The 72,089-nt window shown below is 40.2% G+C and overlaps 1 protein-coding gene across 2 annotated transcripts; it reads right to left on the bottom strand.

Moving 5' to 3' along the window:
- Positions 1 to 14,146: 14,146 nt before the first annotated feature.
- LOC114248048 (uncharacterized) lies at positions 14,147 to 57,063 on the bottom strand. 2 transcript variants are annotated; one of them, XM_089734074.1, is made up of 7 exons: positions 56,869 to 57,063; positions 36,777 to 36,949; positions 34,681 to 34,867; positions 33,974 to 34,113; positions 30,448 to 30,664; positions 24,777 to 24,839; positions 14,147 to 18,776 (listed from the first exon to the last, which is right to left on the bottom strand). In XM_089734074.1, exons 1-7 carry the CDS (start codon positions 56,900 to 56,902, stop codon positions 18,769 to 18,771), a joined length of 822 nt encoding a protein of 273 aa, XP_089590200.1. In that variant the 5' UTR covers positions 56,903 to 57,063; the 3' UTR covers positions 14,147 to 18,768. The 2 variants fall into 2 exon arrangements, with proteins under 2 accessions (XP_089590200.1, XP_089590199.1); XM_089734073.1 differs by having other exon boundaries at positions 14,147 to 24,839.
- Positions 57,064 to 72,089: the final 15,026 nt, after the last annotated feature.

Genomic DNA, 72,089 nt, shown 5'->3' on the forward strand with positions numbered 1-72,089 from the left:
CGGAGACGGCCATTAGTTTGGTAGCTAAACGAAACACAGCACGATTCCCGAGAGATGGCAGCACGATTGCGGTATCGTCGGAATTCGGCTAACTTCGTGCTACGACAGAGCCTAGCCGATGAAGGCGCGTAGACGCCACACACTAATCAACCAGCCTTCTTGAAGAGCGGTGCCTCCGTCCTAAGAACTGTCATTCGTTTTCGTTTGCTAACGTCAAAAGAAAATTCTAAATTGTTCTAATACAACAAACCCCGGGTTGGATGTAATATGCTCTGCGTAAACCCTGTCACGCCGTCTCAATAGCTCCGACTGGGTTCCCGCTCGGTCCGGGGTAGGGCGCCGGCTGTGAGCGGCAGGAGTTTTTAGTGAGGTTCAACTCCCACATACCCCACCTGCCGCGCGGGTGGGGATCCGGCGATTTTCTCCTGTGGAAAAAAAAATAAAAAAAAAAACTACAAACCCGATTGGTGTGCTCAATATTTCTCTTAGCTCGATCACCCTATTCGCCCCTAACGATATTTAACGATGGTGTTAATAATGTGGCTTTTCCGACAAACAAAATATTAACTACTTTTACGGTTTTATATTCACGTCAATTTGTATTAAATTATTGTTGAGTTTTAAATACTTGACGGTTTACGTGGTCACGAACAGCCCTAATCGTCCGTGATTGCCATGAAATGAAAATAACTAACGCGATATTAAACCGTAACAGCAGCTTAATTCAAAACCAGTGACAATGTTAGCAATACTAATAATTTGCTGTGCTAACGCTAAGCAAAACTACGAAATATTCGAAATTTGGTCGTTGCAAATGAAGGACACAGACTGCGGAAAGAAACGATAAGAAGCGGCAGTTCTGCAGTAAATAATTAGTAATTCATCTTGTTCTTAATTGGACCGGAGAATGCTTGCTACTTGTGGCGGCTCTCGGGCAAACCGGCAATTGCAAATTACTGTTAGATTTATTGTTTAGCTCAATGTTATTATTTCATTGGCGAAGTTATTCGTAATTATATGAAGAAAATTACTTCTTACTTTTCTTACTTTCTTCTTTCTGCTATCTTTACTGGTGGTAGGACCTCTTGTGAGTCCGCACCACCGTCCCGCCTATTTCTGCCGTGAAGCAGTAATGCGTTTCGGTTTGAAGGACGGGGTAGCCGCTGTAACCATACTGAGACCTAAGAACTTGTGAGCTCGTCTACCCATCTAAGCAATAAATATAAAAAAAACAGCTCGTGTCCCAAGTACTTAGAGACACGGCGGTTTTATTCTAGAACACTGTCCGAGTTACTCGTTGAGTCAGGGAAGCTAAAATAAACGTTATTTTAAAATTTGTAATGAAAATGAAATAGGTGATGACCGAAATTGATTTTCAAAATGACCATTTATCATCAAAATGGACGTCGATAATAAAATTGGATATCGTTTAGTTTCTCGTCTTGTCATTGTATATTGATATAGAGTTTTGACGTTAAATATATGATATAGAACCGTAACCGGAAATCGGCAGATTTCCCAGTCAATCAACAAACATGAGCGTTAGAGATTCCATCAAACTTAATTAAACTGTCGTCAATAATACTTGATCAATTTCGTTCAATCATTCCGTTGAACTTTGTGTCTATTTGCGACTACGTTCTTCAAGTTATCTATAAGGAATTTATGTAGCCCCCTTTCGACCCGTTTAGCCCCCCTTTAGATTCCATTACTCTCTGAAATACGTATAAATAAATTTTATGTTGCCATGGATACATTCATAAAGTTATATAATGTAATTGCCAATCTCGTTGGCGACTATACAACATTCGAGATAGTAGTTCGTGTATAATGAAACGACTTTATCTTATACCCATAGATTTTGTTAGTTACGTCTTGTATTTATTGGTTGCAGAGCACTTATACCAGCTTATTTCGTTCTCGTATCGAGGGCTAATAAGGTTCGCCGTTGACGGGTGCGTTAAAGAGGCCTCAGCCAGAAAAGCCTACATTTATGATCGGCATTTCTTTTGTTTACGAAAAGACGGATCTGTAGAATTACTTCTTCATGGGCTCCGAAAAAACTTTTTTTTTGCTAAAATCCACATGATCCCTAATACGTATTTGTCGGTTTGTTTTTCATGTTTTGATGCGATTTTTTTCTATAGCAATGGGATCATGCTCCTACCTACAAGATGGCAAAAAGTTATCGAACAAAATAGTACCTACATACTTTAGTTTAACGTAAATAAACTACATAAAAAAATGTTATGAATTTTCTTCAAAAATGCGAAGAAACTTTTTTCCCAACCTATTATTTTCGTCGTAGTCGTAGTGGCCTAAAGGATAAGACATACAACTGATTTAAAAGTTGATCGTGCTTAATAAAGCGCATTATTTGCAGAATGTCAGTGCTTCAGAAAAAACGTTGAAGATACAATTCAATTTTCAGTAACAAAACACTCAATGGACAACTTAAAAAGCATTTTCCCCAGAAATGAGAGCAGCGAAAAAAAACTACTTTCATTATATTCATTTGTTTTAAAAAAATCCTTTTGTTTCCTTCAGAGCGACATAGCAACGAGAAAAAACAATGAAAAGTGTGCGACGAGCTCTTGTTAAAATTCCTGTGCGCAACCTAAATTTCATTCAGTGCACGATAGAAAAAGTACCAGGGTAACATGAAGCGACATAGTTCTGCGATAAAAAAAACGTTCCTATTCGGAGTCTACGACCCGTAAATCGTGCTCGCGTCCCCTTTCTAATGCGCGGTCGGTTTGCGATGCATGCGAGGGAGCCTCCGTTGAATTCTGCGTCCTTAGTAGGTACCTCTGTTTATTTCGTACCCAGAAAATGTTGCGGTAAACTTGTTGCTGTTTGGTTGATTTTTTTCTGTTGTTGTTTTTTTTAACCAAATTATATGATGTTGTTTCCGTTTAACCTTTATACATGAAATTCAATAAGATTTTTTTTTTATTGCATACCTATACAAAATGTATTATTACTTGGAATGTTATTATCATTTTCTTGGAGATTCAGATAAGCCTAAGGTCCTGTTATCAAGGTGCTCGATGGTTGAAGCCGACGTAATAAAAAGAACGCTTAAAGTAGGCAAAGGAATCAAAAATATGCAACAATATGGTTAACGCATGAATCTTTTTATCATGTAGCATTTAAAACAGAAAATCTTCATTTTTTATATAAAAATAAAAATAAAAATGTTTATGTGTAGACGAGCTCACGGCCCACCTAGTGTTAAGTAGTTACCGGAGCCCATAGACATGTATATGGGCGCAAACGCCACTATTGGCAATAATTAACATAATAATATATAGTTTGATTTATTCTATGTTATTGTTTATTTATTATTAGCAAGATGAAACTGTTATTCTACCATATTTAATAATTAGCGGACACTGTTTTGATCTGAAGATGTTCAGAATATATTCAATGTTTATTCTTCTTCTCAATCTTGTCACTCTTGACAGAGTGGTCGTGATCGTCACGTAGTGTTGGAAGGGGCAGACTTAATGTTTATATTATTGTTTAAAAACACAAATGACTGTATAAATAATTAAATATGTGACGGCGTTAACGATATTTATGTTATATAGCACGTGCAATAGGAGTGACTCACACAAGCCAGGTGCGCCGGCCGTGTCGTTCCACTCGTAAACAACAGCTGCAACAGAGTGACTCATAAGCCCGCTGCGCCGGCTAGTATAAAAAGGCGGAACGTGCCTTGAAATGAACATTCGTTCGACTGCGTTTGCCCGGTAAACTTACTACGTTGTTACGTTGTGTGATTCAGTGACTGTTATAATATCTACCCTCAAGCTTACATCAGAAGTGAGATCAGGACTCTACTCTCACTGGCGTGACGTGTTTGAACATGTTCGAAGTACAGCAAAAAAAACATGATGCAGATCAGAATACTAGTAGTGGTACGCCACAAGAGCGTGAATGCAGCATACGTAAGTCGTGTAATAACGTCTCTGTTACCTCGATGGAAGATCTGAGCCACGAAGAAATCGTCACATCTTACGTTCTGGCTCATGTTGCCCAGTTTGACTGTCGACTTCATCACATGGCATTTACTAACGGAAATACAACACGTAACAAGCTATTGCAAGAAATTAAGGCAAGTGCAAATCTCAAGTGAAACTTCGATCGCAATAATGGATCTGTCATGACGAGTGGGTAGTTCCGACACGAATCGTTTTTAAGCCAATGACTACTGCTAGAGTTACATGGCACTAGTACAGTAAACCAGGACATGAGACTGTGAATTGTCGCTGAAATTTTAGAATCTACTCGATTCAATACCAATAACACTACACGTTCGATGACTTCGGGCTCCAGCAAGCAAGCAAGCAAACAAGAAAGCAAGCAAGTTTCCGTGGGGAAGAAAAATTGACACATCTGAAGTCGTCGTGACCTGTAAGATAAGACGTCTGGTGCGTTCGTGTCTGGCGATGCGGCGGTGTTCGGGTTCCGCTGGCGGATGCAAGTTTTTCCGGTGAAGTGCGTGCTTGTGCGTGCTTGACAAGTGTTCGCGGTTGGCTTCCTCAGTGTGGGAGTAACATCGTGTAGCCGGAGGTGAGACTTCCGCGGTCGCGGCCCACCCAGTCCGCGAGAACCGGCCAAATCGCCTCGACGGTATGGAGGCCGGCCGACGGGTCCGCCAAACGACGAGACCACGCCTCCAGCACGGACTGCCGATATTGGAGCCCCCGCGCTCCGGCTGCACTTGCGCTAGGGCGCGCCGCCTCGTAGGAGACTCAAAACCTGAACAACCTCCTCATCCGTGGGCGCCCGGCTCTCGCCTGCAAGTCAGCTGTTACGTGTGCGGTGATGCGAGTCATGTAGCTTCTGGGTGTTCCATGCGCTACAAGAAGAAAAACGACACTGCTCCAGGTGCTGTGGCAGGTGCAACCAGAGACGTCAACGTGTGTTCCAGAGCTTCAGTGTGTTACAGATAAGTGGTTTTGGCTTCCCCTTTATGTTCCATTGAGGGTCAGAATGTAGTCTTATAAAACAAAGCCATAGTAATTTATTCAATGATAAGAGGTTTCATGAACAAGTCACTCTTTGATCTGAAAGTAACTCGGACCAATCATGGCAAGAGCAGTTAGGGGATATTCAACTCGCCCTTAATAGTACACGTTGTCAAGTAACAGGGTTTACTCCAATAGAATAGATGTTTACCGTTCAGGGTAGTTCACTTGAAATATCTAAAGTTTCAACAGAGTGATAATCCCTTGGTTTAGTCGAGGCAAAGCTAAAGTCAAACTTTTTTCCGCTGGGGATTTTGTTTTCATAAGTTGACCGAAAATGTAAAGGTCCCTTCAACATTACTGCAGTTTTGGAAAACGATAGGTATGAATTGAGACATGTAAATAGTTCTAATAGAGTGTACAAATTTCCCCATGAAAACTTACGTGAAATACCTCGAGGCCCGTCAGGCCTACTAGAAATTTCTGAAAATTATAGTGACGATGACGTGACGGCGTACACAGATGGGTTAATTAATCTTGTTCATGAAACTGATCTTAATGATGACGACTCTATCACTGACAATAGAAGCGAAATTTTTGTCCGCAAATAGCGATACAGCAAACATAGTCTGTGGGTAGTGATACAATGTCTGTAAGCTCAGGCACCTCAGGTGCAGGTGTTGGAAATATAGAAAACGATGGTCGGTCTCGCACTATTTCTGAAGAAATTCCGTATAAATGTTCTGGTTTAAGAAATGTTTTAACAAACGCTACCGTACACGCAGATTAAAAAAAAAAAAAAAAAAAAGAGAATTGTATGTGGCTAGAGAGATGTTAATCCGGACTAGCAAAAAAAAAGAGAAAAAAAAAAAAAAAAAAAAAAAAAATTGTGAAGTCATTGAAGGGTCTGTCCGGTCCAATGGCTTGGCTATAGGGATTTTCATCCAGATTAGCCACAACAATTAGCTACAGGGATTGAGATTCGGTCTAGCATTATCCGGTCCAGTTCGAAAAACTGAAGGGATAACAATTCCGGTCTAAGTTAAAAGGGACATACTTACATACCTGAAGAGTTTTAAATGAACTGGCCCAGGTATGTAAGCAGTCTGAAGGTTATTTATAGCCAGTATAGGATTTTCTGAAGAATTATGCGAGCCGAACCGTACTAGATTGTTAATATCATAGACCACGTTTTAAGTTGCATCCGTTAATGTCAGGATGAACGAACGTTTGTTGTTCACAGACATACCATAAGAATGCGCGCACGAGGACGAGCGCACGTCAGTATGGCCGTGACGGCGTTAACGATATTTATGTTATATAGCACGTGCAATAGGAGTGACTCACACAAGCCAGGTGCGCCGGCCGTGTCGTTCCACTCGTAAACAACAGCTGCAACAGAGTGACTCATAAGCCAGCTGCGCCGGCTAGTATAAAAAGGCGGAACGTGCCTTGAAATGAACATTCGTTCGACTGCGTTTGCCCGGTGCACTTACTACGTTGTTACGTTGTGTGATTCAGTGACTGTTATAATATCTACCCTCAAGCTTACATATGAATAAAGCATAAATTTTAATGATAATTTAGATTATAATTAACAGTAATAATTAAAATTTAATTAAGTATTGTAATTGTTATGCAATGATGTTGTTGGTGCCATCTATTATTGGGCTAGATAATAACAATGTTAGTTTATATTAGTTAAAAGCAGTTTAAGTAAAATAAATTAATGTCAGGGTCATATAAAAATCACTAAAATGTGTGTTGTGAATATTAGGCCATATTTAGTGAATTTTTCTTTGTTTAAAAGAAGTTGTAGTTGCTATAACCAATACAAAATGGCTAATTGTGTAAGAAGCACTGAAGAATTAAGACGTAGCTTTTTGTAGTAAACAAGTAAAGTTTTATAGAATTGTATTGTATTTTCATTGTAAGGGACCTAATGTGTGGGAACCCTGGCGTAACACCGATATGTACTACGTAAATGCCGCCACTCACCTCCCTCAGTATAGTTACAACGGCTGCCTCACCCTTCAAACCGAAACGCATCAGTGCTTCACGGCAAAAATAGGTAAGGCGGTGGTACCTACCTGTGCGGACTCACAAGACGTCCTACCACCAGTAAATTTATATCAGGCTGTCACATCTCTATATCATCATTATTATCAGTTCCTGGCCGCTGGTGCCTAAAGTTCCTAAGTGGCTGCCGCGCGCCCAAAGGCCCACTGTAGGCCTCTGTAAGGTGCATCGATGATCTGCTGAAGGTCAGAGGACTTCGCTGGAGGTGCACAGCCCGGTACTGGTCAATGTGGCGAGCCTTTGAGGAGAATCATACCCAGCAGTATATTTCCATAGGCAGATGATGCCCAGAAGAGTTTTTTTTTTTTTTTTTTTTTCCTACCTATGCTGATAGCCTTGAGAGGCTATTTCAGCTTCGCCCTAACGTTAGTAGGTGAGCTCGCGGGGCTCAACCGGAGAGTTGCTAACACTGACCCTAGCAAGAGCAGTGCTTCGCAGAATCTACCACCGGATCGGAAACGCGACCCACTGAGAAGATCCGGCGAGAAACTCAGTGGGCTGTGTCTATGGGTTAGTTCACTCGTCGAACCCTTCGTCGCAAGCGACGGGTTCGACGAGGACGGTGACCGGTGCTTGTGGTGCCTAAAAGCACCGTTAATGGATCAGGAGGATCCGTAATGACGTGCTTTGGGCGACGTCGACGGTTTACCATTCGGTCTACTGGGTCGGGTATGTAATTTCCAGCGGCTACGATGAGAGGGTTCTCATGTCGTGCCGCCTTCTCAAAATGGCGCAGCGATGCCGACTGTAGATACTTACTAAGGGAGTCGAGCTCCAGGTCGTCGTGGAGATCCACATTCCTAAGGAACCAAGGCGCTCCGACGGCTATCCTGCAGAATCGTGATTGAATAACCTGAAGGGATTTCAAGTTGGTGCGGGCTGCGTGAGCGAACACTACGCTTGCATACGTCATGACGGGGCGTATACAAGTTTTGTAGAGAGTTACCTTATTACGGAGGGACAGTTTGCTTCGACTACAAAGCATTGGATAGAGTCGTCCTAGAATAAACGCGGCGCGGTCGCGTACCGTTTTTATATGGGGACGGAATGTCATCCCTCTGTCGAGGGTGACGCCTAGATATTTGACCTTCGAGACCCACGGAATGGGCTGGCCAAAGAGAGTGATGGGACTAACGGCGGAGGTGTTTGCGCGCCTACTACGGAGTGGGATGCTCGAAGTGATGTTCGGAGGGCGACCCCTTTTGAAGAGCACCGCTGCGCTTTTCGTGGGGTTGATGTCTATTCGCCACTTCCGGAACCACTGTCCCAGGGTGGCTACTGCGATCTGGAGTCGCCGATGAAGCAGCGACATCTTCCTACACGAGTAGTAGATAGCCGTGTCATCGGCGAAGAGCGCTAGATGGGTCTCCGGAGACCGGGGTATATCATTGATATACAAACTAAATAATAACGGGGAGAGCGCGGAGCCTTGCGGGACTCCGGCGGTCAGTTGACGGGGACGAGAACGAGTTCCCTCTACTCGATATCGAAACGAACGGTTCGACAAGAAGTCTCGTATGATGAGCACGAGTCTGTCTGGCACTCCCATGTTGTACAGTTTATAAATTAAACCGTTGTGCCAGACTTTGTCGAACGCCTTCGCGATGTCGAAGAAGAGGGCGCCGGTCGGGATTTGTTTACGCCTATTTAGTCCTATCAGAATGTGCTCCGTGAGGCGGTGCACTTGTTGTACGCACGAGTGTTTTGAGCGGAATCCGAACTGTTCGTCAATGAGAATTTTGTTCGCGGTAACAAAATCCCAGAGGCGTTTCCTAAGGAGCCGTTCGTAAATTTTTCCTATCGTCGAGAGGAGACTAATCGGACGGTAACTAGAAGTTTCGTTTGTCGGTTTGCCCGGCTTATGTATACCGATAACGTCCGCTTCTTTCCACACCGCGGGAAAGATGCAGTGCGTCATAGCGGCATTTAAAATTGTAGCCAACATTGCTATCAGTTGGACTGGCAAAAATTTTAGCGCGCGGTTGTGGATGCCGTCGGAGCCGGGTGCCTTCCTAGGTTGTAGGTTGTGGATCGCGTCTCTAACTTCGTCAGTGGTAATGGGGGGTAACGCGTCCGAGGGCGGCAGGGAAGCTCTACGCTCGACCTCCCTGTCGACTAACTCGGTGTGTTCGGGGTCCGCGTGTTGAGTGCTGGTGGTGCACTGCTCTTGCAGTGCATCGGCCAGCAGCTCAGCCTTGTCATCGTCATCGAATGCCGGTGGTTGGCCTGAAGGGCGTACGAGGGGAGGCATAGTAGCGGTAGTTTCGGATTTGAGAGTCCTAGCTAGTCGCCAGTATGCTTGGTGGGAGGGCGCGAGTTGTTCTAAATAACTATGCCAATTATCGTTACGCGCGTCGCTTAAGCGGGAGTGGACTTCGCGTTGTAGACGACGCATCCGAATCCGGTTTGAATGCGTGGGAAGACGATCGTAGGCCCGGATTGCCGCGTTCCTAACTCTTAAGAGATTCCTAAGATCGGGGGACAGTCTGATGCGGTGGAAGCTGTCCTCCACATCGACTTCTTTAGAAGATCTAATAATCGCGGAAGATATGTGATCGGTAATGATGTTTATGGATTCGACGGTGTCCTCGGGGGATAGATTCGAATCCGGGCCGTAAGGGAGGATTGGCGGAGCGGTGTCGGCTAGGCACGTGCCCAGCTTATTCCAATCCACCATGGTCCTCGTAACAGTGACTGGGTTGTGGGGGCGACCGAGCTGCATAACGACAGGTCGGTGGTCTGAGTCGAGCTCTGACATTGCTTCGATGGAACGCAAGCGCAGAGTTACGTTCCTAAGCAATGCCAGGTCTATAGTGCTCGGACGGAGCGCGATGTTATACGGATAACATGTTGGAGTTGGGGGACCGACTATTTCAAAGGTGAGGTTGTCTATAAACGCGTCGAGACGCCTACCGTTAACGTTAGTACGATGGCAGTTCCACCTAGTGTGGTGGCAATTTAAATCGCCTGCCAGGATGACGGAGTCTCCCATGCCGAACAGTGACTCGATGTCACTGCTCAGAAGGGGCTTGTCCGGGGGGAGATAAACGGATGCGATGACGATCGGCTGGTGTCCCGTCAGCGAGATACGGCACACTGACGCCTCGATATGTGAGAGCGAGGGAGTATCGAGAGGGACAACGTGCAGGGCCCGCCTATAGTAAATGGCAGTCCCGCCTTTGGAGGCGGTGAGTCTGTCATTCCTAACCATGACGTAATTCGCGACTTTCGGGTCGCGACGCGAGGGCTTCAGACAGGTTTCCTGCACTAGTAGAATATCTACAAGATTATCGCGGAGGAATTCGAAAATTTGATCGCGTTGCCGCGCGAGTCCGTTAGCATTGTAGAATGCTAACGTAAGGGAATACGGTTTTTCTCTACCTTTTTGCGCCATTGGTTACCGGTAAAGATTTTTATAAAGTGCGGGACACGGACTCGTATACGTCCATGTGATCGAACGCGGCCGCGAGTCTCTGTTCGGGGGTTACCGACCTACGTATCGCGTCTGCGAACGATCGCAGACGGTCGAAGTTAACAGCGGTGACGAAGTCGCGCACGAGCGCGAAGTCGTTGACGGCAGAGGGTTGCGGGGGGCGGAACGCGGGCGCGGGGCGAGGTGCGAGCAGGGGCTGGGGCGCGGGGCGTGTCGCGAGCGGGGGCGGGGGTGCGGTTTGCGTTCCCGCCTTCGTATACGGCAGCGGCTTTTTCCACGCTGAAACCGTGGGAACTGCAGCCGGCACGAAGGCAGGTTTCGGCACTGAGGGTGCCGAAGTCTTTGGGCCGACGGTTCGCGGAGCTGGGAGGGTTGAACGCTTGCGCGGAGCCCTAGGACATCCACGGTAGTTCGCGGGGTGCCCTTGCTTAAGGCATAGGACACAGCTTGGAGGTTCGGTCGCGGTTTCCCTAACACGCGAGCAATCTAGTGTGGCGTGGTCGCCGAGGCACTTTACGCAGCGGGGGCGCGCGTGGCAATTACGAGCCGAGTGGCCGTAAAGCTGACATCGGTAGCACTGCCCGGGAGTGCCACGCTTATGGGGGGCTTCGATCGAGATCCCGGATAGGCCGCAAATTGTCGTGAGACATGCGATCTTCTTTTTGGCCTCCGGGGTGGGTTCTAACGCCACGAGTATCATATTATAGGGCTGTTTGCACCGCCCGCTGTGCATCCGGTGCACACTAACTATCGGGAGGGCCTGAGCGGTCAGATCCTCCTTAACATAGTCTATGTCCAACTCCTTGGGGACTCCGCGTACTACTACGCGGAGCTCGCGGTCCTCCTGAAGAGCATAGGTGTGGAAACCTATGTTCTCCTTTCGGAGGTATGCTGAGAGGGCCCTATGGTCGCCCGGCGTTGCGACCTTAATCTGAATCCCATGCGCGACGTTACGCGCATGGGTGTAGTTAATTTTATTTGCCTGAAGGGCCTGGGACACGCGATTCCACGCTGTCTTCTCTTGAAGTATCAGCGGGGGCGGGGCAGCTACTTTGGGAGCGGGCGCGGGCTTGGGACGCGGCGGCGGGGTTACGCGGCGAGCGGAGTCCGACTCCGGTGTCACGACTACCTGCGGGCGGGAGGCGGTCGCGGATTTAGTTTGCTTCGTCGTGGAGCTCCGGGACTCCACGGCGCGAGTACGCTTTTTTCCGCGCGTTACGGTTTGGAACCCATCCGAAGTTCCAGGCTGAGGGCTTGACGCGGATTCGAAATCCATCTCCGATTCGGTATCGGAGCCTGAACTCGAAACGATCGAGGTCGCGACGGATGAAGCGCGCGATGACGTAAACGACGCGGGCGCGGGGGTGGGGGTAGCGTTAGGCGCTACGTGAGCCGCATCGTGGGAACGTGCGCTCGAACTTGACGCGGCGGCGGGGGGCGCGCGGCGTGCCTCCGAGGCACGTTTGAGATACGCGGCGACGGACGCGGGGGGGAGGGATTGCCACGGGCGGCCCTAAACTCTAGGTACTCGGCCCTAATTGACGGGTACCTATCCCGGAGGAACCCGACAATATCACTAGCGTCTTCTTTCTCCATTCTTCGGTCTTCTTGCCCGGGGGGGGCGGCCCCGGGACTTTTGTTGAACTCGCCGAAAGGCGAGGCCCCGGATAGGATTTGTAACCCCCCTGTGCTGCAGGACAGCAAGGAGCAGGGGGGGGGAATGCCTATGCCGTGAAAACGGCAATCGGCGGGGAAAAGGAAAGGAACCCGCTCGGGCTGTATAGTGCTACAGCAGGCAGAATCGCGAGCGGGGGTCTAGTCTTGAAAAAGACTGTTGTTTTTGGGAAGGGTTAGGAAATCGCTAGCCTGTGAGTGCCACAGGAAGCTGAACGTAGCGATTGGTTTTGCCTTGAAAAAGGCAGTTGGTAAGGGTGGGTTCGCGGTTACAAAACTTTAGCGCACAAAAATGGACCTCGATACGCAGATCGCAAGCGACCAACGGATCGGCACGTCCGCACTACTGAATTGTACGCACGATGTATTCACGGTCACTACACTGTCGAGCACAGCTGTGAGTTCAGAGACGCAGCTCGCAAGCGGGCCACGGATCGGAAAGCACGTCCGCGCACGACCGAGTCGTGAGCGAGAATGGCCAGAAGAGTTCTACTTCTTTCCCTTATTTATTCTCTGGTAGCCTAAGGAGTTATTACAGCTTCTCGCGGATGGCTAGGTGAGCTCACTGGCTTAACTTGAAAGAATTTGCTAACATTAGCCCTAGCAGGAGCAGTGCTTCGCAGAACCTACTACCGGGTCGGAATCGCAACCCACTGAAAAGATTCGGCGATTCACTTAGAGAAACTCAGTGGCTTTTTTTAATGCTTAGATGGGTGGACGAGCTCACGGCCCACCCGGTGTTAAGTGGTTACTGGAGCTCATGGACATCTACAATGTAAATGCGCCACCCACCTTGAGATATAAGTTCTAAGATCTCAGTATAGTTACAACGGCTGCCCCACCCTTCAAACCGAAACCCATCACTGCTTCATGGCAGAAATAGACAGGGCGGTGGTACCTACCCGCGCGGACTCACAAGAGGTCCTACCACCAGTAAAAGTGGGCAGTGTCTATGGGACTATTGAGTCTTCGTATCCTTCAAGGTTAATTGACTAAAGTAATGTAAAGCTTTCCTTCTTTAAGAACGGTTAGATGGTAGATAACTCAATTGTTGAGTTAAGCTCGCCATTTTTTATATCTTATCGCAATTACTGTATTATATTAACTGTGTGTACAAATAAAGAATAAAGAAGTAAATTCGGATTACCATCCAACGTGCTATCTTCAGCCCGACACCCCTGAGACTGGCGTAGCATCGTTGCAATATAATTATCGCTTACACATACATATTGATAAATAATATGAGAACATATTTAGTCCCTACAGGATGTTCTATCTGATCTCTTACGTCGATCCCTAGTTTGGAAGTAAAATACTGACAGTAGGTATAGCGTTTCGGTTTGAAGGGTGGGGTAGCCGTTGTGACTATACTTGAGACCTTAAAACTTGTATCTCAAGGTGGGTGGCGCATTTACGTTGTAGATGTCTATGGGCTTTAGTAACCACTTAACACCAGGTGGGCTGTGAACTCGTCCACACATCTAAGCAATAAAAAAAAAACAGTATTTCTAGCGCGAAGCACTAATGCTTTTTTTTTTTAATACAGGACAACCGTTTTACAATAGAAGTAATACTTCGAACTCATTTCCCAAGGTGTGTGTTGAAATTTACATTGTTAATGCCTATGGGCACCTTTAACCACTTAACACCAGGTAGGCTCTGAGCTCATCCACCCATTTAGGCAATAAAAATAAATTGTGTATTTTTTGCAGTTACAAGGTCAGGAGTGCCAGCCCTATTTTTGTTAATAACTTCTGTACTTAGGTTCGTCTTATAATAGTTCAGAGAACGCAAACCTTTTATGTTTCATATGTACACTCTCAATAATCTCCAAATCGAATCGCTTAGACGCGCAAGCCAAATAACCAAACAAAAAGGAGGATATTTAACTCATCGCAAAAATATATATTTACCTTAGATACCACGATACTTGGTCTAGACTGCAGACACATTTCGCCTCACGAGGAAAAGAAAAAAAGAGAGATACCAGTTTAAACACATTTATTTATCGCCAGCTACCGCCAGTAAGTTTTTTGACATTCAATGACAATCACAATATCAAATATATCACAATCAAACCCGACATTTGACACCATTAAAAATAATAAATATTAATATATATTTAATAAAGAAGGTTACGGATTTTATATTTATAGAGAGAAGAGAAATTATGTAAAAGAAAAATCGATTTTTAAATCATTCGGGTTTGATATACGATTTGTTAATTAAATGCATATATTTTTTTAAACTAACAAACATGACGTATCACAGAACATTTTGATAGTGCTCGAAATTGACTGTATCTATACAACGTGGACGATTACTAGTCAAATTAAAAACACGACAGCACGCACATACAAATTTTTATACAATAATATATATATATAGGTATAAAATATGTTTTGATTTAAGAGATACATTTTCTTCCTTTAGTATGACATGTTAAGTGAGTTAATATCTTCCTCGATTTTCACATCGGGTCACCAATATTGAGAAACTATTGCCAGCATCTACAAGTGTGTTTAGGGCGAGTTTTTTAACGTTCTCGATAGCGTAAAAGTTAACTCAAATTTGTATGGAGTTGGAACGTTTACCTACGTTTGCCGCTAGGGGCGCTGTTCCAACTGCATCCAAATTTGAGTTAACTTTTACGCTATCGGTAACGTTAAAAAGCTTACACTAAGCACACTGAAGACTGGGAGTAGTGTTTTAAAGGCAGACAAATCTGTCGTCTCTTTCCAGTCTAATTTTTGGTGTTACCACTGGAATTCTATGTTTTAAAATCGAACATCGTTGAGTAATACTTTCTGTAATGTTGATGGTCTTGAAAGTTTAAAGCAATCTTACTATTTTGATGTCATTTTGTATTGCTAATTAGTTTTGAGTAGCTTATATATAGGCTTATGGCTTGTTATCAGTTAGATGACATTTACATGGCTGATTCAAAACTTTTAGCTTACCGACTAAAACTTTATTTACTACTTCTTTATTCAAAAGGGTTTTGATTAAGCAATATATGAATCAAGAAGTATTAAATGTCAAAGGAGCTGACCTTAACTCCTTAAATTAACAGAGTGTTAGTGTCTGAAGCCTCGGCGCTCGAACGAAAATAATATCTATTCACACAAACATAAGATACACAATCTGATAACTTTTAATATAAGAGACCTAATAATCGTTTTAGTGATTAGCGCCAACTGTGAATAGTGAACAGTACTAGCGTGAATTTGGTCTGCCACGATCGTTCACAATGATAAAATGGCCAGTTATTCAAGAAAAAAAAAAATAAAAAAATAGGTTCCATACTTATTGCCCCCAATCTAGGATTATCTGCGATGTTACATTGCGAAAATATTTGCATATGAAACACTTAACGTAGACCATACCAAAGATTCTTAAGCATGAACATATCGGTGACCGGAATTCTAAAATCTCTGATTCTAGTTCAAGTCACTAGGATATCATCTAGGTGATTAAATTAGCGTATTGGAGTAACTATTATTGCGGTATGATATAGGATTCCAAATTAACACCCAGATGTCGATACAGGTTGCCAATTCTTCCGAAATCCGCGCTTATCTTACATTTTAAAGTGTAAGGTAAAAAAAAGCAACATAATGCAATCTGCAGGACATAAGTTTAATACATTATGGCACTAGTTGTGTACTAGGTATAGTAGGTCACGTATTAAAACGAATTTCGTGTTGTATAAAAAGATTTCACGAATATATTAAAATTTACATAAACGCACGTATTTTACGTGAACGTTTGCACGAACTTTAGGAATTCTCGTGTCGATAACATGCAATATTGTGTTTCTCGGATCGGGCCAAAGGAATTTACGCTTTATGTTTCGTTAGAATACGTGACAGGTTCCCGTGAAATGCTCTCAGCGTGTCACAAATATTTGTTTGTTACGGTCATAAATTCGCAAATTATACAAATGTTTGAGATTCGGAAAAATAACAATTTTACTGTTATTTTTATTCCGTCTTTTGTGCGTATTAGTGATGAGACTGCCAAAGAATTCGTGTATGAGTTTGAGAAGAAGCTTGTTTGGTACAATCACGCTTTTAATTTGTATGATAATATTATACAATAGAAAAAATATATAAGTATTGACATTTTCTTAATCTATACATATAAATAAAATTAGAGTGTCTGTTTGCAGTATTGAAATAACCGCTTTTTACTACATGCATTTGAATATATTATTATATACGGTACATACACCAAAATAACATTTTTTACAATTTTTTTCGGTCTGTCTGTCTGTTTGTTCCGGCTAATCTCTGGAACGGCTGGACCGATTTAGGTAAGACTTTCACTAATAGGTAGCTGATGATATAAGGAGTAACTTAGACTACTTTTTTAGATTAGCTTCGCCCCGCGGCGTCACCCGCAGTTATTGTGGTACCGCGCGCAACATGGCGGGCTTCGCCTATCAATAATAAAATTTAATGTTTCCGAAGCGAAGCGAGGGCGGGTCGCTAGTCTTAAATAAAATTATTGTGATGCCATGACCGAGAATGAAGGCAAAATAGGTTACTGCACATTACAATACAATTACGAGGCACAGTTATGATGAATTTGAATCTGCAGACAAAGACAAAAAAAACAATTAACTAAAGGATCTTCTCTGTTTTTTTAACGTTCTTCGATTATGTTTGTTTGTTTAGTAGCTCTTAAGGAGCTTTCGTATTAAGAATTAAAAAAATATATATTCAGGGTTTTTTTAAATGTCAATGATAGAATAAAGTATGAAATGTAATACGTAGATTGAATGAATTGAATGATTGAATGAATCTTAAGGTTCATCAATCATCATTATTTAATCAACCACTGTACTATTTATTCTAAGAAATACTACTGAATTGTGTTGTAGTTAGTTCGCACGGCCATTTTGAATATTTTTCTGAAATTTGTTTTGTAAGCCTGCATGGCCTTTTTAATAAATAAGAACTATTCAGGTATCTATTAAAAAATATATTTTTTTATACCTAACCGTAAAATAATGTGATATCAATATAGCCAATGGTGGATGCGTGTATAAACGATAAATAACCACCTAAAGAGTAAATCATCAAAATAATTTAAAAATTAATTATATTTTTAATACGTTATGCTAAAATGTATCTCCTAAATCACAAAATGATACAATCCTCACTCACGATTATTTCAATGCCTTACATTTCCTAACTAGACATTCCTTATATACAATTTACAATGTGGATATTAATTATTAATATATTTTATAAGAATTTGGCACGACGAAAAATGGTGTAAATAGAAAATTTTAATTTCGTGTGAATTACATTTTTTTCCCTGGTATTTCTGAAATTGTAATTTAAATACAAACTTCATAACTTTATAGCGCAAATAAAAAGCTGAATACATATGAAACAAAATATTTATTCCCAAAAGATCAATGACTTCTCCTATTTTCTTGATGCTCACAAAGATATCTTATTTGGCTTTTAAATTTAAAGACTGACAATAGTGTTTTTTAAAAACAAGCATTAAAAAAAAACTTAAGACAATGCATGAGGGTCATCGCCTACCTTCATATATGAGGTTGGAGTTTCAAATTTATATTGAGATTATACTATGGCTATTCCGCCTTTCAAACAGGACTGCACGACAGTTTCGCGGCAGAAATACGCGGGATAGTGGTAACTGCCCTGATGGGCTAACAACGCGACCAGCAATAAGTCGCAGTTGTATAGATTGTTGAAACGATTGTTTGGTACTTGACAATGCCGTGCCAGAACTATGAATTCACACGAAATTACATATAACGCTAAGTAGTGAGTTACATTTTAATATATTCAACATTAGAATAATTACGATACATAATTTCAAACACAATAAAACGAAGATGTTTTTCGGTTTTTCAACAACGAATAGTTGTCACTGTATGTACGGAATGTAATCTATACAATATCGTGATCAATAAAAACATAAATTTAAACCAAATATCATTTTAACAGACTTCCACACTGCTTCTTAATCCGAATGTAATCGTTAACTTGCAAACTTATCCGTCGTGATAGTGTGATGATAATATTAATAATAGTTAGCGGTCACAACTTAACTTATGGTCTTAAAATAACTTTATAAATGAACAAATAACAGTTTCTATTTCATTAACGAAACAATAACATCCTTATATAATGATAATACTTCAAAATAACTAACAAATAAAAAACACACACACAATTTAAATCATACAATAAACAATGAAAATCGCCGTAATTCGTTGCATATAACTAACAAACAATCAACATTTATTCAGACAACAATTTTTATTTCATTTTATCATATTTTACATTATTTTTAATTAGCTTCCATCGTTTATCCGATCATAATTACAGTAATACAATATTATTTTTTATATCTTGTGATGCTTAACATCGAAAATTCTGTGCTTACTATTTTAGAATACATTATAACATATGAAATGTTTTTTTTTTTTTTTCAAATATAGTGCCGATAAAACTAAGACATCGTGCTGATGTTAGAAGTGATACTTCTTCAACAGCTGAAAGAGAGAGACAGGGAGCTATCTTCAGTCTTCTTGCGACAGAAATGCACACAGCGTTGCTCTCATACACCTAAAAACATTATCTTCATCGTTGTTAGAAGTCACTTTGATTAAACTTGACTTGTAATATGATTTTAGAGGCTGTAAGGGAACCATTTGTTAATACAAAAAAATTAATACGAAAACAAAAAAAACAAATGACTGACTTGACTTCCGCGGTAAAGGAATAGCATCGTGTAATAAAAACCAAATCTGCAAAATTATAATTTGGGTAATTACTGATAGGACCTCTTGTGAGTCCGCGCAGGTTCCACCGCCCTGCCTATTTCTGCCGTGAAGCAGTAATGCGTTTCGGTCTGAAGGGTAGGGCAGCCGTTGTAACTATACGGAGATCTTAGAACTTATATCTCAAGGTGGGTGGCGCATTTACGTCGTAGATGTCTATGGGCTCCAGTAACCACGTAACATCAGGTAGGCTGTGAGCTCGTCCACCCATCTAAGCAATAAAAAAATAAAAAAGATAGCAGTGCTTCTGATTCAGACATTATTTTTACGTTAGTATTTTTTTAGCAGTACGTAATGTAATGTATCACGGATCAATTAACGTGCGGGTCAATGATCTTATGTGACGCGTGTACGCTATCTACCTTCTATTACGTGGCGGCTTCACGAAATTAGAGCTTACTAAGAGGAGAAAATCGATCGTTTGATTTAAGAAATGAATAGGCATTTTTTTTTGGTTATTTATTTAGTAGATCTATAATAATAATTCCCCCGATGCCTATTGGTCATTGGCTTGTTTCTTTTTTTTTTCCTACCTAAGCTGAGAGCCTTGAGACGCTATAATATCAGCGTAACCTTAACTAGTAGGTGAGCTCACGGGGCTCAAACCTGACGACGTTGCTAACACGAACTCAAGCAAGAGCCGTGCTTCGCAGAATCTACCACCGGATCGGAAACGCGACCCACTGAGAAGATCCGGTGAGAAACTCAGTGGACGGTCATTGGAGCGTCTATACTTCACAACATGAATACTACCTTATCTCATGACTTCAAAGTCTCAATTTGTGAATCTTGTATTGCGAAATGTGTCCCACCAAGCGGATTAATGCATCATTACTCTGTGGTAGAAATAGGATAGCGATAACTATGTATATCGGCTCACATGATGTTCTACCACGAGCTATCGAAGCCATTATTACTACCAGCTCTCTTCATACAGGAGCATTATACCTGCTGACGTAACCGTCGTTTTTTCCTCCTACCTATTCGCTGGTAGCCTAAGAGGATATTCCAGCTACGCTCAGACGGGTAGGTGAGCTCACGGGCTCAACCTGAGAGAATTTGCTAACACTAGCCTTAGCAAAAGCGGTGCTTCGCAGAAACTACCACCGGATCGGAATCGCGACCCACTGAGAAGATCCGGCGAGAAACTCAGTGAGCTGTGTCTATGGGTTAGTAATCGACGCGTTCGGTGAGGACGGTGACAGGTGCTTGAGGGTCCTAAAAGCACCGAGAGCGAATCCGGGGATCCGACAAGACATGTAATGTCCGACTCTCTTGATTTTCCATTTTCTAGGTAGTGCAAAAGTGAGTTGACGTAAATATAATTATAAAATCATTAGCTTTACAAAACCTGATATTTTCTTTGTGAACCGTCAATATAATTACGGTTTAATTACGGATGTCGGTGTCTACAACATAAGAAATCATCGAAAATAACATAATTACAATAAAAAACGCAAGATTAAGCCTCAAGCGTAGTTTTAATTATTACGAATTCTGTTTTGCTGATCCTACTTAGTCAGGAACGTGATTTCAGAACGAGAAAAAAATCTTTAGTATCTATTTACTTTTCTGAAAATAAGCGTATGATAAAACACCACGCTACTAAAACCATCCAAAATGTACTATTTATTTTATACAATTTCAGTATTAGCAATGAACGCCAAGAGGTTTTTTTACTGGTGGTAGGACCTCTTGTGAGTCCGCGCGCGTAGGTACGACCGCCCTGCCTATTTCTGCAGTGAAGCCGTAATGCGTTTCGGTTTGAAGGGTGGGGCAGCCGCTGTAACTATACTGAGATCTTAGAACTTGTATCTCAAGGTGGGTGGCGCATTTACGTCGTAGATGTCTATGGGCTCCAGTAACCACTTAACACCAGGTGGGCTGTGAGCTCGTCCAATCATCTAAGCAATAAAAAAAAAGAGGTTATTTTAATGACAATTATAAATTCCATGTTTGGAGGGACGAAAATTTCGAATTTTATTTGAATAGTAATAAGAATAACACGTGCTTATTGTTCGTGTACATTAATCAAATCTGTTAGTTTAATTACAGAGTCCGCAGTCTGAAATCTAAATTTAACTCTGACGTCCTCAAAGGAAATTTCGATGGGGATTCAATGAAAGAGCGAATGATGTAATTCTGTAGACTAACTGAACGTTCCTAAATACGAACTGCCTTACAAACAAAATTCGAGGAGATGGCCACGATCTTGATGCTTGCGCAGCAAATGATAGAGTTGAAAATTAAATACACGTACTTCTGATTAATTATTTTACTGTTGTCGTTAATAGTATTGAATTAACATTGTTTATTGGTTTCCGTCGCAAAGGAAAGTCGAAGCGCGAACCGCTAAGATACTCAGTAGAATTTTAGTTAATTAGTTGTCGAAATACACGTATCAGTACTGTTAAGCGCTGGGGTTCGGGATAAATAAAAATTCTACCGGAGTACAACTTAACTGTATTTATCACTTAGAGCACATACAGAACATTTTAAAATTCTTAATAAACTTTTTCCGCTTCGCTTCAGGAGATCCGCTCACTGTTTCGCTTCGAGAGGTTCCGATTACTCACTGACTGCGTGCCAACTCTGCAACGCTTTTATAGTTGATACGACATCCCTAGAATTATCGAGAATATTCCACACAAGTCGAGTATTGTGTGTTTCCGCTATCTGATAATAGATGGCGTTGTACTTCTCGAGCGTTCTAGATGCTACTAGATCCTTCGATATTCGTTCGAATATTCGGCGATAGATGGTGCTACTCTCACCGGCATAATAGTACTGAGAGACGAGCATACGTTCAGGTTTGTCATTGTGACGTTTATGTCTTCAGTTAAGTGCCAGTTTCCCGAAACAGTTTTACGGTTTGAACTTTTTATTGCTGCACATAAATGAGCTTTTCGCGGTCGTGTCTTCGTATTCACGTCACGAGACTCTCAGTGTACTATTTATGCTTTAAAATTACATATATATGAAAACTTAAATGCCGCTACCTACTTTGAGAGATGAGACAGCACGTAACTGTGATATGATTTAATTATTTACTGCGTAGAGGGGTCAACGAACTCATGGTATACCTGGGGTACCTTATTTACTGCGTAGATGAGTCAACAAACTTATGGTATACTTGGGGTTAAGTGGTCACCGGAACCCATGGACATCACCGCCATTAATGCCACAACTCTCTTTGAGACGTGAAATCCATGTCTCAATTGGATAACGGCTCTACTTATCTTGAAACTAGAACACGTTATGGTAGAACGCTTCATGGTAAAAGTAACCAAAGTGAAAGAAGCATACTCGTGCAGGATTAGAGTATGCGCAGCAACCAGGAAATACTTATCTCTAAGTAATTCAACGATCATTCATTTTGACTGGTGGTAGGACCTCTTGTGAGAAGTGCTACCTACCGCACGGGTAGGTAGCACCACCCCACCTATTTCTAACCACTTAACACCAAGTGGGCTGTGAGCTCGTCCACCCATATAAGCAAAACAAAAAAAATGATACATAATTATTTTATTAGGTATTAAGGATGTATTTCATTAGAATGATTAGTATCTGTCTGCGGGATCTGAAAATTTACATAGGCGCATCATTTTATACGAATACACGAGGAGTCATATCATTTAAGCCACGATGACTTCAAAGTAGAATTAATAAAAAATAAAGCAACATTTATTAAACAAATAATTTTTGAACGCAAACAATTGCTTTTATATTTCCCTAAATAGAAAGCTCGTATGAAATATTTCCCAATATACTCATACAATATTTCGGTGGAGTACACTCAATATAGCACTGTACTCGATATTTTAATTGGCAGCTTAAAATAATACATAATCTGAGCTTTCAAAAATCATGGAATAACATTTGATGCGCGCTTTTAACTCGGTATTTCGGTAAAGGGAAAAATAACTTTTCATTCCATCGCCATTTTCAATTACAACATGAAACTATAACTACTAACATTCGAATATATTTTGGGCAATGCATTTATTTGATTTAAAGCACAAATATGGACGTCGAGCGTGCTTTGTAAATCGTGAATCGATAAGCCAATTGTTGCCAATAGTAATGACAGTTAGTGGTATCCCTGATGCGTTGACATTAATAATAGTGCGATCCAATTTTGTTTTTCTGAAATATGGCTACAACACGCAATGTAACACAAAGTTTTACTGGTGGTAGGACCTGTTGTGAGTCCGCGCGGGTAGGTACCACCACCCTGCCTATTTCTGTCGTGAAGCAGTAATGCGTTTCGGTTTGAAGGGTGGGGCAGCCGTTGTAACTATACTTGAGACCTTAGAACATATATCTGAAAGTGGGTGGTGCATTTACGTTGTAGATGTCTATGGGCTCCAGTAACCACTTAACACCAGGTGGGCTGTGAGCTCGTCCACCCATCTAAGCAATAAAAAAAAAAACTTCCTATTATAAATCACTGAGCGCTTATACATAGCTTAGTAATTGTGGATGATTTATTTTCTGTTGAAAAATGTGAGTTAGAACATTTAAATTATGGGAATATGGGATTTCAAAACGTTCCACATTAAATGTCTCCAAGATGTCCCTTCACTCCATTCTCATGGTTCCCTTACAGCCTGTATGTACTGAATAATTGTTTCTTAATATACTTTAATCCTAATACTTCATACCCAAAAACGCAGTTTGTGCTAATCATTGTGATGATAAGTAATAATTTATCATTTAACATTTATTACGGGTACGAACAGTTGGGTTGTTAAAGAATTTGAGATAATAAACAAGATGAACATTTATATAAATTCGGTGTTTTTAAACTAGGAACTACTATAATAATGCACTTGTGTTTTTAGTGATTTGAGATTTAGTGAAACTTCGGGGCTATAGACAGCTCCCCCCCCCTCTTCTCAAGGTCATTGACACCGAGCGTCAGCGGATAATCAATTACGTTCCATTGCGTGCAAAGCAATCAATATTCAGATAAATTTTTTTTAAATATCGCGTAATGTAATGCTAACTGAATCAACTGCACATATATTTTTAGAGTCTAGATGTGTGAAGAAACTGAAGACCTATCTAGTGCTAGATGGAAACCGGAGGTCATAGACACCCGGATGCCATCAGAAACCTTGAGAGGTGAGGTTTCCAATTGCGCTGTGTAGCGTCTGGTACATATTTCAAACCGTACACGTGACTGCTTCGAGGGAGAACTTATAATTAGATACCAAATATAATATATTTAATTTTATAATATAATAATTATATAATTAATAATAATTATATAATTTTTTTTTATTGCATGCACACTTATATTTTATAATGCACTTCCCATCACTTACTCAATGTGTTTTTTTTTATTGCTTAGATGGATGGAGGAGCTCACAGCCCACCTGGTGTTAAGTGGTTACTGGAGCCCATAGACATCAACAACATAAATGCGCCACCCACCTCGAGATATAAGTTCTAAGGTCTCAGTATAGTTACAACGGCTACCCCACCCTTCGAACCGAAACGCATTACTGCTTCACGGCGGAAATAGGCGGGGTGGTGGTACCTACCCTACCCGTCTGTCTTCAATTTACCTGTGCATTCGATTTTTCCTTCAATTCTCATAAGATATTAGCTGAAGCTATGACCGTCGATAAATCCATATTCAAAACAGATTTAACAAACAAACAAAAATACAATTCGATTATCTGCATTCGTTAACAACCCAAACGACTTATCTACCTACTCTGTGCACGTTAAGCCATTATACATAACCCGTATTAAACACACAAGGCACTGTACATACATTTAATACTTATAGTACACGACGCAGCCAGCAGGAATATCTCTGCGAGGGTCGACTTCGTACCTGTCGACAAAAGAACTGTTATATCTCCGAAGCGATTATTAATATTTGAGACGAGAAAAACGTAGTTCGGATCGTGAATACGGAATAAGTTTCACAAAGGGACCGACTCCGAGCGGGAACCGAGTCCATATCACGCAGTATATTAATCAGATTTACAAGCTTAGACCCACGAGTCAATCGAATACATATGAACACGGAAAGAAGTAATAAATCTAAAAATTACGTTGCAGTGTGATAATAAATTATTAAAATATAATGATGAATGTTTACTGGAGCCCATGGACATCACAACCAGAGTCTCATCGTCCACCTTGAGACATGAGATCAAAGTTTCAATTGTATGATACAACGGCTTTTCCGCCCTTCAATCCAGAACGCACGATTGTGGAAAAATATATCGTAAATCCTTATGCCCAATTTCCAAAGAGTCGACTAGTTAATAATTTAATAATTATAGATTTGAAATATTGTTGTCTTTAATAATATCGCGAAAATTCGGTAGTAACTTAAATCGCGCTAAGTACATTTTAAGCAGTATGAAATTATTAATAACAACAATATATATTATTATTATTGCAAATTCTGAACGGCGTTCGGGCTGTATCTACTCTTTCTATGGTGGGTGGCGTAGCCGTTGGACTATACTATGGATTATGAACTATAAAATTGGGACAGAGAATTTGTGTCTCAAGGTGAGTGGTGTCATTCATGTTGTGATATCTTTAGGCTCATCAATTAACACCAAGTGGATCGTGAAATCGTTAACGTATAACGTAAAAAAAAACAAAAAAAATACATCATAAGAATCAGCCAACTGCGAACAATTATGCGCTGCTCTGAAAACAAACCACGTTATGTAAAATTCGAAATGCCCTTTTCATTATCATCGTAATGAATAATAAAGAGGACCAACGAAACAGAATTAGTCATTTTCATTTAATTAAAAAAGATACGTTTACAAAAATTGAAATGTAAATTGTTTGATTGTACATACGTGTACATGGCAAGACACGTTTACACAAACACATTCCCACGTGTAAACACGAGCTACGCGAAATTTTCAAATTAAATTCTGTTGTCTTTTTGGTTAAATAAATTAAGAGAGAAAAAAAAAACAGATTATTTAGGATTCCGTTTTATTTTGTTACATTTTAATAATATGCCAGTAACGCCAAGCATCTACGTCACCCGAAGGAAGACACAAAATTCTGATCACTCTTTGAAATTGTTGAGATGTAAAAATAAGTATTGCGATCCTTAAGTCTTGAAGTCTGTTTGTGTCATAACTAACTTTTCGGGAAGCTTCTTCCACACTTTGAGACAGAGCTTAAACAGCTGTTCCTGCTATTTAAGTTGCTGCTGCTGTGACCAGAATCAACTGTGTTGCTTACATGAAAATGCTCGGAATGATAATGTTCACATTACTCTAGGTAGCGCTTGGTGTTAAACCCTGAAACGAACTTAAGAAGACGATTGGAAACGTAAGACTCTAAATTCTAGATAGGTAGATTTTGCTGTCAGCAAAGCCGGAGACAAAGAAACATAAAATAGTGCTCAACTATGTTGGTTGTGAAAAAGCCACTACGGACCATTTATAAACAGAACAGGGCCTAGGCTATGAGCTGCCATACTTAAACACTAAAAACAGTAGTGAATGTTAAGTTTAGAGGAAAGCCAATAATTCAGCACAAGCCTCTTTTTACGAAACTGATTGAATGTTAAAACAACAGTTTAACCAAAGTAGTTATCTTGAACGAATATTAATTAGCACGGGCTTAATCTCGTTTGATAAACTTTCGCGGTGAGCTTCCAGTGGAAGTACTTTTGTTTCTATTGTTTTCAGTAAGCTAATTATGCGTGCTATAATAAATATGTATACGTGTTTCGATAACTATGTTACTATAATTTCTTCTGGTTTTCAAATTCTATGCATTCATTATCTAGAAGCGTTTCATGATACAATCTTGCGTTTGTTGTTTTTATTCGAATGTTTTAGTATTCCCCGGTTACAAATTAGTCATCAAAATTTACTTCTTTAATTAATAATTAATTTATTAATGACTTTAATGAGCACTAGTTACAAGAGCCAAAGACAATAACGTGAATACGAAAATCCATCTTGAGACATGAAGTCTAAATCTGGAATTATAATGATTGATTGAATTTAATTGCTCTAAAAGCTGTCGTGTATAAGATCCAATTGGCAAAAATTATCAGTCATGGTCATTGGCAATGCCAGAAGCTCAACCAAGCTTCTACCTACTACTGAGAATATCCAAATCCCGCCAACCTTCGCCTGAATTTCTCGCCAGATCTTGGTTATCGCGATTCTGAACGGGTGGTAGATTTATCGAAACACTGCTTTTGTTAGGGTAAATATAAGCAAACCCTCTCAATTTGAGCCCAGTGAGCTCACCACTAATTGCGGCTAAGCCAGTTTGGCTCCTAGAGGCTACAAGTGGATAGGTAGGGAAAGAGGCCCCGTTTCATGAAGCACTCGTTGTGGTTATGGAGCTGCCATTTTCATTGCCGAATAATGTAAAATTTTACATTACACGGCTTAGATTGCTTAAAACGGGATGTGATTTCCTGGAAGCCGTCAGCATTAACTGTCGCACGTGCTACCAATCAGTGTAACTACACAAACACGTGCGACCAATCTCAACAAACTTTTGTAATAACTTCAAATTAATAAGCATCGGCATATACAGTACCTACGTGGGGTAATAATATCGCTAAGGGAGGGTTCGAGAATGCCACTCAGATTTGGGAAACTATGGTAATGTTACAGAGTTCGAAGTCAAATTCAAAGCTATTCAAAGCTATTCATTTTGCTTTACACGTGTCTATAGAGTACACCAATACTCATTACCAATCATTGAAGCGATAAATTATTCATTTATAATAAGCCACCTTCACAGTGAAGGTTTATTAATTAGTTAACCAACAAGTTAATGAAAAGTAAGTCTAAAGTTAAAATTGTAGTCCACAGAGCAACCAGAACCGAATAGATTTTAGGTTAGCGCAGATTAATAGGGACTTAAGTTTGAAAAGACCTCTTCGTGTATCAAAACTTGACTTCATTTAAATTGTTTATATCGCTCCCCCCTTTGTCACAGAGTATTCGCTTGTCAGATCAGAGACTCGTATAGTTAAGCCTTTACCAAATTACTGGCCAAGCTTAAGCGGGTTGGAGCTCGAATGAGGGGGTTTTAGGAATTCCTCTGATGGAATTTATCCGACGAACGTCTTCAAGTTTTGGCGGAGTTTAAACTTGAGTAATGTTCAATGACGCAACGTTTTATTCTCCATAGATTAGTAGCACGGATTATCTACTAACTGAAGCGATCGATCTAGAGGTTAAGAAATAAGTAAATTGTAGTCACGGTCGTAGTCGACGTGTCAATTGCTTTGTTTTTACTCGATAAATCCGGAGATACAGAACGAATTTTGCTGAAATAAACAGTATTTCAGTTCGGGCCAATATTTTCCATCCGTAGCTCTATGGAATGTTCGTTTTGTCTCCCTTTAATGCAATAATTAGGAGTAGATAAAAAATCACTTCAAGTATCCGACTTTTGACACATTAGGACACATTTAATCTATAATATTCGCCAGGGATTAATCTTGAGAAAACAGGATGGTTTTTATTGAAATAAAATAAAAAAAATTAGGAAAATTTATATATTTTATAATGAACGTAGCTTGTGTATGTACCGCATGTATCGTATGTGTATGTACCGTAACGCGGTACTATTGAGATTTCATGCCTCAAGGTATATATACCTTGAGGCATGAAATCCATGGATTAATCCATATGGATTCATTTGCTTTTTCTGTGGTCATTAATCATCAATAGTCTGCACAAACATATTATAAAGAGATGTTGCAAAAACACCCATGAAATAAATAAATACAGTTACTAATTTTAGGGCATGTTTATTGGTTATGTAGAATAGATTTTCAAAGCCAATCGACAAGCAGTTACAAAGCCCATTTGACGTCAAAGTCTTTACTTACTTTACTTACTTTATATAAAAATTCTTTTTACTTACTTTATATAACTCTTTACTTACTTTATATAAAAATTACCTAGTCTTAAAAACAGGAACGTAAGTATGCTTTACGATAGAATTAAGCGGCATTGCCCAATCATAAGATCTAATATGTTTGATACGTTTTGAAAGGTATTTTTCGATATTTTTTTAAGAATTTTATGTTGTCTTTTATAGTTCAATGTTTTATTTAAATCAATACAGTAAACGTGTGTGCAATAGAGTCTCGACGATACATTCCCGGATTAAGTAGGCAACTGTAGATTCTTAACACGTTCCGTTGCGGCCAATGCGGGGAGTTTTATGGAGTCAAACCTCGCATAGGTATGTAGTATTTTCAACGAAGATCGAGATTCTGTGGGTCTTGACTTGGCAAATCGGATCGCTGAGAGGACTTAAGTTTTTTGTAGGGCCGACAAAAGATAATACTTGATTGATAATAAATAATTTCGATCTTAGAAAGTGAAAAACCCAGAGTATTCGACTAACAGATGTTTCAGTTTATGTATCGATAATTAGAGAGAGTCAAGTGGAGTGTTTGAAATCAATGAAGTGGTTGGAGTAGGCAATAGGGGTAAGCTTGTTCGGTTGGGATAGTCCTACAATTATTGCGCGTCTGGAGACACGGTATAGTAATTTTACTGATTCATTCAGCTTGAGAGAAGGCTTATGAATGCAATTACCGTAACCAAAATATATAATATGACGAAGTAGTAACGTCCGTAATGTTTTTAAAAATTCGTCACAGTTATTACTTTGTCGACGATTGACTCATGTTTGGGCTCCCAAAACAAAACTTCGCGAGAACTTTGTGAGCTGCGTATATTTCACGAGAAGCATAACAACGTTCCAGAGATGCTGATCGTCGGCAGAGCGGCCGGTATTTATAGTGATTTTTGCAAATCAACACGTGTATGAGTTTTTAGGTTAAGTATTGAAATAACACGTGGTGATTATAAATCACGTGTTGTTTTACATTACAATTAGTGTCATTACATCACAATTGATTCTAAACAGTTAAAAGATGTTTTCTTGATTGATTATTTGACTTATGTAACTAAAAGTGATTCTTTTAAATGCGTGAATCATCCATCGCGCCGATAAATATAATAGAACCATGAGGCGTGAGGTTGTCTACCCAGAAATGAAAAAAAAAATACAATTAAGACGTAAAATACAACTTTGACCCCCAGTATTAATGTGACCTACGTTATTCACGTTGTTCTCATGAATGATTGAATGTAGGATTACTAAGAACGAAATATATGAAAAGAGTTTGGAACGGACCGTTAAGATGTGAGTGAGAGAAAACGATAAGAAAGGGAGAAAGAGAATTACAGAGTGAATGACAGAGAAAAGGAAGAAGACGAAAAAGGTTAAATGAGCAAGGCGTAAAAAAAAGGTGTCAATTAATTTTTAGTTATTATATTGTAGAGGATTTTCAAACAGAAGAGTAAAATTACAACAGTGGAATAATTTTATTTTATGTGGTACGATCCCAATTTTACATAAATATAAAAAAAAAACACACAGTATATAAAGTAAAAGCTCACCTGATGCTGTGAACATAGAGAGATGAGGGGAAGCGACCATCAGGGTCGCATTAGTAGACCTCACATACGGAGGCCAGGTGGGCTGAGTGGCTTCGCAACGAAGGTGCAGGTAATCCCTGGCAGTAGCCACTCGAAGCCGCAACGATCTCCAACTCGAACGGAGGCCAAAATCATTGGCTCCCGATACTTTCGTATTGTTCACCATCCAGGGTTCAGTCTGTTATGGACGACATAAATATTTTGTATTAGAGAGTTTGTGCAGATATCTAACGGCCGTCTGGTATAGTGGTAAGTGACATGGTTACTACACAAGGGGGTCGCGGGTTCGAATCCCGCCAAGGGAAGATATTTGTATGATAAATATAAATATATTTTCCAGGGTTATGGATGTATATTAAATATATGTATGTGTGTAATAAAAATCTTACATTTATTTCCGTTATCTGGTTGATACCTGTAACACAAGTTCTTTACGAACTTATCACGGGACCAGTTAACGTGACGTGATTATTAGTAAATATTTATTTATTTATTATTATTATATGTACTGACGCTGTGACCGGGTCCTACAAAAACATTTGGTTAAAGAACAATAGACTTTTCTTAGTTAGTAAGTAACCTCGAGGATGATCTAAGAGTAGATCTGAATCCAGCTCAAGAGTTCAACCTTCTCCTCCAGATACCCATGTTATTTAAGCTAAAATGTTTTTGTACTGCTGCTGATGATTGTACTATGTAGGTATTAATACTGAAAAAATGCGTCTCGGAAAGGGACAAGGTGATGCTTGTTAAAAGACACAGCCAAATTAAACATTATTTTACACAATTTTTTACATGTACTACTGCTGGCAGTCATAACAAAAAAATCGAATTGAAAATTTTAGGTCATTATTTTCACCCACATTTAGGGTCCTGATCAATCCAGGACCTCTATGATTGCTGACATACAAAATAAAATTATCAAAAGCACTTCTTTTTTATTGCCATATGTGTGAACGAACTCACAGCCCATCTGGTGTTAAGTGATTACTAGAGCCCATAGACATTTCCAACGTAAATACCTCCACTCACCTCGAAATATAAGTTGTAAGGTCTCAGATAGTTATAACGGCTGCCCCACCCTTCAAGCCGAAACGCATTACGGCTTCACGGCAGAAATAGGCGGGGTGGTGGTACCTACCCGCGCGGACTCACAAGAGGTCCTACCACAAATACCTTAAAGTCCTATTATCAATTAAATAATTCGTTGATATTATAATATAAACTCATATTTTAGTTGAAGTTGAAGACCATTTTTGAATTCATATAATTTCAATTACAAAGACCTTTCTTTATTTGAATAAAGTAAATTTAATAACGTAATATTTAAATTTGCTTATTAAAGTAATCCTTTTAATTATAATTTCAGCTCAGCTCATTTTCCCATCGCTGAATGAGCTGAAACTTACCGCCGGACCCAAATGGAGAAGAGTTGCTCAAGATAGAAAACAATGGAGACTACTGGAGGAGGCCTTTGCCAGAAGGCACACTGAGTTGAGAGACATCTTATAAACAAACAAACCAAAAGATCCAATCACAAAGATAAATCTCACCCAGTTTAAAGGGCTAATTATTATTATTATATTATTATTTAATTATAATAATATTAATCGGCTTTCGCTAACATCGTGTTAATGAATATTAAAATTTTATTACATTATTTACTTAGTCTATAGATTACTGGTGGTAGGACATCTTGTGAGTCCGCACGGGTAGGTACCACCGCGCCGCCTATTTCTGCCGTGAAGCAGTAATGCGTTTCGCTTTGAAGGGTGGGGCAGCCATTGTAACTATACTGAGACCTTAGAACTTATATCTCAAGGTGCGTGGCGCATTTACGTTGTAGATGTCTATGGGCTCCAGTAACCACTTAACACCAGGTGGGCTGTGAGCTCGTCCACTCATCTACGCAATTTTTTTTTATTTGTTTAGAAGAGCGAATAAGCTGACAGTCAGAGTTGAGTGAAAGCCGGAACCAGTTCTAAAACTGGTTTTCTGTTGAATTCTATATTATGGTATTCTATTATAAAATGATTCTCAATAAATAAAATTAAATAAAAAGATTAACCGTTCTTCAAACGAAATTTAAAGAGAACTCTTTACAGCAACAGTAGTTTGTATGTTTGTCTAAAATGTACGAAATATTATTATTTTTTATTGCTTAGATGGGTGGACGAGCTCACAGCCCACCTGATGTTAAGTGGTTACTGGAGCCCATAGACATCTACAACGTAGACGCGCCACCCACCTTGAGATACAAGTTCTAAAGTCTCAGTATAGTTACAACGGCTGCCCCACCCTTCAAACCGAAACGCATTACTGCTTCACGGCCGAAATAGGCAGGGCGGTGGTACCTATACGCGCGAACTCACAAGTGATCCCACCACCAGTAATTACGAAAATTATAATTTTGCGGGTTTGATTTTTATTACACGATGTTGTTCCTTCACCGTGGAAGTGAATCGTGAACATTCGTCGAGTACGTATTTCATAAGAAAAATTGGTACCCGCCTGCGGGATTCGAACACCGTTGCATCGCTTCAACACGAATACACCGGACGACTTACCCTTTAGGCCACGACGACTTCAAAAATCTCCATATTTGGCATGAAGAGCCGATGATGAAAAAATTTGAAACACCCTATGTACTAAATTGCCACAATTTAAGTAACCACGAAACCTTATTACTAATGATCTTATTAAACTAAAACCGATTAGCCGAAGGCGGTCAATTAAATTAAAAGTATATATTTGATATTATAACACTAAAATTAAATATTTATGCACACACAGACGAACGAATAAGCGAAAATAAAAGAAAACTCAATTTTGTGACTAAGCAAACATTATATTTTATGACTAAAACTTGTTTTACGATTTAATCTCGTCTTTTTATTAATACGCTTTTATTAGCTTCAGACGTATGTATTGTTTGTAACGGAATCTTTGAACATGATTTTGACCCCTTTTAAAATGTCGGATTAACTGGAAATTTGGTATACTTATTAAGGATCGAAAACAATTCAATATTTAAAAAAAAATGAAAAATTTAAATTCAGCTAAAAAATGACCAATAAATAATAGTTTAAAAAAACTAACAAAATACGCTTTTATAGAAAATCCAACTAAAAATAGAAAATAAATTTTAATAAATTCGAATTAAAAATAGTGTAAGAAAAAATGATTGTAATATTGTAAAAATTAACAGATATGAGTAGAAGGGTTATTTTGACAATATCCTGAAAAGCACCCCAAGCTTTTTTACAATAAAATCATGTTTTCTTACACTATCTTTAATTCAAATTTATTAAAAAAAAAAAATTTAACTATTATTTATTATTTTCATAACATTATTTCCAACGTTTCATGCACTATATATAAATAATAAGTAAATGAAAAAACACGAAATTAAACTATGAAATTATTTTTAATTGTTAACACCTACGATACGTGATAGCCCGGAATAAATACTATATTAATCATATACCCTTTCTGGTCTTCCATCGATATACCACATAATGTTAGCTGGAGGCATAGCAGGACCTGTGGTGCAGTTTAGCTCCATATCCTCTCCCAGTTGCGCGCTGCTTGGAACCCCTACGACTAGTGGGTCATCCTTCAGCGTCACTACAATCAAGAAGATAATAATGCTAAATAAAACACCAAAATCCTTATTTATTGAGACAGAATTATGGCGGGTAACCATCATACAAACACAAGATATTTGACAGAGGCCTGAATCTCACTTACGACATTTGCAAGAAAAGCCTGCATAAATAAACAAGTTCCGTATAACAACATTCGGACCATCGGTCTACCGAGAAATATCACCGGCTCTGCGGAAGATCTTCCCTTTTCTTTATTGTATAGGTGGGTGGATGAGCTCACAGCCCACCTGGTGTTAAGTGGTTACTGGAACCCATAGACATCTACGACTAAAATGCGCCCCTCACCTTGAGATATAAGTTCTAAGGTCTCAAGTATAGTTACAACGGCTGCCCCACCCTTCAAACCGAAACGCATTACTGCTTCACGGCAGAAATAGGCAGGGTAGTGGTACCTACCCGCGTGGACTCACAAGAGGTCCTGCCACCAGTCCCTTCGTCATTATACCTCTACACTGGTGACCACGACGTGATATGAACACGCAACCTCTGATCACTTAATCCACCTTCAAATAGATATCAAACTCACCAGCTACTGTAAGATTCTTTGTCTGCTTCACAACGGCAAACCTTGGTCTTTCAGTAGACACCTCACACGTGAAAGACAGCCTCATGTTGTAAGTCCTGGGCAGTACTACGCTGATGCTGCAAACATGCTCGTTACAGGAGCCTCTGGTCACGCCCGCTATCGTTGTGTTGAATGTGCGGGTTTGGGGCTGTTGAAATAGAGATGTGGTTTCGGTAAAACTGAGGAAAGAAACATATGTAGTACAGTTTAGGAATTTCTTCTATATAATTAAATAAAGAACACTATTTAGGTCTTATGTCACCACTTTTGTTGCGAACCAATATTTTCTCCACAGCTATATTTATTTACAACTAGCTGACCCGGCAGACTTTGTAGTGCCTCAATCGATAAATAAAAGACCTAAGCTTTTGTATAAAATAAACTTAAAACAAACAAAAGGAAACCGTCCGACGGGGGACACATCAAAGGAAAAAGAAAATTGTTATATTTATTTAATTCCGAGCATTTTCATATTTATCTACCTTTTAAACCTTCCCTGGACTTCCACAAATAATTCAAGACCAAAATTAGCCAAATAGGTCCAGCCGTTCTCGAGTTTTAGCGAGGCTAACGAACAGCAATTCATTTTTATAATACCTAGTCAGGTCATAAGTATTGTCACACAGTAAAAACTTTTCTTTTAGAATGCTGGCCACAAAAAAGTTTATTGAATTCGAATTTCGAATTGTTCATGAAAATAAAAATAGTATACATTTAGAATTTTACTCATTTTTAAATATGGAGTGGACGCTTAAAGAAGACCGTGTTGCAGTTATTACGTTGCATCGTTGCGGTTACGCGCCAATTCAAATTTTTAACATACTGAAAATTTTGAATATAACCAAAAGATTCGGTTATCGTACCATCAAACGATACAATGAAGACTCTAGTGTAGATGACAGGTCAAGAAGTGGTCGCCCTCGGTCTGTTAGGACTCCAGCAGTGATAAAAGCTGTGAAGGCGCGAATTCAAAGAAATCCCAAACGTAAGCAGAAACTGTTGGCCCTTCAGATGGGGTTAAGCAGAACCACGGTGAAAAGGGTGTTAAATGAAAACTTAGGGCTTCGGGCATATCGAAGAAAAACAGGACATCGTTTGAATGCTCGTCTAATGGACCTGAGACTGAAGAGATGCCGCGCTTTGTTGAAGCGGTACGCGGGAAAAAAATATCGGGAAATTCTTTTTTCGGATGAAAAAATTTTTACCGTAGAAGAGAGCTACAACAAACAAAATGATAAGGTGTGCGCACACAGTAGTGAAGAAGCGAGCAACCGTATTCCGCGTGTCCAACGAGGTCATTTTCCATCCTCGCTCATGGTACGGTTGGGAGTTTCTTATTGGGGCTTAACTGAGGTACATTTTTGTGAGAAAGGTGTAAAAACGAATGCAGTTGTGTATCAAAATACAGTCCTGACGAACCTTGTGGTACCTGTTTCTCATACCATGTTCAATAACAGGCACTGGGTATTCTAACAAGATTCGGTGCCAGCTCATAGAGCGAAGAGCACACAAGACTGGCTGGCGGCGCGTGAAATCGACTTCATCCGGCACGAAGACTGGCCCTCCTCCAGTCCAGATTTGAATCCGTTAGATTACAAGATATGGCAACACTTGGAGGAAAATCATGTCGAATTATAATGGTCACGACCCTCAGCAGTGAGGAAACGACGCGAGGAGGAGGAAAAGGCGTGCTCAAAGCCTCATCCCAATTTGGAGTCACTCAAGACATCCTTGATTAAGGTAGCCGCCGATATTGACATGGACCTCGTTCGTGCTGCGATAGACGACTGGCCGCGCAGATTGAAGGCCTGTATTCAAAATCACGGAGGTAATTTTGAATAAACTTTAGTGTCATAAGAATCTATGTTTTGTTAAGTTCATTTTGGTATATGAATGGTTACATAATGAATAAACTTGTTTCAATTATTTTACATTAAACATGTGACAGAATTTATGACCTGACTAGGTATATAGAGATAGATGTTTTTTGTGCCTATGAATATAAGCGACTGCTCTTTAGTGAGTTGAATTATAAATCTGGATTTTATAATACTAACCTGTTGTCCAGGACTGTATCTAAATATCTCGTTGTTCCCTCGGTACCACTTGACGGAGTGCAAGGGTGGGTCGCCCTTGTCGTTCGCGTAGTGGCATTTCAGGTTGGCTTCCCGGTACGGGTCTCCATACCTTGGAACTTCTAGTAGGGTGATGTTGTGGGCCGTGACTATTACTGCAGACAAATGAAATATTTGTTACTTCATATAAAAAGTTGAAGAGGCAACGGTAGGCAACTTGGCTCGGCCCCTGGCATTGCTGAAATCCATGGGCGATGGTATCCACTCAACATCAGGTGGGCCGTATATTCGTTTGCCAACAAGGGTAATAAAAAAAGCAATGGTGGTAGGATGTTTTGTTACTGGTGGTATGATGTTTTCTTTACTGCTGGTAAGACGTTTTGTTTACTAGTGGCAGGACGTTTTGTGAGTCCCCACGGGCAGGCGGGACGAAGTCGTCGTGGCCTAACGGATAAGACGTCCGATGCATTCGTGCTGAGCGATGCACCGGTGTTCGAATCTCAGGCGGGTACCAATTTTTCTAATGAAATACGTACTCAACAAATGTTCACGATTGACTTCCACGGTGAAGGAATAACATCTATACTAATATTATAAAGAGGAGAGATTTGTTTGTTTGTTTGTTTCAAATAGGCTCCGAAACTACTGGACCGATTTGAAAAATTCTTTTTCCATTAGAAGCCGACATTGTCCCTGATGAACATAGGCTACTTTTTTAATTTTTTTTTTTTTTTTTGTTTTCATGTGTGTTTTAATATTTCCGAAGCGAAGCGAGGGCGGGTCGCTAGTCGTGTAATAAAAATCAAACCCGCAAAATTATAATTTGCGTAATTACTGGTGGTAGGACCTCTGGTGAGTCCGCGCGGGTGGGTACCACCGCCCTGCCTATTTCTGCCGTGAAGCAGTAATGCGTTTCGGTTTGAAGGGTGGGGCAGCTACAGTTGTACTGTAAAAACTGAGGCTTTAGAACTTATATCTCAAGGTGGGTGGCGGCATTTACGTTATAGATGTACATGGGCTCCGGTAATTGAAATTATTTAATTATTTTTCATTCTAAGCAATGAAAAATAAAAAAGGGCATGATTTTTTCTGAAAGTTGGTCTTATCGCAATATCAATACTAATGCGTGTTCAAATTTACTAAATCTAATTCTGGTCTCAACTTCTATTATTGTTACGGCTCGAACTACCGTACTATGTCCCTATTTGCCGGTTATTAGTTAGCCATTGTTCGAATGCAATGAAAAATCGACGTCATCTCTCAAGGTGGGCGACAGCTTTCGAATTATCGAGTCCGTGTCCTGTGAGAGTAATCTGCCCACAGTTGTCCACTGCTGGACATAGACCTCTCCCAATCCACACTACTGAGCCCGGTATTTGGCTGTCCTCATCCACCTCCTGCCGGCTAGTCGGGGTCATCGCATTAGCTAGCCAGGGAGCATCCCACGTGGGTGTGGTGTCCCAGGCGTGGGGGTAAACTATTACCAAATTATAAAAATACCTGCCAAAATATACTGGCATTGTTAGCACAGATAAGCTGCTACCTATATCAAAGTATTCATCTCAAATTTTGTTTTAAATGAAAGTTATCACGCCAGTCCCATCCATATTCAAATTCAGCACTGCTTGCTAAGTTTGGACATTCAATAAATAACTAACACCGAAATTCAGTACTCTCGTAACACTACGTCATTCCACACGACGATAAACCCCTAGAAAATATTAATTTATGAAAATCAATTTGCATACGAAACAATGTAGTTATGAACTTGTTCCAGGGATGGCAAGTTTTTAATCAACGGTACGAAGGCGAAACAAAATAACTACACGAAGTTTAAAAGCACACTGCACAATCTATTCGGCTAACTGATAAAATATATAAACTATGAAACTGATAATTTGTTTTTTACGTTTCGTTGACTTTAAGTTTATTCAAATAATGATTGTTTCCAGCCTGGCGAAAAATCAAGGAAAAAAAGCGATTCTATGAATCTGAAGCAAATTTTAAACCCGTCTAAGTTTAAAAAAAAAGAACATCTACAAAGCAGTATGTAATTGAAGGCATTCGAATTTAGGCGGATTGTTCTTCTTATAATTCTAATTCTTGATATTGGCATTATGTATGTCATGAATATGACGTTTGCATGTTCATATTGGCAAGATTGTTTTCGACCTTTCGTTTCCATTTCATACTTATTAGAATTTACGCTATTTGTAAGGCACTCCCGTCTCTTAAAACGTAGTGGTTATATCCTCTTTGAGCGATTCGTCAAATTAGCATTTTTTTTTTCAACTATGATATTTATGATAAAAAAAACGTTTAAAATGTCACCAGAGTCTATACAGTTGTAATTATAAAAACTAGCACGTTTTTGATATTAAAATAATAATGACACATCTAGGTGAACCATTGGTCCCCTGAGGAATTGATTGTTTAAAAGATTCCCGCTTTGTTCTCTTCAGTATTCCACCACCAGATAGAAGAAAAAGTCTTCCTTAATATATGAAACTGATGTGATTATCAACTATGCGTTTTCAAGGGTTACTTTTCCTCCGTACTTGGCTCTGTAATTAATCTCCTACACTGTTTTTCCGATGGCTTATGATTCTTCTCCAATAGAAATTTGAAAAGTCTTCAGCTATAAGCTCACTATGGGTTCTGCCTCTACTACTGCCAATCAGATCAGTCAAGACTTGGGAGTCCATAAGGACTTTGTTATAAAACAAAGAAATGGTATTTCACACCTTGTCAACGACTACCCAGCCAAACTATAGCCAAATCCTTAGATGGAAGCTTCTCTGGCCTAATTGTCATCGAAACTGTAATGTGGCCAGAATTATCGTTACGTTCGTCCCTCAGTCATATTGGTCACTACTTAACAGAGGTAAGACCCTTATTTGTTCATTAATCGTACCTTTTAGGTCAAAACCGCTTTGAAATTCAAAGTAACCCTTACCAAAATCATTCTGAAACTCGTGTTTCCGTGTGAGAATATGTTAACACACAAACGACTCGGTAAATTTACCCCATGTGTTACACAATGTTCTAGTTTAAATTGAAGCAAATTCGTCTGACGTTTATATTATTGCTGTAGGAGTGTGCTCGTAATAGAAATGGTAAATGAAAGGCAGAGTAAATTTCGTATCAACGAAAAGGATGGATGTATGTTGAAAAAAGAGTCAAGAAATTAAATGATGATTTAAAGGCATGTACCTAGTTCTCTAGATCAAAAATCTCATAACAGACAACGTATAAGCTGACATTACTAAAATAGCTGCTTACTTTTTAAATTTAGACTAGAGGTCCCGCAGTAGTCGAAATTTGACTATAATTAATTGGAATTGTAAGTTTGTACACTATTATGATTGTATTTTATACTTCTATAATCACAAATTTCGCCAAGGCTACACTATTAAAAAATATTAACAAAGACAAACAATATTTAACCTATTCTCAGTTTGACCACAGACGTCAAGAACAAAAGTTTGACAATAAATAGTATGCATGCGTGTGTGCGTCAAATACATGATATGTAGTGTGTGTAATGTTTTCTTTATTGATTTAATGTATCTTTTAAACATTATTTTAAAAAAATATTAGCATTGTGCACTTCTTCTCTGTATTCTCTATAAGTGTGGAAAATTTCATACTCCTCCGTCCGCGCAATTTTCGTAAAAAGGGATACAAAGTTTTTGCTTCACGTATTATTAAATTTAGATACACAGTTTCTGATTGAAGAAGACTATGGTGGCACCAAATATCATAGATCAAGTCATCTTTAAAAATGTCAAATTTTACTCACTGTGACGTCACTGAAATATCCCAACCAATGCTTAATAACTAAAACGGCATCACAAAAACGTCTACGATTTCTTTCCTGCCAAAGCCTCTTGCTTCAGTACGAAATCTTAGTTTGCAAACAATGGGATTCTCTAGGAGCGAGGGTGGTTTTTCATCGCAACGCACCTGGCGCCCTGACCTCTATACATACTTAATGAGCTACTTAAGACTAAGTTATCAACCGTTAAGTACATCTTTACCGAGAACGTTTCAGCATCAAGTATTCAAAAGCTACACTTGGCTTCTATTTTCGTTTAAGAATTTCGCTCGAGTTTGGTTTGAGTTTTTTTTTTTATATATATATATTTTTTTATTGCTTAGATGGGTGGACGAGCTCACAGCCCACCTGGTGTTAAGTGGTTACTGGAGCCCATAGACATCTACAATGTAAATGCGCCACCCAACTCGAGATATAAGTTCTAAGGTCTCAGTATAGTTATAACGGCTACCCCACCCTTCAAACCGAAACGCATTACTGCTTCACGGCAGAAATAGGTGGGGTGGTGGTACCTACCCGTGCGGACTCACAAGAGGTCCTACCACCAGTAAAATTTATTTATATTATATAATTATAAATTTATATATAAATTAAAATAAATTTATATAAATTGCGAGGTTAAAGTGAAACTTAATTTCAATGTGGTATATATACCTATACATTTTTTTTATTGCTTACATGGATGCACGAACTGATGACCCACCTAGTGTTTAAATGATTACCGGGGCCATCCACCTTGAGATATGAGTTCTACGGTCTCAATATAGCAACAGCTGCCCCACCCTTCCAACCGAAACGTATTACTGCTTTACGGCAGAAATAGGCAGGGAGGTGGTGGTACCTACCTACCCGTGCGGACTCACAAGACGTCCTACCACCAGCATATTTTAGAAATGGTTTTTTTTTTGTTCTAATAGATGGGCGAAGACCCTGCGCCATAAAGTGATTATCGAAACATGTGGATATCATTATCACGATGTGAATGCCGCCTACCACCTTAAGACATGAGGTGAAAGTATCAATTGCATAGCATAACGCCTGTCGGACCCTTTAAATCAGAACATGTAATTACCACTACGCTACCTCCAGTAATTATGAGAAGTTATATTTTTTGCGGAGTTTATTACACAATTTCTTTTAAGTCATGGAATTCGTTCGTAAGCAAGTGCTGTGTGCGTATTTCTTTAGAAAATTCTTACCTAGCTGCGGGATTTAAGCTCACATAATCACAACACTTAACACGAGTACATCTGACTTTTTATAGACCATGACAAATTCTGTCCCTGTTTTTAACTTTCAACAATTAGACAAGCTCATGTATATTGCGACATCTGTATGTTTGGTAGTCACTCAGAAATTAGGACAGTTGGATTCTTTAGCCATTTACTGTAAAAAGCAAGCTAGTAAAAACTTTTCGGTCTATTTTTTTTTTATTGCATAGATGGGTGGACGAGCTCACAGCCCACCTGCTGTTAAGTGGTTACTGGAGTCCATAGACATTTACAATGTAAATGCGCCACCCGACTTGAGATATAAGTTCTAAGATCTCAGTATAGTCACAACGGCTGCCCTACCTTTCAAACCGAAACGCATTACTGCTTCACGGCAGAAATAGACAGGGCGGTGGTACCTACCCGCGCGGTTTCACAAGAGGTCCTATCACCAGTAATTATGCAAATTATAATTTTGGGGGTTTGATTTTTATTACACGATGTTATTCCTTCACCGTGGAAGTCAATCGTGAACATTTGTTGAGTACGTATTTCATTAGAAAAATTGGTACTCGCCTGGGATTCGAACACTGGTGTGTCGCTCAACACGAATGCTTCGGACGCCTTATCCTTTAGGCAACAACGACTAATAAGCTATTTACAGTTCTGCTCTTAGTAGGTACAAAAACAACTGATTAAATCTTCAAAGCCAACCAGTGAGTCGTCGCCGAAGTGGTTCTCTCCGTCCATTTATGAGTCACACAAACACTTTACGTACGAAGGCCGGATTTAGGGTCCATTACATCGACCCGATTATCTTTCGCTCCATCTGGTGCCTTTTTGGCGGAAACCCCCGCTGGGCTACATCAAAACGTTGTAGCTGCTTTGAACGTATGCTCTCTTTGATGTCCGTTGCGTTTGGATTTGAAAGACTTATGTTTTTTTAGGCGGCCCTTAATTTATGACTTTCATGTTTATGAATTGAGGTTTTGTCGGAATGATTTTTATATGGGGTAGCCAAAAAAGGCTGGACTCCGTGATGTGTATTTCAAAAGATCTATGTCCAGGGTTAGCACGTGTTTTAACTAGCGACTGGATAATGTCGCTATCTTGGCGAGAGAAACAAAGATAAACAGTTATTAATATTTAGTTCAGTTTTATATAATTTATTTGCCTACAATATTGCCGTTTATTATACTATTGATGTATCTCTGCCAACGAAATGGTATTTTTTCAAAGCTCTTATTAAATAATTTACGGGAGCCAAAAAAATTTTATTATTTACGGGAGCCAAAATATTTCATTTTATACTGCCTCTCAGGTATTGAATTTTTTCGTTGCCAAGAAATCGTCCAAACTTTAGAAAATGTAGTATTCGATCGGCGCAACGCCTGATGAGTACGGTGGATGACGCAATACTTCCAACCCTAGCTCTTGTATAATAGCTTAAAGACAGTATATTGTATCCTATGAGGTCGACCGTTGTCGTGTAGGAGCGGCGGAGAGGAGGATTAAACCAAGGCTCGCCGGAGATTCGCGAGCTTCTCTATCATTGCGTCCAGTTTCTTACAGTCCACATCCACAGTAATGCTGGTGCCATTTGGTAAACAATTGTGATGAATTGTACCGGCACTAGACCACCAAGCAGTGACCATATAATTTTAGAGCTAGATTTTCGTTTAGAGCATTACCTAGGCGTTGAACCAGGGTATAACCAATATAATGACCGGTTACAATTATCAAAAAGAATATATTTTTCATCGCAAGTGAAAATGCGATCAAAAAATCCCTTGTTATCTATGTTTGCTAAGCTAGGTAATTTTTTTTGCTTAACACCTTCGTCACGTCACGATCTTTCAATTCTTGTAACACCCACTTATCAAAATGTTTAACCTTGCCAATTTGATGCGAATGGACAAATATTGTTTTGATGTTAAGCTTGAAAGCAGCTACTAACTCAGCGGTGGATTCATTATCCTCAGTTTCCACTATCACCTTTAATTCGTCGTTGTTAGCTGTAGTTTCATAGGATTCGTCTTTTAAATCAAAATTTCCATGTCGGAAGCGTTCAATCCTATAAAAAGATTTGCGTTCTTTCGTAGTGTTCACTCCGTACATGTCATTAATGCTATGAGTCGTTTTTGTCGCATTGCTATTGTGACGAAACACGTAATACCCGATGACGTTGACTTACTTCCGACGTTCTGCTGTTTTGTTTACTCTTTCGTAATTTGGAATGCACAGCTGGCGGCCCCATTCATAACAATGGATTATAATAATCCGTTTCTTTCGATAACATATTTAAGGCCTTTTCTTTAAAACGGGAAGTCTTAAGCTATATAGAAGCCGTAGTTTATAGTCTTTCCTCTTGACTCTGGTGGCATGGGGCAGAGCCAAACCACTGCCTACCTGAATTTTAGTACTAATTTCAATACCACGTAATGTAAGGTGATCAGTTAATAAAACTATGACGCGCGGGGTCGACGACCTTACGTGAACGTAGGACACCCTCAGGTACTTGCAATTTAGATTAGGTTTTTTTTAATTGACGAAATAATTACTTCTTAAGAGCCATCTGGTGCTGTTATCGAAGTTGTTGTCAAAGCAGATCACATTCTGACTGTCGCAGTATCATTTCTTGATGGAAATAATAAAACTCTTAAATAAATAAATGATTACCCACTGAGGTTCTCGCCAAACATTAATGGATCATGATTCCGATCCGGTGGTACATTCTGCGAAGTAGCGCTCTTTCTAAGGTTATTGTTAGCTAATTAATTCTCTTAGGTTGAGCTCGTGAGCTAATATAACCGTCCGCGAGATGCTGAAATTGCCCCTTAGGCTACCAGTGAATAAATTGGAAAAAAAATATTAAAATCCCACAAATATGTCACTTGCCTATTTCAAAGTCGAGTCAATACAAGATGGCTGTCCTATCTACATTTCTTCTTCAGAGTAATACTAATAAATTAGTTCTTTTTTTTCACTTGGTATGTATTTACATATTTTTGCAGTAAAACTCAAGGAATTTCCACCGGAATAGGGTTATTGTGTTTTTTGCGTCACAAAAGCCTTCATTTTCCCATTTTTTCTTTGCGTGCCATCAAATTTTTTTTCTTGATTTCTGAGTTCGCAGCTTAATGAGTATTTAGATTGATTTACAAAGTTTCTTATCTTTGTCTATGGTAAGGTAATTTTAAATATTAGAATTTATTTAAAAAAAAAACAGCAAACATTGCTAGACGTAGAACGAATCATCTAAGGTACGCACGGATAACCTCCAAATCAAGTGATCTAGGTTTGACACTAGGAATCGAGCTATGCCCATCAGCGGAAATATTTGCAATACTAAATAGTCCTGAGGATGAGTTCATAAAACTTAGCTTTTATGATATTAAATTAGGTCCGATCCAGCAGTTTAAAAGAGTGCTCCGGAAAAATGTTAATGCAGAAATACACGGCGTGGTACATGCGAATTCGTTGATCTTTTCAATTCTTTGTCATACAAACAAGCGATAGTCACCAGTGGAGCGTGACCAAAATTCCCAAAGTAACTAAATATGATCATTCCGGATTCATCAAAAATATCCTAATATCCGAGACCACGGTATACGTAATATAAAATCGAGAAAATATCTCCGGTTACGCAACCGGGTCCCGCGGAAATTGGAAGCCATTTTCCAAGTTAATTGTTTTTCTCGTTAGCGGATCCTTCAAGTTTGGAGGGCGGTGTAGTGGTCATCTTAATTACTTTAAAGGGTCTTTGTTTTCGTAATGTTGAATTAAATTTGCTAATTAGACAATAATTATCAATTTACATCGATACATTTTTGACTAGCTATATCCGGCCCTGTTTGATTGTGACCAGTGCTAGCTTATGCGTTAGGAATTGAATGGAAAAATTGCGATTTTGTGATATCTTCGATCTCATGTGATTAGTTGGTTAGTGGCATCACGTTGTAATGTCTATGGACTTTAAAAATACAATTTCAGAATATATAGTATTCAGCCAGGTTGTAACTGGAAGATAAAAGTGTGTGATTTACTGGTGGTAGGACCTCTTGTGAGTCCGCACGGATAGGTACCACCACCCCGCCTATTTCTGCCGTGAAGCAGTAATGCGTTTCGGTTTGAAGGGTGGGGTAGCCGTTGTAACTATACTTGAGACCTTAGAACTTATATCTCAAGGTGGGAGGCGCATTTACGTTGTAGATGTCTGTGCTCCAGTAACCACTTAACACCAGGTGGGCTGTGATCACGTCCACCCACATAAGCAATAAAAAAAAACAGTTTTTTTTTTTATTGCTTAGATGACAGTCTCATATAACTCATACTAAGCGCTTTTTTATTAACAGTCAATAGCGTCAATCTGCTACGCTTAATCCTAGCAACTAGCCCGAACTCACTACCTTGCTGTGTCGCGAAATAGTCATACAATTCGGCTGAAGGAGAAATTTACCTACGAATTATGTACTACTGTTTCAATTTAGTACGAACAGCGAGTAAGTTACCGGGAGGTAAATAGAAATTGTCACTGGAATCAACAAACACTTGACAAATTCTCAAATTTTAATATTTTTTTTAAATTTAGTAAGCATCTTCGCTTATTTTTGTCGCGAAGAAGTTTTTATGAATGATTGAAGTTGTTGTTATAATGAAATTGACTTGATTTTAATACAATTGGAAACTTAAAGTCCATGTTTCAAGATGAGCGACGAGAAACAGTTTGTGCTTTGGCAATCTACGCTCAAAAACGAAAAAAAAAAATAACCTGATATATTAACCAGAATATGACTCAGGACCAGAATATGACTCAGGAGAGAAGAATTCAAAATATCAATGAAGGAAGATACTGATTATATCATTTTGCTCCTTTATCTAAATTGGTAAGTGCCATCTTCCGTCCCCTTTTAAGAGCATTATCCAACGAGCGACGCTCACTTGATGTCGTCGCTATTTCATTATACATTTGTCTCCCAAAACATCTAGATTTTTTGAACTAATACTTTCTGCATGTTTGGCTTTAGTGAGTTGTAAACAAAATAAAAACTATTTCTAAGACTTTATCTTGCGTTTTTTTGTGGATATTTTATGTTGGACGTTCCGAATACTTTGGGGGGTGAAGCTGGTTATAGGTATGGGTGGGAACATGCGGGAGCCGAGCCTGTATGGCCTCTATAAAATGCCCAAAAACCTCCCTGCATAACTTTGGTGGTGAAGTATTCAAGAATGCAGGGACCAGCCAGTCCGATGTGTCCACGTCCCCGTCGTACCCCCTGGGACCTTCTGTGACCGGGCCATGTGCACGTACACCATCCAAGTTCTGATCACAGATGCTAAGGACAAAGGGCGAAAGGCGAGTGGCCGGCGCCTTAAAACCGGTCCGAACTCGGTAGGGACGATACCCGATACATAACGGAGTGAGGTTTCGCACTCAAAAGTGGCAGCCCCACTAGAAACCTAGGGTGCAGAGGGTTAATCACCCACTCATCCAAAAATTAAATGATTATGAAAGGAAAAGTAATGTTACCGGACCGGATTTTTTCAAAACGAACTGGCGATGTTAAAACGGCAAACGAATTTAGCTTATGCACATGGAATGTTAGAACTCTCTATAGACCGGCAGCCTTCCAGGTCTTATGCCAGCAACTGACACAACACAGAGCTGATGTCACAGCCTTACAGGAGATTAGATGGATGGGACAAGGCGTAGTTAAAAGGGCAGACTATACAGCGTACTATAGTTGTCACCCAAAACATCACTTGTTTGGAACAGAGTTCGTCGTCGGCAAGCGGCTTCAACCCCTTATCATTGACTTCCAGCCAATTAACGAGCGTATGTGTTCAATTAGAATAAAAGGTAAATTTCAAAACTACACAATTATTAACTTACATGCCCCAACGGAGGAAAGCGCCCCAGAAGAGAAAGAGAAGTGGCACTATGATGTGGAAAGTGTATACACTAAAGCGCCCAAAGGTGACGATAAGGTAATAATAGGAGATCTAAATGCGAAAATTGGCCGAGAAGAGGTATACCGTCCAACAATTGGACTACATACTCTCCACGAAACCTCCAATGATAACGGCACCCGACTTATTGACCTTGCTTCATCTTTGCATATGGCTATTGGAAGCACATGTTTTCCGCACAAGAACATACACAAAGTTACCTGGTTTTCCGCTGATGGGGTTACCCGTAACCAAATTGACCATATTTTGATTGACCGTAGACATTACTCAAACCTCCTGGACGTTAGGAGCCACAGAGGTGCCAACATAGATTCGGACCACTATTTAGTCGTTTGCAAAATGAGGGCAAGAATATCACAATACAAGTACACCAAGACTGTTAGGACAAGAAAGTTTGATACCTCAAAGTTAAAGCGACGGCCAAGGGTGAACTCTGAGTACATTGAGTGTGTGGGCCAAGAACTGGATAAGATAACAGATAATAGAAATAGTAATGTAGATTCTGATGAAATATGGCAACGCCTGAAATCTGCAGTTACAACAGCAGCTACGAAAGTTCTTGGACACGAAGAAAAGCGAAAACGGAATGGGTGGTTCGACGATGAATGCCAAAAAGTCACAGATGCGAAGAATAAGGCTCATAAATTATTACAGCAAAAACTCACTCGGTATCGTAGAGAGGATTACAAAAACCTTAGGATTAAAAAAAACAGCTACACAAAAGGAAGAAACGAATGTTTGAAGAGCAACAACTTAAGGAAATTGCAAATAGTTACTCAAAGCAGGAATCCAGGATTTTCTACAAGCAAGTGAATAGCGGAAAGAAGGAATTTAAACCAAGAACCTCAGCCTGTAGAAATAAAGATGGCCAACTGCTTAATGACAGAACAGAAGTCATTAAAAGGTGGGTATCGATGAAGTCGAAGCTCCACTTAATCATCAGTGGCTAGAAGTGTCCCAACCGTCTCTGGAAGACACCAGAGCTGCCAGCCAAAAACTCAAAAACAATAAAGCTCCAGGGAACGACAACATCCAGGGTGAACTGCTGAAATATGCTGGGTCCCAGTTTGAAGAGGAATTCCATAAACTAGTACTGCAGATATGGAATTCTGAAGTTATGCCTGAGGAATGGAACACAGCGGTTATTTGTCCTCTCCACAAAAAGGGCGATGTTCTCGACTGTCAGAACTATCGAGGCATTTCACTCCTCAATACAGCATATAAGATATTTGCGAACGTTCTCTTTGGCAAATTAAAACCTTTCGTGGAGCCTAGACTAGGAGAATATCAGTGTGGTTTCCGACCTGGCAGATCAACCATCGACCAAATCTTCTCCCTATGACAAATACTTGAAAAAACTCTTTAGTTTAAAGCTGCCTACGACAACATAAGCCGTGATTTCCTATACCAGGCTATGCATGAGATTGGCGTACCACCGAAGCTTAAATCTTTAACAAGGATGACACTGGTTGCATCGCAAAGCATTGTTAAGATCCAAACAGACCTATCGGATCCTTTTAGGACCCATGATGGACTAAGGCAGGGTGATGCCCTCTCCTGCCTTCTTTTGAATGTTGCACTCGATAAGTGTATCCGTTACTCAGCAATAGAGACGACGGGCAATATATATTACAAATCCGCTCAAGTACTGGGATATGCGGATGGTATTGACGTCATTGGCAGATCAGCTCTCGCAGTAGAAAGTGCGTACCTTGCTCTCGAGGCCTCGTCTCTCGAAGCCGGTCTCCAAGTAAACGCAGACAAAACTAAATTCCTGAGGGTGTCGAGGGACTTACGTGAGGACACAGCGCATAAAAATATTGGCCAGAATACTTTTGGATCTGTGAATGAATTTGTATATCTTGGTTCTCTGATAACGAATAATAATAATATAACAGCAGAAATAGTTAAGAGAATACTGTCGACGAATAAATGCTACTTCGGCCTGCTTAAATATTTCTGTTCCAAAATTCTGTCACGAAATATCAAAATTCTTTTATACAAGACTCTACTGAGACCCATTCTTATTTATGGCTCAGAGACATGGGTACTCAGCAAAAAAGATGAGAACCGTCTACTTGTGTTCGAGCGTAAGATTCTAAGACGGATATTCGGTGCTGTGCAGGAAACCGAATACTTTACAGTTTTTGTGGTCACCGGACAACTAAGGTATTATTTGTGGCAATTCGAATATTGAGCTAACCACAATCTATTATTCCATAAAAACATTACATGATATTTCGTTACACCCAAAAGAACTTGACTTGAGTTTTTTTCACGATAAGAGCATCATTGGAGATATTTTTTAAATTTCAATGGCCCTGCGCCCTGCTTTTAATTTCATTTACAAAAAACAACGTACTTCAACAAATGTACTTCTTAAGATGAATCCAAATCTTGAGATTATGAAATTCGACTTTTTATTTTATTGCCCTTGTAGACTGACGAGCATACAGAGCATACCAGATTTTGAGTAGTTACCGCTTATGGACATCAGCAATGCCAAGAGCAGAGCCAAGTCACTGCCGACCGTTTTCTTCGATCTTATGTCTCAAAGTGGGTAAGGGAATTTGCGATATGGTATCGATAAACGTGTATTCTTCTTCACAAATCACACCCTTCTTGACGCTTACGACATAATTATCTTCAGTTCGACTCGGACATTCACTCTGTATCTTTTCTGAATTTGGAGCCCACATAATACGAGCAGAAACATAGATTTTATCCATATTGTCCAGACAACACTCTTCTGCATTCTATAAATAAAACCGAGAATGCAATGACACGAAAATTCTAAAGTGCACGACCCGTTCCACAGAAGTTAGGGTGTCCATAAAATTCTTCGGAATATCTTCGCTTCGAAGTAATTTCATCAGTTTCAAACTGTCAACCGGCATGTAAATTATGAACGTCGAATGTGTGTGTGTTATAAACTTGTGTTGCTTCAAAACTTCGTCTCGTTTACATTAAATTTATGGTGCTCCGGTGGTTTTGTATCAATAATATTCTGCTTTTTTTTCTAGTGGAAAGCACGGCTGATAGCGTTAATTGCTGGTTTTATTGCGCAGATGGTTGCTGGAGCCCATAAACATCAACAACATAAATGCCGCCACGCGCCTTGAGACGTGACTTCTAAATCTCAGGTCTATTTTACAACGGCGGCTGTGACCCCTCCCCTCAAATCTGAATGCATTACTGCTTCGCGCCAAGGTTGCGGACTTGTATTATTCACGGTTTTGATTTGATTACAGAATGTTATTCCATCTACGTGGAGCTCGTTCGGATGGATAAAGGGAGTCTGCGTTCGTGATCGTTTTTTTTTTTTGCTTAGATGTGTGGACGAGCTCACAGCCCACCTAAGGTCTCAGTATAGTCACAACGGCTGTCCCACCCTTCAAACCGAAACACATGACTGCTTCACGGTAGAAATAGGCGGGGCGGTGGTACCTACCCGTGTGTGACTCACGAGAGGTCCTAACACGAATGCATCGGACGTCTTATCCGTTAGGTCACGACGACTTGTTTGACGATTACACGTCCTTACGGATCCATCAGATCCAATAACGATTGCATTAGACGTATTCAGGTCTAACACTAGGAGCGGGCTTAGGGACCCCGGTAACCGTACTCGTCGAACTAGACAAAGAGATCGATATACAACCTAACTCATGCATCAGCCCGCTGAGTTTCTCGCCGGTTGTTCTCAGCGGGTCGCGATTCCGATCCGGTATTTTCGGTAATTTCCCTTGAGTTGTTAGGTCTCCTTCGGAGGCGCTCGGGCAGCTGTTAGCAAATCCCACTCCTCCTGGCTGAGCCTTTGCTTGTCCACCTGTCCTGGTGAAACTGGAAAGGCCTCCGGGCCACCAGTAATCTTTCAATCATAAAAAAAAATTATGATTACAGCAGCTGTCTCATTGTTTACATCAGAATGACTTTTACCATCACGGTCCACTTAATGTCAAATTCATCTTGGACTCTACCACCCCATTCTTCCCACTGGAGACTTAAGCCTGAATGCTTAGCTGTACTCACAAAGGTCTCTAACCTGTAAACTCGTGTTTAGCATAGGACATCGCTAATACGCAAATGGCTTTCAAAACATAAATATGTATGAATACCTCATCCCTAAGTAAATAACACGCTAAAATAACACTCTGGTTTTACATGTTCGCACCTGTATAAGGTTTTTACATATGGCATTGAATGATGTCATATCATACTCTTTGTTTTCGGGTCGGGACCTCATTCCGGGTGTCGGCACCTGGGGGTTTTTATTGCTTAGATGGTTGGACGAGCTCACAGCCCACCTGATTTTAAGTGGTTACTGGAGCCCATAGACATCTACAACGTAAATGCGCCACTCACCTTGAGATATAAGTTTTAAGGTCTCAGTATACTTACAATGGCTAGCTACCCCACCCTTCAAACCGAAACGCATTACTGCTTCACGGCAGAAATAGGTGGGGTGGTGGTAACTACCCGCGCGGACTCACAAGAGGTCCTACCACCAGGTTCGCGGGGTATGTAATATTTGATGATATACATATTGGGAGCAGGCCGCGGCTCAAGGATGTTTAGTGGGTAGGACTACCAGGGCTATCCACTAAACATCTCCCCTTGAACTCTCTCACGTGAGCCCTATTTCCGCCCGAGGTCAAGCTGGGGCACGGTAGAGAATTTCCCTAAGGTAACACTACAACCAAACTGTGAAAGAAAAATGGTTCCAATTATGCAATGCGATGCAGAGGCTATTTTAGTGACGCGCGAAGATGGGAAAGTACAGCCTGAATCAGAAAATACAATACGCGTGACTCATCTGATGTCCTAGCCCTCTCCAGCATTAGGGTTCCTTAATGGTTTCTGAGCGGCGAACGGGAAGCCAGCAAGTCACAATAAGAAATTTCGTGTATGATCCGATACCGGTGGATCCGACACCGGTGGCTTAAGCAGGCTTAATTTAGATATTATTTTTATTACATTTTTAAACACGTACTCAACAAACGTCACGATTGACTTCCACGGTGAAGGAATAACATCGTGTAATAAAAATCAAACTCACAAAATTCTAATTTGCGTAATTACTGATGGTAGGACGTCTTGAGTCCGCGCGTGTAGGTACCATCACCCTGCCTATTTCTGCCGTGAAGCAGTAATGCGTTTCGGTTTGAAGGGTGGGGCAGCCGTTGTAACTATACTGAAACCTTAGAGCTTATATCTCAAGGTGGGTAGCGCATTTACGTTATAGATGTCTATGGGTTCCAGTTACAGGTGGACTGTGAGCTCATCCATTCATCAACCCAAATTTTTTTTTTTTTTTCAGCTTATGAGTATCGGAATAGACTGGACTGAAAGAGACCGATCTACTCACGAACTTATTTGGATAATTATCATCATTAAAGTGCGTGCGAAACGACAAATCTTCATGTTGTTTCCGTGTATATGCATGTGAGCTCGTCTGTGTGGATGTTTCTGTAAGTGTGTGTAAAAGCGGACGAAAGCCTGGAAAATTATGACCAGCGTGAACCAATCAAAAAACGATTCTCGTGTTATTGAAATTGTAAATAATTAAACGGAAAGTTCAGTATTTTTATGGCTTTATGGCGACTCTGAATTCTAATTGCCTACTTCAATTTAAATATGTCATAATATATCAATTAACTGACCAGGTTCACTTCACCAGTTAATTCAACGAAAACAGGACGAGATGGCACAACATCGTCAGGATGAAAGTCACGGATGAAAATTGTCACGACCCTCAGATAAGAGAAGCACGACTGGACGAGGAAATATCATCAAAACATAATTATTAAATCTCTTTCATGTCATCCCTACCGGTTTAAATAAATTTACAATCCTGAAGAGAACCAGCGAGACAAATTCAGCGGGCTTGTTTTTTCTATTTTTGAAATGTTTTTTTATTTTATTTTTTATTGCTTAGATGGGTGGACGAGCTCACAGCCCACCTGGTGTTAAATGGTTACTGGAGCCCATAGACATCTACAACGTATATGCGCCACCCATCTTGACATATAAGTTCTTAAGATCTCAGTATAGTTACAACGGCTGCCCCACCCTTCAAACCGAAACGCATTACTGCTTCACGACAGAAATAGACAGGGCGGTGGTACCTACCTGCGCGGACTCACAAGAGGTCCTACCACCAGTAATGTTCATTCAAATAGTCGGTATTTTCCGCAAAATTTAATTTTTTGCACAAGTAAAAGAAAAATGGCATAGACCCGTTCTTGTACCTAAAATAACATAATAATAATAACCTAAAATAACATTACAACTTGTACCTAAAATGTAACAGGAATTAGTTCTTGTGACAAACACAGACAACAAAGATATCTAAAATGCGAACGTTATTAGAGACAAATTTCGACGATATCCACAAGAATACGTGATCATTGAAAACCAGGCTTGCGGTACATCTGAAGCCCCACTGGTGTTAGGCAATTACCGAAAACCAAAGGGCAATGCCGTCGCTTACCCTGATAAATAAATGATAATAAATAAATATTTACTAACGATCACGCCACGTTAACTGGTCCCGTGATAAGTTCGTAAAGAGCTTGTGTTACAGGTACCAGATAACGGAAATAAATGTAAGATTTTTATTATACACATACACATATTTAATATACATCCATAACCCTGGAAAAAACATTTATATTTATCATACAAATATCTTCCCTTGGCGGGATTCGTACCCGCAACCCCCTTATGTAGTGACCATGTCACTTACCACTACACCAGACGGCCGTTAGATAAGATCAAAATCTTATTAGAAAAACGGCTATACTAACACTACAACGGTAACGATTGTGAGATCGTAATAGGAATAGGTAGGATCGAGTTTTTTTTTTTTGCTTAGATGGTTGGACGAGCTCACGGCCCACCTGATGTTAAGTGGTTATCGGAGCCCATAGAAATCTACAACGTAAATACCGCCACCCACCTTGAGATATGAGTTCTTAGGTCTCAGTATAGTTATAACGGCTGCCCCGCCCTTCAAACCGGAAAACATTACTGCCACTGCTTCACGGCAGAAATAGGCAGGGTGGTGGCACCTACCCGTGCGGACTCACAAGACGTCCGACCACCAGTAAAGATACTGAACTGCGCGAGCAAGTTCATTCGTTCGAATGCCAAAAACATTATTAAAAACTAGATTTACCTTCTTTTTTTTTACTACCTATGCTGATAGCCTGGAGAGGCTATTTCAGCTTACCCTAGCGTGTGTAGGTGAGCTCACGGGGCTCAAACCGGAGAGTTGCTAACAATGACCCTAGCGAGAGCAGTGCTTCGCAGAATCTACCACCGGATCGGAAACGCGACCCACTGAGAAGATCCGGCGAGAAACTCAGTGGGCTGTGTCTGTGGGTACATTTACCAACATTCACAAGTGACTACGACAAATTTACAGTATTCGAAACATAGAACATAATAAAATAAAAGTACCTAATTGAGATTCAGATTAACGTGAGATTAAGCCGTAAAAGTTTCAATTATATTTACGAGGCGTGAAAACTGAAGGAAATACGGGAAAAAACATGTTTTTCTTTTAATAACATCGACTGCAAGTAAGACTTGTAGACAGGGGGCTAACATAATTTTGCTGCTATCTTAGCAGAACATTCAGAAAGAGGAATTACATAAAATATTCATCATTCTCTTGCCCTTCTCTCAGTCACTTGAGGTCGGCGCAACACGTTTTCTCCTTCCATACTCCTCTATCATATACCATTCCTTCGCTCACTCCCCTCTTACACATATCGTCTTTCACGCAATCCATCAATTTCTTCTTAGGTCTACCTCTTCCTCTGTATCCTTCCACATTCATAGTTAGCCACTATCTTACCATCCTCATTTTCATTTCATCTCATCACATGTCCGTACCATCCCAAACGGGCACTTCTCAGCTTATCTGTCACAGGTGCCACTTTCAGACTTCCTCTAACATATTCATTCCGTATTCTATCCATTCTCGTTACTCCACACATCCATCGCAAAATTCGTATCTTTGCTGCATGTAATCGCCTTTCATACAGAAAATATATATACAGAAAATTACACAAAATATTATAATCTAAAAAAAATATGATAATATTGAACACATGAACTAAACTAGACACATGCCTCAGTCTTGAATTCTTAATCTACAAAAGTAGGCAAGCCATAAGTCCAAGCACATTACCTCCAAATATTTTCAATTATATTACACGTCACATAATTCATATGCTTTATATGTAATAGATAAGACACAATCAGGGCTGTGTTTTTTTGTTTTCAATTTAATAGAGTAATCAAGGTTTTCAAGGATTAAGTAATGTGATCTCTTTGAATGAGATGCATCGACTGCCTTCAAAGGTATTGAATTTTTTTTAAACAATTTAAAAATATTTTACTTAAGCTAGATTTTCTGTCGCAATCAAGTCGCGTCATAGTACTACAATCTAAAGTTACGGAACATGTTCTTATGATCGGTGTTAAATAATTCACAGTTTGACAGCCACTGACTAAACCAATTTCCATATATCTCAATACCAATAATAGTTATAGTTATATCTGTATGCAAATAAAATTATATATTACTAATTGTACATTTTATACTATATATTATATATATTATTAAATGTTACAATTAATTAGCGCGTTCGAATTAGTATATTTGCCATTGCTATGCACCATAATCATTCCTGATCATTAAAACAGTAAAATAATGAAATCATTCAAAATCGTAACATTTAAAAGTCGACACGATATTAAAGTTTAAAGTATCCTAAATCATATTTAATCAGAGACTAAAGCCAATTTTAACATGAAAAAAAAAAAAAAACTAATTGCCTTTAAAAATACAGTTATATTTTTTATTAATATAAGGTTATAATAAATTACAATTGTATTTTTAAGGACTATTCTAACTTGTTTTTTTTTCAGTAAGTTCATGTTCAAATATTTATTTGAGAAAAAAGTCAAATATCATGAAAATTCTTTTAATCATCATAATATAAATAAGCATAAAATAGGTTCTCTCACAAAACCGACTCACCTACGAAAAGTCCAAAAACGAGGAGCACAGTCATCTTGTACAAAATAAGACATCTAAATTATAACGCACATAACTTATTTCTTTCACGTATCATTTCACATTCACAGAAAGCACGGTACGCGAAAGCTCAGGACGCGACACGAGCGTGTGACGTCCGCGCTCCACCGCGGTCTGACGCCAACTGCGTTCCTCTCTCTCGGACCCCTATTACCCACCCCGAGACTCGCTTATCGCGATTCCGTAATTAGATAAATGTCATTGCTGCCTTTGTTTTTTGTCGGCTGATTTGGTAATAGAGCGCTTTCTGTACCTCGTTTGCGTATCAATGCGGAGACAGCGATGTATCGTTTCTTTGTATTCATTATTTGGATGTATTGAGGTAAACTAGAGGTCCCGCAGTAGGCGAAATTCGACTACAATTAATTGGAATTGTAAGTTTGTACACTATTATGATTCTATTTTATACTTCTTTAATCACAAATTTCGCCAAGACTATACTATAAAAAATATTAACAAAGACAAACAATATTTAATCTATTCTCAATTTGACAACAGACGTCAAAAGCAAAAGTTTGAAAATAAATAGTATGTACCTATGCGTGTGTGCGTCAAATACATGGTATGTAGTGTGTGTAATGTTTTCTTTATTGATTTAATGTATCTTTTATGCATTATTTTACAAAAATATGAGCATTGTGCACTTCTTCTCTATATTCTCTATACCTAAGTGTGGAAAATTTCATACTCCTCCGTCCGCCCAATTTTCGTAAAAAGGGATACAAAGTTTTTGCTTCACGTATCAATATATAGATAAATAAGTAATATAAGTATAAGACTTTTTCTATTTGATTTATTAGGAATTGTAAGTTGAAATAAACATGGCGTTGTTCTGAAAACAAAGATTTTATTATTTCATAATAACTTAAAACGTGCACAAGAGTAACAAACAGTACCACCACATTGCAAACCTATAATAGCTATCTCACCTGAAAACAAAGAAACGACATTCAAAGTCCACCACTCTCAATTCGTTTTAATAATTATCCAATTTAATTTAATAACAATATGGCAGATGTCATCCCTCCAATATCAATGTATGTCACCATTATCAACAGCGCCATCTATATGATTACATAGGAGCTATAGAGCGCTGTACAAACTATAAAGGAAAATAGTTTCTTTACATAAGTGTTATAGTCCGAGAGCTGGTACCAATTTTTGGGTAGGTATTTGAGGCAAGCTGAAAACTTGTCACATACCTCTCCTATTATATTCCAACATGGAATTGCAGACCTGGCTGGTGAGTAGCGGGGCTAAATCAACCCCTACATTTTGCTGCCTCAAAAACAATTTTTATAATTTTTTGCAAAAAATTTTTGCACGCGTCTGGTAATGTTACAACCCCGATTAAATTGTCTGGCTTATTTTTTTTCGTATTTATTAAGTATTACACTGCAACATATATAAATTGCGTATTGCCTCAAATATATTTTTGGGGAAAAAAAAAAAATATTTTTAAAAATGTAGGGATTGATTTAGCCCCGCTACTCACCAGCCAGGTCTGCAATTCCGTGTTGGAATATAATAGGAGAGGTATGTGACAAGTTTTCAGCTTGCCTCAAATACCTACCCAAAAATTGGTGCCAGCTCTCCTACTATTATGGTTTCTCAGCATAGCACGGTGTTATTGGTCCCACGAATATCATTATCACCTGTACCTTTTTTCTGTGATTTTGAGATTGTTATTCGTCATAAAATGAACAGTAGAGCTGTATGAGTACTATATGTAACAGCATATTACGATCGTATGTGATTAACTGGTTGTAGCACTTATTTTAAGCGCGCACAGATTCTGGTGTGCGCATTTCTACTGCAAGCAGTAATGTGTTTTGGTTTCAAGAGCCGGATATCATTTATTTGAAACATTAATCTGATGTCTGAATAACTCATTTTGATTGGGCGTGGTTCTTTAGTTTCGTTTTTAACTTACATTCAGAGCGCAATCGATAGGATAATTGGTTATTTGGTAAGAACTCACCGTAGGTCTGTTTCCTTTTGGTTATAATAATATTTCCAGCACTCTTCCTGGAGTGGCCACTCTTTTTAATACGCTTTTATTAGCTTCAGACGTATGTATGTATGTAACGGAATCTTTGAACATGATTTTGACCCCCTTCAAAACGTCGGATTAACTCGAAATTTGCTATACTTATTAAGAACCGATGACAAGTCAATATTTAAAAAAAAAATTGAAAAAAAAACACTGAAAATTTTAAATTCAACTAAAAAATTAAAATAAATAATAGTTTAAAAAAACTAACAAAGTACGCTTTTATAGAAAATCCAACTAAAAAACAGAAAATATTTTTTTATAAATTTGAATTAAAAATAGTGTAAGAAAAAATGGTTTTATTGTAAAAAAAAGCGTGGGGTGCATGGGATCAGTAGTTTTAAATATTTTATGCACAGATATGAGTAGAAGGGTTATTTTAATAATATCCTGAAAAGCACCCCACGCTTTTTAAACAATAAAATCATTTTTTCTTACACTATTTTTAATTCAAATTTATAAAAAAAATATTTCTGTTTTTTAGTTAGATTCTCTATAAAAGCGTATTTTGTTAGTTTTTTTAAACTATTATTTATCATGTTTTATTACACTTTGATTAGTTCAAATCATTGAAGACGAATCAACTCCTAACGTTAAGTGAAGAGGAGTAAGATCTTCACTGTGTTCAATTAAAAAAATAAATTCAAGTGATTAGTGTATAACCAGTATAACACACATTTAAAACTCAATATTTACAGTAACGTTACTTTTAAAGATCACATTTGCAATTTCATTTTTCACAAAAAAAAAGATCAGAATCATAATCAAAGGCTCTAATCTCAATTATATGAGATTTTTTATTGTTTTAAAGGAAACAAAGGGTGCTTGCTACGCGTACTAATCCGAATTACACGGCGCCATTCCCGCTTATTGTTTCAACGTGAGAACTCCACAGACAGACAGCCGGAAATTAACTAGGAGCTAATTTCATGTTTACACGAGGGAAGTGGTTTTTAATAAGAATTATTAGGACGACGTCGAAACTGATTTAAAAAAAGTAATAGCAATCCTCGACCCAGCAGGTATCCTGCAGAAGCGTGTTAATAGCGCCGTCTATGTGGGCATCAGATATATATATATATATATATATATTTTTATTGCCCTTGTAGGCAGACGAGCATACGGCCCACCTGATGGTGAGTGGTTACCGTCGCCCATGGACTTCAGCAATGCCAGGGGCAGAGCCAAGCCGCTGCACACCGCTTAATACTCTCCACAGGCCTCGTTTGAAGAAGGACATGACATAGCGCTCGGAAAACACCGTGGAGGGGAGCTCATTCCATAGCCGGATGGTACGTGGCAAAAAAGACCTCTGGAAACGCACTGTGAATGACCACAGTCAGTGGCTCCAAGTAGTATGGACGAACTCTACTCCGGTGGTGGGCGCTGCGATGGTAAAAACGAGATGCCGGTATCATCTCGAACAATTCCTCAGAGCACATAGTCTAGTCTGCAGATCGACCGACCTGGCGATTAAGACAGCGATAACTACCAGTTCCTTGGAGTAACGCGGCAAGGAGACATGCGTTCAGCGCACTTTGCCGCCACTTTGCCCCCAGCTCACCTTAGGTAAGTTCTGTCTCATCGAAGGATCTGACGCAGTTTATTGAGGTGCTTTAATCACTTCATGTTTCCAATTATACCAAAAAAAAATGTGACCTCAATAATTTGATTAACATTAATTTTACATTAGATAACAATGTAAATATTGGTCTTTAGTAAGTTGTAGCAGCAACTGTTATAGCTTATAAGAAACCTAACAAAAACCTGAATATCGTTGATGAAATTTACAGGGTAGGTACCACCGCCTTACCTATTTCTGCAGTGAAGCAGTAATGCGTTTCGGTCTGAAGGGTAGGGCAGCCGTTGTAACTATACTGAGACCTTAGAACTTATATCGCAAGGTGGGTGGCGCATTTACGTTATAGATGTCTATGGGCTCCAATAACCACTTAACACCAGGTGGACTGTGAGCTCGTCCACCCATCTAAGCAATAAAAAAAAATACATGTAAACGTATACATATAAACTCTCAGAAGTTCGACAACGACATCTGGTCTACGGTGCAAAGCCACTCGCCCGGTGAAAAATCTTCTCTTTGTCTTTTCCCTATTAAACTATTGTATCTCTCTATTTCTCCACCTTATCGCACTAGATGGGGTCGGCAAGGCTAATTTTTGCTCTTCCAGTCTCTTTTATCAGCCATCATCTCAACACTCACTCCTCTCTCTCTCATATCATTATTCACACACTCCATCCATATCTTCTTCGGTGGACTTCTTCTCCCTCTACCTTGCACTAGGTTTTTATATGTAATTTATTTAATCAGTATTATTATACTAACTATTGTTAGTCGACCAATTTTATAAGTTTTATTATTAATACACAACTTAACATGTGTGAATAGCCCGTTAGCAAGTATTCAAACATAATACCAAGATTTACTGATAGCAAGTGATATGATGTTGCTATTCCACAGTGAAACCTTGTTGGAGCTTAACTCTATAACATCTCTGACTTGGTTTTCTTTAAAAAGTTCTCTATGTATAAAGTAGTATTTTTACTAACAGCACAGACGGTATATTTTAACTGGTGGTAGGACATCTTGTAACCCAGAGCGGTACCACCACTCTGTCTATAACGCAATTCCTTCCGGTTGAGATTGTGGGACATACGTAACACAATTGCGATTTAGACCTGATGTCTCAAGGTGGCATTGGCGTGGTGATGTCTACGGGCTACCGTAATCACTTAGCCGCAGTTGGATATAGTTTACACGTCTGAACAATTGAAAAAAAAAAACTTAATTAATTAACTTAATTAACAGTGTGTATTAGAACCTATCCTGTTAAACAAATCAAAGTAGCAATATGGTAATTCGTGACATAATAACCCAAAAAATCTGTAGCGTTGCTGTAATAGAGCACTGAATTGCACTAACGACATTGCTAAGAAGATATATAGAGGTTTCGAACAACACTAATCGCCTTGGTTCCTAAGGAATGTGTATTTCCATGATGACCTGGAGCTTGACTCAGTAAGTATTTCCAGTCGGCATCATTGCACCACTTCGAGAAGGCGGCACAACATGAAAACCCTCTTGTCGTGATAATTCCATACCCCATCCTGTGGACCTAATGGTAAACAGTCGACGTCGCCCTAAACACGTCATTACGGGTCCTCCCGATCCATTAACGGTGCTTTTAGGTACCTCAAGCACCGGTCGGCGTCCTCGCCGAACCCGTCGCTTGCAACGAAGGGATCTACAAGTAAATTAACCCTCAGATACAGCCCACTGAGTTTTTCGCCGGATCTTCTCAGTGGGTCATGTTTCCGATCCGGTGGTAGATTTTGCGAAGCACGGCTCTTGCTTGGGTTCATGTTAGCAACGTCGTCAGGTTTGAGCCCCGTGAGATCACCTACTAGTTAAAGTTACGCTGAAATAGCCTCTCAAGGCTCTTAGCTTAGGTAGGAAAAAAGGGAACCACTTCCTTCACGTTGAATTGATGATTCCTGAAATCTATACTAAAATATTAATGCTGAATTCAGTGAATTAATAACGGCTTTCGTTTAAGCTAAAAGCTTTATCGGGTTTAGACGTTTAGTTGTTTAACGTTCAGTTCAATACACAGACAACCCGCATAAAAGCCCTCGCAACTGCTCATAGTGTATCATGGATTTTATTTCCGTTTTTTTTTTTAATTGATTCCTTGTTATTCGCACTAGCTTTAGCAACCGTCTCACTTTTACAATGAAACAAAATGAATATATTTTTGGGTTAAGAGGAAATCACTGGAATATCCCGTCTTAGCATTGGGGATGCTAAGTGGCGCATGTTGAAGCTAAATCGACTGTAACCTCCTGTCGGTCAACAATTCACGTCAGAACGTTACCTAAACACAAGCCTACACCCACGAGACTTTGGACTGCCTGTCGATTGTGCAACGACCATTCGGCCTCTTGATCAACGGGCCATCTAAATCCCGCCTGGAAGACACCGCAATATCGACGAGATACCTCACTAGTTCAGTTCCAGTAGGGTTTGGAAGTCTTTCATCACAGGGTTTTTTAAAGACACGTATAGCCACTCAGACGTCGTACTGTTCGATCTCTCTTGCCGACATTCGAAAGAGATATAAAACACTTACGGAGCCAGGTTTGATATGAGATCTGTATGTCGCCCTCATTTTATAGTGACGGGTTGGTAATTACTGAAGTTCAATTTAGGGACATTGACCTAATCGTCTGTTTCTTCTCCTTTTTCGTCGCTTCCTCATTACTAAGGGTCGTGACCACCTTGGTCTAGTTTTTGCACCAGCTCCTCCAATGTTGCCTGCATTCGGCCTGTTTAATGGCGCCCAGGACGCTTGTGTTTGTGGCCTGCTTGACAATGTCCGTCCATCTGGTTGGCAATCTTCCTCGACTTCTCTTTCTTTCCACTTAATCTACAACTATTAATTTATATCGTTTTTTTAGGCCTCTAAAATCGGTTGAACTAAGTCGGTTGAACGAAGTGAGCGCGAAAGGTTGAACCACTTTCCAGATAGAGGCCGAAGTAGCTCAATTGCATCCCGCTCTCAATGCTGACGTGGTCAAGCACAGGGCGGGTATCGACGTGTGGCACTCTCCGACATCCTGAATACATAACGCTCACGATTCTCCGGTCGGGTGTTTACCAAAACACATATCTAAACACAACATGAACGCTAAGGCGATACCTACTAATACTACATTAGGTTAATCATCACAGTTACCGATACACACGTTGATCCTGAATTCAAGTCAACAATAAACTCAAACAAACTAAAATTTTAACAGGCCGTTGCTAACAAAAAAAAAAAAAACACTCGCACCGATATTTCCAGTATTCCAACGAAGCGATTGCCAAAAAGAGAATAAAAAAAAAATACTGACATCGAAATTACGAATACGAACCACGTTTTTGACATTCGGATAAATGAAAACTGTATGCGAACAAGCTTGGGTTTAGATAAATGATTCAATCTTGTTTGTTTTGGAATATTCGGGAGTCGTTGACGCGATTAATAACACTTCCAAAATGACTTGTTTAAATTCTCCCGGGGCTCCTTTAGATGAAAAATACTAAGATAAAAAATTATCATACAATAATTGAAACACTCTAAACTAATATTTTGAAAACAATTATTGGCGATAAAGGTCTATGTATTTTTTTTTCATATAAACATTTCTTATCAAGAAAATTGTGTGAGATTTTGTTATTTTCCTTGAAAATAAATTAATGTGCTTTTGTTTCTCCCAGCTTCGATGTTCACCGATTCATTACAAAAATGATTAAGTTTCTAACAAAATCCGATGTTGCAGCCATCCAAAATATATATTTCAGATATCAATTTTACTTAGCTCTAATTCCTCTACCTAAAAACTTTAAAAATTAACATTAGATCTATATTAAAACTAATTGAAATTCTACTAGTAAACTATGTATTGCATACATTTATTAATAGTATTATTCTAAAATACTATTAAACAATGTCTTCAATACATTTATTATACGTATTATTAACTATTTACTAAGCCTTGTGTGTCTTTATTAAACAACACATCTTTAAAATAAACTAAACAATTACTTTGATTTTGTTTTACTAATTAACTGTAGAGTAATTAGTTTAACTCTTACTACACGTCACATCTGCACTAATAGTCACAGAAGTTTTATCTTTGTAAATAAGCAGTTAATTTTTAACATAACTTTGATATAAGTTTGACAAGGTTAAATCGATTTAGTTCCACTTATTTAGAACGTTTAAGCCTCTATAGCTTAATAAAACATTTTTGCTTTCAGATTTGTTTTAATTTGGTAAATTCCTGTAGTGTAACTAATTTGCTAACTCAATGAATTTTGTAGCAGATATTTTTGGCGTATTTGAAATATTTTCTTGCGTCTTTGCGGGTTTTAAATAATTTCATGAACAAAATTAACTAAAACAAATGTTTGCTTTATTGATATAAAAATGAAACATTATAGCGTGTCTCAATATTAAGAAGACACTTTACTGAAATAACAAATATAACATTATGTAAAACATAATCCTTTTACCAATCTACAGGATACTATTATTTGATTTTTCCTTCTCTCTTGTTGCAACGGAATAAAGGATCATATCTTTTTTTATTAAGTGTTAGTGCATGAGATGGTAACAAGAGATTTCGTGATACATCTGCCGACCAATAATCGCGCCGCATTGCCACCTGTGTTCAATAGAACCGCTCAGGTCCGAGAAGTTGGGGCCTCGCCGCAAGGCGAGTGTTTTCAAGACCCGGGGCCGCCCCACCTGGGTACTCAGCGATCATGGACGCTGTATTCGTGGAATTCCTCCGACTTCGTCACCCACAGCTCGCCTCAGAGTTTCTGGCTTTCAAGGCCAATCACACTGCGAGCTCTCTCGAAGACTCCGCCGTGCTCGCTGCTCCTGCGTCGCCTGTACCTGCGTGCAAAGCGTCTACATCGAGCACCGCAGCCTCCGTCGTGCCTGCCGTTCCCGCGTCGCCTATACTGGCGAGTAAAACTACTGCGTCGTCCGCCGTGGCCACCGTTCCAGCAGCGCGATCATCCGCGGCCTCCGTCGCGCCCTCCAAAACTCCTGCTTGTAGGTCACCTGCGCCCGCCTCCTCGTCCTCCGACTCTGACTCGGAGATGGAGGTCGACCTCGCCCCCGCCTCATCGACGGATGGATTCACCCTGGTACAAAAGGGTAAGAAGCGTGCCGCGGAGTCTCGAGCTCTCGCGGCCGCTAAAATTAGCAAAGCCGCGAACGCGTCGCGCCCCCGCCCTCAGACTCCCGTTGCGCCTCCAGCCCGTGCCACTCCGTCGCCGCGACCGGTGGCGCAATCTAAAACTCAGACCCCTCCCCCGGTTATCCTTCAAGAGAAGGCAGCTTGGGACCGAGTTTCCCTGGCCCTTAAGGCCAAAATATTAATTTTGCCAGCGCCCGTAATCTCGCCAACGGGATTCAAATAAAAGTAACGACACCCGACGACCATAGGGCCCTCTCAAGTTACCTCCGAAAGGAGCGTATAAGTTTCCACACTTATACGCTCCAGGAGGAGCGCGAACTCCGCGTTGTCATACGTGGAATCCCGAAGGAGCTAGATGCCGATCTCGTCAAGGCAGATCTGATAGAACAAGGCCTACCAGTAAATTCCGTGCACCGCATGCACACCGGCCGCGGTAGGGAGCCATACAATATGGTTTTAGTCGCCCTCCAGCCTACCCCCGAGGGTAAGCAAATTTTTAACATTCGGACCGTCTGTAGGCTCTCCGGTATTGCCGTCGAAGTCCCCCATAAAAAAGGCACTCCTAGTCAGTGCCATAACTGCCAACTGTACGGGCACTCTTCCCGTAACTGTCACGCGCGCCCCCGATGTGTTAAGTGTTTGGGCGATCACGCCACGGCCCTCTGCGCTCGCGACCAAAAAACCGCGACGGAACCGCCTAGCTGTGTCCTGTGCCGAACACAAGGTCACCCCGCGAACTACCGTGGATGCCCCCGAGCTCCAAAAATAAATCGCCGCGTCGCCCGTCAAAACCGCCTCCGAGCTTCCGGCCCAGACATCAAAGCCACGGTACCCTCTGTGCCGAAGGCTAAGCCTGCTTTCGTGCCGGCGTCGGTGCCCAGCGTCTCGGCTTGGGCTAAACCGTTGCCGTACACGAACACGGCTACAACTCTCTCCCCCGCGACTCGTCCCACCCCCGCGATACGTCCCTCCCCCGCGACCTGCCCTCCGACCGCGTCCGAAAATCTCGCTCTAGCGATCGACTTTTTTCAGTCGATCAACTTTGAGCGTGTTAACGCTTTGGGTGACGCCATTCGCGCCGCCTCCACTGCACAACATTTCATCGCCGTTGTGCAAGAATACGCTGACGTATACGCGTCGTTAAATACGTACGTCCTCCCCTCACTCCGCCGGTAATCAATGGCGTACATTAATAGAATAAAACCCTTATCCGTAACAATAGGATTTTTTAACGCTTACGGTCTCGCAAATCAACGTGATCAGGTTTGTGATTTTTTGCGTGACCATCAAATTGACATTTTCTTAGTGCAGGAGACCCTACTTAAGCCCGCGCGCCGTGACCCTAAAATCGCGAACTATAACATGGTCAGGAACGACAGGCTCTCTGCCCGTGGTGGTGGTACCGTTATTTACTATAGAAGAGCCCTGCATTGCGTCCCGCTCGATCCTCCCGCGCTCGCTAATATCGAAGCATCAGTGTGCCGAATCTCACTGACGGGACACGCGCCGATCGTTATCGCGTCCGTTTATCTTCCACCGGATAAGATCGTTCTAAGCAGTGATATTGAGGCGCTGCTCGGTATGGGGAGCTCTATCATTCTGGCGGGCGACCTAAATTGTAAACACATCAGGTGGAACTCACACACCACAACCCCGAATGGCAGGCGGCTTGACGCGTTAGTCGATGATCTCGCCTTCGATATCGTCGCTCCGTTAACCCCGACTCACTACCCGCTAAATATCGCGCATCGCCCGGATATACTCGACATAGCGTTATTAAAAAACGTAACTCTGCGCTTACACTCGATCGAAGTAGTTTCAGAGTTAGATTCAGACCACCGTCCCGTCGTCATGAAGCTCGGTCGCGCTCCCGATTCCGTTCCCGTCACGAGGACTGTGGTGGATTGGCACACGCTGGGCATCAGCCTGGCTGAATCTGATCCACCATCGCTCCCGTTTAACCCGGACTCTACCCCGTCTCCTCAGGATACCGCTGAAGCCATAGACATCTTAACATCACACATCACCTCGACATTAGATAGGTCATCGAAACAAGTTGTAGCGGAGGACTTCCTTCACCGCTTCAAATTGTCCGACGATATTAGGGAACTCCTTAGAGCTAAGAACGCCTCGATACGCGCCTACGACAGGTATCCTACCGCGGAAAATCGTATTCGAATGCGTGCCCTACAACGCGACGTAAAGTCTCGCATCGCCGAAGTCCGAGATGCCAGATGGTCTGATTTCTTAGAAGGACTCGCGCCCTCCCAAAGGTCTTACTACCGCTTAGCTCGTACTCTCAAATCGGATACGGTAGTAACTATGCCCCCCCTCGTAGGCCCCTCAGGCCGACTCGCGGCCTTTGATGATGACGAAAAAGCAGAGCTGCTGGCCGATACATTGCAAACCCAGTGCACGCCCAGCACTCAATCCGTGGACCCTGTTCATGTAGAATTAGTAGACAGTGAGGTAGAACGCAGAGCCTCCTTGCCACCCTCGGATGCGTTACCACCCGTCACCCCGATGGAAGTTAAAGACTTGATCAAAGACCTACGTCCTCGCAAGGCTCCCGGTTCCGACGGTATATCTAACCGCGTTATTAAACTTCTACCCGTCCAACTCATCGTGATGTTGGCATCTATTTTCAATGCCGCTATGGCGAACTGTATCTTTCCCGCGGTGTGGAAAGAAGCGGACGTTATCGGCATACATAAACCCGGTAAACCAAAAAATCATCCGACGAGCTACCGCCCGATTAGCCTCCTCATGTCTCTAGGCAAACTGTATGAGCGTCTGCTCTACAAGCGCCTCAGAGATTTTGTCTCATCCAAGGGCATTCTCATCGATGAACAATTCGGATTCCGTACAAATCACTCATGCGTTCAACAGGTGCACCGCCTCACGGAGCACATTCTTGTGGGGCTTAATCGACCAAAACCGTTATACACGGGAGCTCTCTTCTTCGACGTCGCAAAAGCGTTCGACAAAGTCTGGCACAATGGTTTGATTTTCAAACTATTCAACATGGGCGTGCCGGATAGTCTCGTGCTCATCATACGGGACTTCTTGTCGAACCGCTCTTTTCGATATCGAGTCGAGGGAACCCGCTCCTCCCCACGACCTCTCACAGCTGGAGTCCCGCAAGGCTCTGTCCTCTCACCCCTCCTATTTAGCTTATTCGTCAACGATATTCCCCGGTCGCCGCCGACCCATTTAGCTTTATTCGCCGACGACACGACTGTTTACTATTCTAGTAGAAATAAGTCCCTAATCGCGAAGAAGCTTCAGAGCGCAGCCCTAGCCCTAGGACAGTGGTTCCGAAAATGGCGCATAGACATCAACCCAGCGAAAAGTACTGCGGTGCTATTTCAGAGGGGAAGCTCCACACGGATTTCCTCCCGGATTAGGAGGAGGAATCTCACACCCCCGATTACTCTCTTTAGACAACCCATACCCTGGGCCAGGAAGGTCAAGTACCTGGGCGTTACCCTGGATGCATCGATGACATTCCGCCCGCATATAAAATCAGTCCGTGACCGTGCCGCGTTTATTCTCGGTAGACTCTACCCCATGATCTGTAAGCGGAGTAAAATGTCCCTTCGGAACAAGGTGACACTTTACAAAACTTGCATAAGGCCCGTCATGACTTACGCGAGTGTGGTGTTCGCTCACGCGGCCCGCACACACATAGACACCCTCCAATCCCTACAATCCCGCTTTTGCAGGTTAGCTGTCGGCGCTCCGTGGTTCGTGAGGAACGTTGACCTACACGACGACCTGGGCCTCGAATCAATTCGGAAATACATGAAGTCAGCGTCGGAACGATACTTCGATAAGGCTATGCGTCATGATAATCGCCTTATCGTTGCCGCCGCTGACTACTCTCCGAATCCTGATCATGCAGGAGCCAGTCACCGTCGACGCCCTAGACACGTCCTTACGGATCCATCAGATCCAATAACCTTTGCATTAGATGCCTTCAGCTCTAATACTAGGGGCAGGCTTAGGGACCCCGGTAACCGTACTCGTCGAACTCGACAAAGAGGTCGACGTGCAACCTAACCCATGCATCAGCCCGCTGAGTTTCTCGCCGGATCTTCTCAGCGGGTCGCGATTCCGATCCGGTAGTAGATTCATTCGCGAAACAATTGCTCTTGAGTTGTTAGGTCTCCTTCGGAGGCGCTCGGGCAGTTGTTAGCAAATCCCACCCCTCTTGGCTGAGCCTTTGCTCGCCCACCTGTCCTGGTGAAACTGGAAAGGCCTTCGGGCCACCAGTAAACTTTCAACCATAAAAAAAAAAAAAAAAAAAAAACAAGAGATAGCTACATTTTATCTAAAACACACACTAACTTGCTTGTATCTTATCGAGGCGCTAAGTATCAAAACTTTCACGCTGTGGCCAGTAAATATTGATTTTCTTGTCGAACTGCAATTAAAAATCATCATTATGTTGTTGAAAAGATGACCTGTTCTTAAAAAACAAAGATTTGTGGTGTCGTGGGACACCGGATAGGAACGAAGTTCCTTATTATAAAAATATTAATTTTAAGTTCTATTCGAGGTATAAAGAAAATAAAACTGGAGGTTTCGCAACAACCCACGGTCATTCGGTAACGTGCGAACTTATTGTGGTACACTTCATTCACGGTTGTTTGCATAAGGGTTAGTGTATTGCGCAAACGAACGCTCTGAGATCGTGGTCAATTAATGATAAAAAAAAATGTTATTTTTTGTACGTTATTACAAAGTTAAGTCGTACACTGTGTGCATTACTAATCTTACGTTACGGACGTTTTTCCCGGTTAGGGTACCCCTCCACATCGTCCCATAAGGAACTTTGTTCCAAAAAAAATTCATATTAATCTTCAAACTAAGCCGTTTCGTTTTATTGCTTGCATGATAAATAAACCATAAATTTTCTGTCTTTCCAGCGCTCCTCACTGGCCACAAGGCTCCATCTGTAAGACGCTGTCTCAGAAAAAATAGCGCAATTCTTTCCAATTTCACTTTGCTTCATTGTCCAGTTAATTCTGTCCGTGATTGATAACAGAGTCGGTGTCGGGGAGACGTCGTGCTATCTGTTCTTGTCCACAGCGACAGCCTTGAAATGACCGCTTGTAGGGCCGCATTTAGGTCCAAGCCGATAGGTTTAGGGGCCCCTTTTCCTTTTTTTTTGATACGCTTTTATTAGCTTCAGACGTAGGTATGTATGTTTGTAACGGAATCATTGAACATGATTATAAACCCCTTCAAAACGTCAGATTAACTCGAAATATGGTATACTTATTAAGGACCAATGACGATTCAATATTAAAATAAAAATTGAAATTAAACTCAAATGCATTAACGTTTGGTCGTTAGTGTTAGACACTGCAGAGCCGGCAACCATTTCTAAGCCTCGTTATTTTTGAAGTGAAAACTTTTTTAGAATCGTTGTGATTTCAAACCGGATGCAACGGAAAAAACGACAGGTAAGAGACACAAATACAAAAATGTGTAGGATGAAGCCAGCAAAGAATGAGACAGAAATATACATACTATTTAATACAGCGCCATCTGTGAGATTTTTTAATACTAACGTGTGTATGAAAGCTCTTGTAGTGAATTTTAATTTAGGATTATACGTGAAATTAAAATATCAATTCAATACTAATGACAAAATTTTACATATACTTAAGACGTTTAGGATAATTGTATTTTAATTTTGGAAGGTTTCACTTCTACCACGTGTGAATTGCACACATTTTGTTTTTTCTTATTTTTGTTTTTATTTTGTACCTAATTTACCTTAATAATATTAATCTATATATAATAATTTATTATTATCATTATTATTACAAAACATTGCTGAGAGCGTCTACATTACTGTGAATTAGCTAAACCGCTTTGTCCTGGGTCACGTGCTTATTTCCGACACTGTCAGCTCTTGTCTGTCAGGATCCCGTTTTATTTATTCTTGAAATTCGGGGCCACTCCACCGCGTATACGATTACAAAGTGGGTGTTACAAAAATACGATAAAATATGTACAAATACAATGAAATCTATATATTAATACGTGAAGCAAAAACTTTGTATCCCTTTTTACGAAAATTGCGCGGACGGAGGAGTATGAAATTTTCCAAACTTATAGAGAATATAGAGAAGAAGTGCACAATGCTAATATTTTTTTTAAATAATGCATAAAAGATACATTAAATCAATGAAGAAAACATTACACACACTACATACCATGTATTTGACGCAAACACGAATGCATGCTATTTATTGTCAAACTTTTGTTCTTGACGTCTGCTGTCAAATTGAGACTAAATATTGTTTGTCTTTGTTAATAT

This window comes from Bombyx mandarina, chromosome 17, assembly GCF_030267445.1.
Source record: "Bombyx mandarina strain Sakado chromosome 17, ASM3026744v2".
Taxonomy (NCBI): domain Eukaryota; kingdom Metazoa; phylum Arthropoda; class Insecta; order Lepidoptera; family Bombycidae; genus Bombyx; species Bombyx mandarina.

What these genes read in the sequence shown, in the direction of transcription:
- LOC114248048 (XM_089734073.1), bottom strand. Translation starts at nt 56,902, where the DNA reads ATGACTGTGCTCCTCGTTTTTGGACTTTTCGTAG. An exon ending in CGTTTTTGGACTTTTCGTAG is followed by an intron (nt 36,950 to 56,868) that starts GTGAGTCGGTTT and finishes ATTTGTCTGCAG; the next exon opens with TAATAGTCACGGCCCACAAC. An exon ending in TCGATGGAAGACCAGAAAGG is followed by an intron (nt 30,665 to 33,973) that starts GTATATGATTAA and finishes CGTCCATAACAG; the next exon opens with ACTGAACCCTGGATGGTGAA.